This window comes from Salmo trutta, chromosome 21 (assembly GCF_901001165.1).
Source record: "Salmo trutta chromosome 21, fSalTru1.1, whole genome shotgun sequence".
Taxonomy (NCBI): domain Eukaryota; kingdom Metazoa; phylum Chordata; class Actinopteri; order Salmoniformes; family Salmonidae; genus Salmo; species Salmo trutta.
The window spans coordinates 6167356-6239444 of record NC_042977.1 but is presented as its reverse complement, the minus strand read 5'-3'; the positions used below and the strand labels follow the sequence as shown (position 1 = coordinate 6239444).

Sequence of the window (72089 nt, the reverse complement as noted above, 5' to 3'; positions counted from 1 at the left end):
TAGGTGAGCTAATATTCTATAAGAGGAACAGGAGCTCAAGCAGTAGAACATTTTAGGTACCGGTACTCAGCTCAGGTGAAATCCTGCTCAAGTCAAGCACTGGATATCAAGGTGAACTCCACGCAATATATTCCAATGGGTGAGATTGCATGACCTCCTTTGACACATGTTCCTCTCAACAGGTGCACAGGTGCATCAGAGCCTGAGGGGGGACAAACTCCCCTTCCTCCCCATTCGGAGCCCCACGGCCCAGCACCTCAAGGTAAAGTCTACTACAGTCCCGTTCAAAAACCGAGGAGCAAGGCACTCTTCATGATATTAAAATACCTCTATTGTGGTGGCAAGTTCAATTGAACAATATCTTAAAAACAGCCTGATTGTTTAGAATATTCACATATACAGGTAACTGCCAAAATAAAGAAAACACTTGAATAAATGAAGGATAGAAAGTATATTGAAAGCAGGTGCTTCCACACAGGTGTGGTTCCTGAGCTGATTAAGCAATTTAAACATCCCAGCATGCTTAGGGTCATGTCCAGTTGCCCATTAGTTTGGCAATTAGAAGAGAACTCAGTGACTTTGAAAGAGGGGTGTCAAAGGAGCATAGGGGGTTTAAAGGGTGTGTGTGTCTCAGTCACCAGATCTCAAAACAACTGAACACTTATGGCAGATTCTGGAGCGGCGCCTGAGACAACGTCTCCTACCACCATCAACAAAACACCAAATTATGGAATTTCTCATAGAAGAATGGTGTCGAATCCTTGCTATAGAGTTCCAGGCTTGTAGACTCTATGCCAGGGTGCATTGAAGCTGTTCTTGGGGCTCTGATGGCTCATTGTGGCCCAACACCCTTTTCAAACACATTATGTTGGTGTTTCCTTTATTTTGGCAGTTACCTGTGTATCTGTTCCTAAAGCATATCCACATACAGATGACAATGATTTTGATTTCCTCACACATTTCACACACCTGCATGTGAAAGCTGACTTGCGTGTGAGCGATGTGTGACGTTGTTCCCTGTTTTTGGAAGCATCTTCCAAGTGCTAGTCACCCTTGTAGAAACCAGAAGGGGTAAGTTGTTGTTAGGTTGCTTGTAATTATGGAGGACCAGGAGTGACAAATCTTTTAGAAAAATGTATACATGAATAATGAAAATGTATAGAAATCAATGTATATATTTCCTCATCAGTTTTCAAATGGTTTATTATTTGTTTATTAATTTAGAAGTGCATTATTAACGCATTAATAGTAAATTACTTTTCTAATTTAATCATTGGTTTATGTTCACTTTTTTTTTTTTAAATGTGTCACTCCTGGTCCACCATTCTAGTAGGTTGTTGTTTCATTGAGGACGGAAATAATTTCTGCAAGTGCAGAAACACATTCTCACCTTTCGTCATACTATTTGTAAATTATATATATTTATTAAACATTGTTCAAGTCCTTTATACTTTATTTGATTTATTAGGGTGACAGCTAGTCTTACTGGGGTCCGATACTATTCTGGTATAATGAACTACTTATTATGCATTTTTTGTCTTATCAGGTTCCAACACATCTAGTTACTAGTGGAAAGACTGAGGACCATTTGGGGACAAGGCCACTTCTTAATGTTGGAGCTCAAGTTATGATCAACTGTCCTTGGGTTTGGAATAACACCAATGAACATGAAGCTCTCACACCGTTGATCTCCAAGGTATCTGTGCAGTTTCCTTCAGAGACCATGTTCTTACTAAAGAGTGTAATAAAATGAGTGTAATAAAATTGAAACCTCTGCAAGAAAGCATCTGGTCCTCTTTTTTCAACTAGGCCTCTTTATTCAAATAGACTGGGGTAAGATTGGAATTTTCCTTTTGGGGACACTGCTTTCAGTTATGGCACATAAGACTACTTTGTTCATACATTAACAAAGCTTATACAAAGGGGTGGGTCCGATACTGGATGCTGATTGGTTAAAACCGCTAATTGGTTTCAAACTTAGCCAATATGGTTTTGGAGTTGTGGCATGGTTTCAATGACTCATTTTTTAAATACCGCTTGTGCCTCAACCAGCCTATGACTCAGCTGGCCTGCTTAAACCACACTGAGACTTGTGCTCAACATGACCTGAAACAATCATTAGCACAGCATTCAGTCTGGTTTAACCAGGCTGTGACTCAGCATGTGTAAAGCTCTAAATTGAAGTCATTGATAATGACATGCCTAAATTGTACTTCTTGCCCTTATGAGTCAAAAGGAGGATGGGGAAAGGACATTTCAGCAGGCACTCCCACAAGACACAGCCAGCGTTCATCAATACAATGCACGATTCATATGAAAGTGTCATTCATTTGTCTTAGAAAACAGGGGGTGCCAGTGATGATGTTTACATTGAGGATAGTTCCTTGGTTTAGTATTTTCTTCTTGCTCTTTGGAGTGGAGTTTCTGGTGATTCCGCGTTTGTTGATTTGTCCCCTGGAAAAGTGAAACCAGCTCCTGCAAGGTGAGTCAAGGTGGTTGTATATAGTATTAATAAACAGCACAACTTAAGTTACATTTCAATACAGTACATGTAGTCCTACTGATCTGAGGGTACTTTATGGGCTGTGAAATTATGGCTCACCTCACTAGCGTGATGATCATGTTGCAGTGGGGTCTCCTATGACAGAGTAGCAGCCAGAGCAGGAGTGTGAGGGTTTCTTGAATGAGTCATCAGTCCCCCGTCTCCTGCGAAACGGGCTCATGCTGACATGTTGTGTTTTCTCAATCTGCGGAGGACAGTGAACCAACACTTACTGTTTACTATATCTATAGGTATAATTCAGAAGTTTACCCAAATCTCCCATTGACATCAATGCATAATTCATGTGAAAGTAAAGACTAACACACAGATCTGAAGTTAAGCTTGGGACTATAGGGAAAATAAGAACATCTGCAAATTTGATTATGATCAGGTGTTTGCTTTTTTGTATTTCTTTTTGTTGGCGGGACATGCATTCAGGGGAACTTTGTGCTTTTAACCCTTTGATGATTATGATTAACTGTTAAATAATCTCGATAGCTAGTGCCCCTACATGTCAAAGCTCTTACATGTTACCATCCTATTCCAAAGCAAACGAAATGAAATGCTGCAATGAATGTCCCACATTAAAAAGGTTTCCTCTGATCCAAGAGTCAAAGAATCAAAGGATTGCTCACCAATGTTAGTCTACTCATCAAAAGCAATCCCAAAGAACAATGTTACTCCCCAAAACCTTTTAAGATAGTGAATAAGAAATCATATAACAAGCTTACCATTTCACCACTTGTTTCTATTGGCACAGATTGGATTGTAATTATTGCAATGGTGAAAATGACCAATGCCAATGATACCCGCTGCATTTTGTCTCTTCTGTCAAAGCTTGTGGCGGAGGGAGTCTGCTGTGTTCAAGACAACCTTAAATCTAAATAGGCATGTCTTGGGTGGGACCTGTTCTAAGCCCTTCCTTTTTGTGACGAAGGAAGCAATATTGTGATGTGGTTGTTTTAAGGTAGAATGCCATGGAAAAGCAGTATGTTGACAAGTGAAAACTTCCTTGAATTTATGTTTAACATATTAACACCAATATTTTATCACAAATCAAAATATGCAACGTATGCCTTTTCTTCAGAAAGTGTATATTCGACCGTCAGAACGGAAACTTAAAGGGTCAATCTGCAGTTCAAACAAGCGGTTACTCTCAACCAGCCTGTAACCACTCTCAAATTCATAGACAAAGCTATGGATGCAAGGACAGATCATCTATGAGATCAAAATGATAGTTTTAACCATGTTTTGAGGATATATCCTACACTGTTTGTTTAATTATATTGTTTACAAACAATGGAGTGAAACAAGCTTATATTTTGGGTTCTGATGGTATTACTAAACCGACTTCAAAATGCAGGTCTCTGTGTGTGGTTATCACGATGCATGCATACTAACCGAAGTCTTGCAGGTGTTAAAATGGTTCAATTCATTTGTGCATGTGCCAGGTTTTAGAAATCTCAACTGTAGTACAGGCGCTCCAAAAAGTTGGGTAAATAATACTTTCCTGTGGATATTTTTCAGACACCCAGTACAGTAAGTTCAAATGTAATTTTATTCAGCATTCTTGCTTGTAAGGAAACTATCCACATTTTTGCAGTGCTTTAATTTAAACTGTGTCCCCAGAAAGCTGGTATCACAGTCTGATTTATTAAGCAAGGGTTAACCCTTGACCGCTAAGCCATAGTGCAATTTCTAACTCTAGATAGATGTATTTGGTTACGGAATATATGTATTTTCTGTTGTTTTGATTGAATGTTGTCATCTTGTCATATATTTTTTTAACTGATCCAAACCAATACAGTAACTGAATTTGAGATTTTACTCAATATGAGAAAAAATGTAATTGTCAGTTTACTTCCTGAATTGACTGAATTTAAATGGAATTGACTGACCCCAACCCTGCTTGAGTCTTTAGATGTGTAAATAAGCTCAATAGTTACAATTATTTATTTTAAGCCTAATGAATAACAATCATTATTTTTGTTTCACTGGAGTTCTATGTAGCCTAAAACGTGTTCCAATAAAAAAAAGTGAAATTTCTGACAAGCGGTAACCATGAACGGTCTGTGAAAAATGAGGTCCACTCTATCAATGATGTTGCAATAATGAATCATTTCTGGTCTTTATTTAATAATAACGTTCAGAAAACACCATTTCCCACAAGCCTTCTTATTTAACCCGCCCTTTATTAAAATGCGAAAGTCGGTCTGGAAAGACAACTCGGCATTTCATTGGTCGGTGAGCCGGCATTGGGACACGCGACAACGACCTCATTCTTTCTTGTGCGTTTCCAACATCGTCGCAGCCGCGGGTGAAGTGGAAAAAGACCGGTAAGAAAACGTATATATCTAACATAGTCACAAATAGTGTTTAAAACTTGTTGGATTTAGTAAAAATGTATCTGATAAATTGTTGACAGGATCTGTTGTTAGTTTGGAATTGTTTGATAACGTTAGCTAGCTAACGTTTAGTTTCTAGTTACTACACAATGCAATGAAAAGAGGACCACGAGTTTCTCGGCATTAGCCACCAGCTATCTTACCGGCGTCTGTGACTCTAAAATCATTTGGGGGTTTTTATCCAGTGGGATGATTGGCATCTGACAAATCGAAAGATAACAAAACCCACACGGACTTCCTGGATTTGTGATCAAATTGCTTAGCTACTAGCTCGAGATTCGGAGGTAATTTGGTTAGCCAGTTTTAGCTAACTGGTAGGGCCTAAATATTTCAGTCACTAAAATACAATGGCCCAGGATGCCAGTTTAACAGCTAGGTAACTAACGTTAATTTGCAGTTGGCAAACTGATTTAAATGCTGATAGCTAGCGAACGTTAGTTACAGTTCTGAGCGAATATAACATAGTCATGTAGCCAGCCATGGTAAATTAAATGGCAGGAAAGGAGTACGAGGACGATACGTGAGATTAGCCATACTAGGCCACCTGGCTAGCTACCCCAGTTATTCAGCGTTTACTGGAAGGTGACTAACTCAGCTGACTAGGTAAAGGATGCTGGCATTTATAATGTAATGCGCAATATGATTAGCTTCCTAACTAACGTTTGCTAGTTGCGCAATATGATTAGGTAACTGCGCGTAAAATCTATTCTCGGTCTAACCATAGCTGGATGAGCAATTTCTTTACGTTATCGTCTTCGATTGTGATTCATATGAATGACAACGAAGGGAAGACTTGAAAGCAGTTCGACAAAAGCCAGATCAGGCAGAGCTTTAAGAGGGTTAGGTACATTTAATTTGTCATTTGGCTGGTCAGCAACATACTTCATGAATGAAGATAACAAACGGGCGACCCTTTCCAACCAAATTGATATTACTTCCATTTGTCTTGGTGGTGGTAATGAGGTGTATCAAACAAACCGAAATGGCACCAGCCTTTTGATTCACGTGATGACTGCTTACCATATTAGATACTCCTGATAATCTAGATGCAGGCAACACAATGTTACTTACTGAACCAGTTTTCCCTGCTTTGTCCCCCAGCTCTCTGTCTTCAAGTTTAATTTTGTCGAGGTCAGCAGCAGCCATGCCTTCAGACCTGGCCAAGAAGAAGGCGCAGAAGAAGAAGGAAGCCGCCAAATCCCGCCAGAAGACAAAAAAAACAGAGGATGGAGAGGGAGAGAAACCAGATGAAGGTCAGGAGAATGGAGCCATAAGCAACGGTAATAGTTGATAATCATAGAGCAACTAAAGAAGGGCTCAGGTTTAAATCCTCTTCACTGCTAGTTCAGGTTTCAGAAATGTATTTGTATTCCAGGTGGTTGTTCTCTCATGTTAAATGGATTGGCTGGCATGCAGATTAATGTAAGTAGAGATAGGTAACCCTTCATTTGGAGAAATTCCTTACTAAATGGCCCTCCATGTCACTGAATTACAGGTGTGGAAAGCCTGACCAAGGAGATGGATGAGTTTGAGCTGAAGAAGACTGAGGCGCGGGCGGTGACTGGCGTGCTGGCTTCGCACCCCAACAGCACAGATGTGCACGTCACCAGCATGTCGCTCACCTTCCATGGACAGGAGCTGCTGCAGGACACCAGCTTGGAGCTCAACTCGGGCCGCCGCTACGGCCTCATTGGCCTCAACGGCACCGGTAAGTGGTTACATCACATGGGGTGTGTTCAGTAGGCACAAAGAGGAAGTAAGCGCTTTTGAATGCGTTTTGGGTAAGAATTTATCCGTTAAGACTTTTTTCATTGGAAAACATTTTATGGTGTACTCTAATGAACAGTGCCTTTGGGACACCTCGTTTTGCTACGCCATTGGTCATTTTCGTTGTTAGTCACACCTGTCCACACGGGACATCTTTCAGCCAACTCAGCCTTTATCTCCTCAGGACATAATTTGCCCTAGTTTTCCCAGGAGCAACCTCTAGCTGGGGTATGGTTACTTTTTGTGTGTATGTATTGGCCTCTTATGACATTTATAACAGAACAGCAGCCGTAGACCCTTTTCTTCTGTGTAGAAGTTTATTTCAACTGTCCCCACCTTATTTACAAATTTGAGCTCTACGGGGACACTTAAATGACACATTTACTAATCTTTCTCTTTCCAGGTAAATCCATGTTGCTGGCAGCCATTGGCCACCGTGAGGTACCTATCCCAGAGCACATTGACATCTACCACCTGACCCGTGAGATGTCTCCCAGTGAGAAGACTGCCTTGCAGTGTGTCATGGAGGTGGATGCGGAAAGGATCCATCTGGAGAAGGAGGCAGAGCGCCTGGCATCCGAGGACTGTGAGTTGCTTTATAATGGTGGTTTGGTTGTAGTACTGTGAATTACCATGTTACCATGGGAACTGTGCTCACTGTGGCAGCTTCCCTTCCTAGGTGTGGTACACTACCTCCCATGTCCCGAATAGCCCTGCATAATGTGTTCCCTTCACGATGTAGCATCGGGACAAGGGCACAAAGGCTTAATTGGTGGGATAATAACTGTGATTCCATTTTGCTCCAACCAGTTAAAATAAACACCGTAGAGTAAACATTTCTCTCCACCCACCCCAACTGTTATCTTCTCTTCTTATCCTGCTCGTCTCCCTCTTTTCCATTGTCCTCCACCCAAACGCTCATCTCTCTATTTCTCCTTTTTCTCTCCCCCCTAAAGCCGAGTGTGAGAAGCTGATGGAGCTTTATGAGCGCCTGGAGGAGCTGGACGCGGATAAGGCTGAGGTGCGGGCCTCCCAGATCCTCCACGGCCTGGGCTTTACCGCCGCCATGCAGCAGAAGAAGCTTAAGGACTTCAGCGGAGGCTGGAGGATGCGTGTCGCTCTGGCCAGGTACAAACCCACCCTTTACAATACAAAGACAAACCTTTACCTATACTAATAAAGCGTCTCAGTGCATATTTGGGATCTGGGCCCTTGTTCATAAAGGTTCAAAGTGTAGGCACGCTGATCTAGCATCAGTTAACTTTTGGATCATAATGGACAGGTGGGACCTGATCCTAGATATGCGCCACTACTCTGAGAATATGGTCCCAGCTCTGCCCCAAGCCCCTGTTCATTCATTATAATGTAAAAAGCAAAACTGATCCTAGATCAACACTGCTACTGTGAGACACTATATGAATACAGGCCTTGAGCGCAATCTTTTTTCCTAGACTCTCTCAATCCTCGCTTCAACTGTCTACACCTGTCCAGAAAACTGGCAATCTACATGAAGAGCGATGGGGAATTGGATTGTTTGGAATTGGCTAAATAACATCAAGCCACAAACATTTTTCTTTCCCACTTTATCTTTGACTGTCCTAACTTGACTGGTCGAATCCTAACAAAATATGGACACCAACTATATTCTAATGATGCACAGGCGTTTGACTCAGAACTGTTTGGAAGTGATGTAAAGAAAGGCCGAATGATGACGCCGCCAACAAGCAGTATGTTCTCAGTGCAGCGGCACAGTGACAAAAATTAACCGACGCGTTTATCTGATCCCTGCAGTTCTGTTCACTCTTGAGTTTCACTTTGCCCAAATGCTTTTAGTCATAACTATTTAAGAGGTTTTATATTTAAAACATCTAATTCACAACCTCCAATAAGACATACCTGTGAATTGTGTTTTTTTCATTTACAAATGCCCTGTTGTTTTGGTGAGGGTGTGAATAGGCCTATTTTAGCACTTATTTTGAAGACCTACTAACCTGGGTTTGTGCGTTCCTCATCTCCAGGGCCCTGTTCTTGAAGCCGTTCATGTTGCTGCTGGATGAGCCCACCAACCACTTGGACCTGGATGCCTGTGTGTGGCTGGAGGAAGAGCTTAGCCAGTAAGCCCATTTAGACGTGTGAGACGTCGGACATGACGTTTCTAGACACAATTGGGCCTGTATAATCACTTTTCATGTGAAAAGCCACCTTAGATTGGTTGAAGGCAGGTTTCTTCTATGACATTAAAGTGACCTCTCCAGAGGTAAACTGGAAAATCGTGCAACATTTACATGATCTACTAATTCTAAGCTGCTATTACATGCTGTTATTGCTGCTGTGACATGATGTAAACAAAAGGCCGAATTGTAGTGCCCCTGGCAGGCAGTTTGTTCTCAGTGCGGGGGCGCGTTGACAAAAACTAGACCGAAGCGTTTATCTGATCTAAGCAGCATTCCAAAAAGAGTGTAGAGCTGATGCCACAGGGTTTGTTACTTCCAAGATAACCGATTTTGTTTTAGACATTGCTCATGGAGTTTATAGTTATGCGCTAACTAGCTATATACAGGTAACTGCCAAAATAAAGAAAACACTGACATCGTGTCTTAATAGGGCGTTGGGCCACCATAAGCCAGAACGTCTGGAACTCTATTGGATGGATTCTTCTGCCAGAAATTCCATAATTTGGTGTTTTCTTGGTGGTGGTGGAAAATGCTGTCTCAGATGCTGCTCCAGAATCTCCCATGACTGTTAAATTGGGTTGAGCTCTGGTGACTGAGATGGCATATGGTTTTCATGCTCATCAAACCATTCAGTGACCACTCGTGCCCTGTGGGTGGGGGTCATAGCCGTGCCTGGTGACTCACTGAATTCCTCCGTTGCTCTATGTTAACCACATGTTTCAGTCAGTGACTGCCATCGTTAGTCGTTTGTGGTGATGTCAAAAGGAGGGGTGATGTACAAAACTGTCATCAGCGATTGGATTATCTCTAACCAATCAGTATCGCAGCCAATGACATATTTTCTAAATGCAGCTTTACTCAGAATAACTAAGAATGTGTTCGTTCTATAAATCATTGGAGGTACTCGAATCCTGACTTATTACGGAGAAACTCATGTCCGTGTGCGTAGCGTTTGGCCAGAGCAAGGCATTTGGGTAGCCAGGCAAGGCATAGCCGTGGTAACCAAAATAATGGCCTGCCCAGCATTTTTATAGATGACCCTAAGCAGGATGGGGTGTTAATTGCTTAGCTAGCTCTGGAACCGCACCTGCTTTCAATATTCTTTGTAGCCCTCATTTATTCAAGTGTTTCCATTACTTTGGCAGTTACCTTTTGACTTTGGTCCCTGACATTGTACGGATAATGCCTATTGGTCGTGTAACTCAAGAATTGGCATTGTTACTATTTAGAAGTGTCCGAAGTTTCAACCTTTCTCCTATTCTACAGATTCAAACGTATTCTGGTCCTGATCTCCCATTCGCAAGATTTCCTCAACGGCGTGTGCACCAACATCATGCACTTGCACGAGCGCAAGCTGAAATACTACACGGTAAGAGCAACTGCACTCTGTCATGAGCCACCATGGACTAACAAGATGTTTGTATGGTTTACAATAATTCTCCAGGTCTGAGCAGTTGCATTTCCTGTCCTCAGTTGATAAATAATCACTAGTTCACTAAACTTACCCAAATGGACCCAGTTAAAGCTCAGACTTCCACCATTTACAGGGTTTGTACGGTCATGAAAATACTGTGAAAGTCATAATTTTAAAATGGTGTTATCCAGGCTTGGATAAGTTTTGGAAAATGATCAAATCTGAGAATTTTGAAAAGTCTTGAACATTAATTTCTGTTGGTGTAATTTATTCAGGCAGTTAATATTATATCAATAAAATTTAAAGCGACATCTGCCAGGATCGGAATGACACGTCTGTGTTTGTGTGCATCACCTACATGTGTGCGAGACAAGTGGGCCGTTGCTCAAGGAGAGAAAGTCGGACATTGCAGCATCAGGTAGGCCTAGCCTATGAAATATATAAGACTAACTAGGTTGCCAATTCAAAACATAACTTGTACCCTATAGGTAACTGTTTAGCTATTAGGGAGTGAATGTTATTTACAGTGCATTCGGAGAGTATTCAGCCCCTTGACATTTTCCACATTTTGTTACGTTAGACTTGTTCTAAAACTGAATAAATATTTTCCCCTTATCAAACTACACACAGCACCCCATAATGACAAAGCAAAACAGGTTCTTAGACATTTTGCGAGAGGAGGGGAAAAAACGTATTTACATTTGTATTCAGACCCTTTGCTATGAGACTGTCAATTGAGTTCACGTGCAGCCTGTTTCCATTGATCATCCTTGAGATGGTTCTACAGCTTTGAGTCCACCTGTGGTAAAGTCAATTGATTGGACATGGTTTGGAAAGGCACACACTTGTCTATATAATGTCCCACAGTTGACCGTGCTCGTCAGAGCAAAAACTAAGCCACGAGGCCGAAGAAATAGTCCGTAGAGCTCCGAGACAGGATACTGTCGAGGCACAGATCTGGGGAAGGGTACCAAAAAAATTCTGCAGCTGGCCAAACTGAGCAGTCGGGGGAGAAGGATCTTGGTCAGGGAGGTGACCAAGAACCCGATGGTCACTGACAGAGCTCCAGAGTTTCTCTGGAGTTGGTTGTCCTTCTGGAAGGTTCTCCCAGCTCTGCAGCACTCTACCGATCAGGCCTTTATGGTAAAGTGGCCACACGAAGCCTTTCCTCAGTTAGACGCATGACAGGCCGCTTAGAGTTTGCCAAAAGGCAGCTAAAGGACTCGGACCATGAGAAACAATATTCTCTGGTCTGATGAAACCAAGATTGAACTCTTTGGCCTGAATGTCATGGGTCACGTCTGGAGGAAACCTGGCACCATCCCTATGGTGACGCGTGGTGGCAGCAGCATCTTGCTGTGGGGATGTTTTTCATCGGTGGTCACTGGGAGACGAGTCAGGATCAAGGGGAAAGATGAACGGCGCGAAGTACATAGACCCTTGATGAAAAATATAAATGAGAACTGTCTTGGTAGATGGTATGGTCTGCAGCTTATGAGGTCCTCTACTTCAGACAAGCAAACACTAAATAAATTGCCCCCTAAATAAATAAAAATGTAGAGATTATAAGCGTATCTGTCATTTTTTGTTAAGCCTTTATTACAGTAAATACTAAAGTTGCATTCATTCGTGAATTCAATTTCCGAAATGGAACGGTTTACGCCAATTGTTTTACGCTAATTATTCAATGGTTGCTTTATTTTTAAATTAAATGCTTGATTGCATTTCAAATCATGAATGACTCTTATGCTGTGTGACATGAACAAATATATCATTTATTGATACAGTAGCCTATATAAGTATTGAAATATAGGCCTAAGTAAGTTACGGTATTTTAGACTAAACAAGATGCGCTCTTAGGCCTACAGCTCGGTGGTGGTTATACAAGGCTGCTATACTAAGCCTACTAATAATAATGACATTACTTAATATTAGAAATATTATGATAATGAGATCAAGGAAAAAATGTGGATTAATATTATATAATTTTTCAGAAAATTTGGGACAGTGTAAACAACACTAAATAAATAATACCAGAGAGTCTGGTCTAACAAAATGTACAGCCTCTATTAACCTCTCTGGGAAATGTGGGACGCTAGCGTCCCACCCGCAGGACACACTATTCAACAGCCAGTGAAATAGCAGGGAGGCAAATTCAAAACAACAAATCTCATTCAAATTTCTCAAACATACAACTATTATATCCCATTTTTAAAGATACTTTTCTCGTTAATCCAACCACATTGTCCGATTTTCAAAAAGGCTTTACGGCGAAAGCATAACATTATATTATGTTAGGACAGCGCCGAGACAAGAAAAACCACACAGCCATTTTCCAAGCAAGGAGAGGCATCACAAAAACCAGAAATACAGCTAAAATGAATCACTAACCTTTGATCTTCATCAGATGGCACTCATAGGACTTCATGTTACGCAATACATGTATGTTTTGCTCGATAAAGTTCATATTTATATCCAAAAACCCCATTTTACATTGGCGTGTAATGTTCAGAAATGTTTTGCCTCCCAAAACATCTGGTGAATGAGCACATCAATTTACAGAAATACTCATCATAAATGTTGATAAAATATTCAAAAGTTATTCAAAGAATTATAGATACACTTCTCCTTAATGCAACCGCTGCGTCAGATTTTAAGTTTACAGCGAAAGCACACTTTGCAATAATCTGAGTACAGCACTCGGACAACAACAACAAGCAATACAGATACCCGCCATTTTGGAGTCAACTAAAATCAGAAATGGCATTATAAATATTCAATTACCTTTGATCTTCATCAGAATGCACTCCCAGGAATCCCAGGTCCACAATAAGTGTTTGTTTTGTTTGATAAAGTCCATCATTTATGTCCAAATACCTCCTTTTTGTTCACGCGTTTAGTCCACTACTCCAAATGCAGGAAGCGTGCGCAAAATGTCACGACGAAAAGTTTTTTTTTTAAAAGTTATATTTGCGTTCGTAGAAACATGTCAAATGATGTATAGCATCAATCTTTAGAATGTTTTTATCATAAATCTTCAGTAATATTCCAACCGGACAATTCCAATGTCTTCAGAAAAGAAAAGGAACACTGCTAACTCTCACACGCCACTGAACTCATGTCATTCTCTGTCGTCTACTTCCAGGAGCTCTTATTCTCTCCCTATTCACAGTAGAAGCATGAAATAAGGTTCTAAAGACTGTTGACATCTAGTGGAAGCCTTAGGAAGTGCAAAATGAACCCTAAGTCACTGGATAGGGAATCCCTTGAAAAACTACAAACCTTAAATCCAACCAGGAAGCATGGAAATCTTTCTCAGGTTTTTGCCTGCCATATGAGTTCTGTTATACTCACAGACATCATTCAAACAGTTTTGGAGTGTTTTCTATCCAAATCTACTAATATTATGCATATCCTACCTTCTGGGCCCGAGTAGCAGGCAGTTTAATTTGGGCACGTCATTCATCTGAATTTCTGAATACTGCCCCCAGTCACTAAAAGGTTAAGGCATGGCCTAGATTAAAAACAGACAGATTTGTGACAAACCAATATGGTGGTTAACTTTGCTATTATGCACATAGCAACATGGTCTAGGAAAAGGCGCCAATTCAACAGCACACTGATGCGTTTCAGGACTGCGACCAGTATCTAACGTGGGAGAAAGTGCCTTTTTGTTCAAAAATATTTTTTATTTGTTGCACCATATACAATTTTTCAGTAGCACAGGTCTTGGACTGATGGACTGTGCCATCTCCACTGCCTCCACAATGGATCAGTCCACTCACAGGCGCAAGTCAGACAGGTGTCTTGTACACTTATTTTTGTGCTGCTGCTTGACCTTACACAATGACAAGAGATGGTACATGGGATCAGAGCAGCCTCCCAGCGACGATACCACATTACGCTTACTTTTTTATACATGCATAGACGCCACCAATTGGTGGTAATTTGGTTAGATGTCATGAAATTCCATCTGTCAGGATGTGTATTGAACTCTGCATTTACATGTGTATTTTGTCTTGGTGAGTTACTATGATTTAAAAGCTTACTATGTTCAAGTCATAAACAAAGTAAATGAAAGATGTGGGGGTACATCCCTTTTTTTTTTCTTTTTTTTAAATGGTACACAATCATCTGAAAACAAATATTTGTTTACTTCCTCAAAGGGCAACTACGACCAGTACATTAAGACCAGGGAGGAGTTGGAAGAGAACCAGATGAAGCGGTTCAATTGGGAGCAGGACCAGATCAAACACATGAAGGTAAACTCCCCTTTCTCTCAGGACACTTTCACATACACAAGTAGTATGTGAAATTCGGGCTGACGCCAGTAATGTGATACATCACCCATGGTGATGGGTTATTTTGGAACCACCTAGCTTGTGGCCGATGGAAGTGTTGGGAGTGAACTGCTTCATCAAACATAAGTAGTTTTGTAAACCCTTCTCTCTCTCTCTCTCTCTCTCTCCTTACTACCCCACCAGAACTACATAGCCCGGTTTGGGCACGGCTCAGCCAAGCTGGCTCGCCAAGCCCAGAGTAAAGAGAAGACTCTGCAGAAGATGGTGGCCTCGGGCCTGACTGAGAGTGTTAAGAATGACCAAGTAAGTATGTTTAGTGACTTTGACAGGGCTGATTGTGCTTTTCCCTATAGGTTAGGAACAGGTGCTCTTTTTGGTATAACAAGTTTGGAGTCACATGATCAGAAATCTATGGACCATAGTTATAGTGGATATTACTGCAGGCAGGTGACCAGAGTTTGGGTGTACTCTTATTATTGCTGCTGTGGTATGATATCAACAAAAGGCCGAATTATAGTGCCCCTGTCAGGCAGTGTGTTCTTCGTGAAGGGGCACGGTGACAAAAAAGTGGCCGACAACTTTTCCTGATCTAAGCAGCATGCCAAGGAGTGTAGAGCTGACGCCACAGGTTCTGTTAGCTCCAGGATAATAGTAAAATGCAAAAGAGGATCCATAATTCCATAGCTTCCTTCAGGGTGTCACAAGGCAGGAATCAAAGAATAACACCTGCAAACCATCCTAAACTCTTAACTCATCCTTCTTTTCCTTTTTTTAGACCCTGTCATTTTGTTTTCCTCCCTGTGGGAAGATTCCCCCTCCTGTCATCATGGTCCAAAATGTCAGCTTCAAGTACTCTGATGACCAGGTACGCGTTTGTCCAACCTCACTTCTACCTAACGAATGTTTTGCTCAACTTGTTTTTTATAACTGTTCCTAAAACGAAAGACTAAAGAGATTCCAGCTCCAAACTATACTGTATCATGTTTTTTGCAATATTGTTGTCTTATGTTTTCCCTTGTTTGATGATTCAGCCCCATATATACAAGAACCTTGAGTTCGGTATCGACCTCGACACCAGAGTGGCCCTTGTGGGGCCCAACGGGGCCGGGAAGTCCACCCTGCTTAAACTCCTCATGGGAGAGGTTAGTCTTGTTATTGTTATGGTCATTTAGCAGACTTGAATTGTTCTCCTGTTATTCAGCCATACCATGACATGTTACCATAAATAGTTTATAGTTTAATTTTTACTGATGTGAGAATGGTCAATAAGAAACCAAATGTAAGCTGTTTTTATTTCCTGTTCAGTTGCCTATGCATTTCTTTGAACATATATCCCACAACTGCCATCTTTCCATCCCTACCAATGTCTCCTCATTGTCTTTGTCCTCAGCTCCTCCCCACTGACGGTATGATCCGCAAGAACTCCCACGTCAAGATTGGCAGATATCACCAGGTACCATACCATTAAAGCACACTGGTATCCTGAACTGTCTTAGATCATTTAAGTGCGTATGCTCTACAATTCCAAAATTGGAGTAGTCTTCAAATTTGAGTAAATCTGTGGTTCCACCAACTGATTTTGTGCGTGGTTGTGAAGTGGATTACTTTTTTATTTAACTTGATTGAAGTTAAGTTGGAGATTTGTAAAAAATGTCTATGATTCACATGGCTGAACCTACTCTATTTTCTCCAGCATCTAACAGAGCAGCTGGAACTCGACCTCTCCCCCCTGGATTACATGATGAAGTGTTACCCAGAGATCAAGGAGAGGGAGGAGATGCGGAAGATCATTGGCCGCTATGGGCTGACAGGCAAACAGCAGGTCAGTTTGATCATTAGTGATCAATTGTGATCCTCAAATATTGTTATCTCCCAATTGCAGACCTGCCTTCAGATAGCATTTTGTTTTGCTTTCAAGTCATTTTAACGTTTGAGACTGTCTGTTGTGCCAGGGGAGTGGGGTTTGTACTTTTGGGACTGTTCCATTTGTATCACGAAAGCTCCAAGGACAGCTTAAGTATGGAAAATAAATAACTATTTCAAACCAGGCAGGGTTGTAGTCATTTGAAATTCAACCCAAGTCGGTAATTTAATTAAACCCCTATATATGAATTGGGGGAACTGTCTTCTGACAATTGGTGACATTTCTGTTTTTTTTCCCCCCAGGTGAACCCCATTAGGAACTTGTCTGACGGGCAGAAGTGCCGGGTGTGCTTTGCCTGGCTGGCCGGGCAGAACGCCCACATGCTCTTCTTGGACGAGCCCACCAATCACTTAGATATCGAGACCATCGATGCCCTGGCCGACGCCATCAACGAGTACGAGGGCGGCATGATGCTGGTTAGCCATGACTTCAGGCTCATCCAGCAGGTGAGGATCGGACAATTGGAAACAGATTTGTTTGAAAGGGTTGCTTTAAAAATTAACAGAAATTTACTCCAACCCTAATGAGGGCAATGCATTTGTGGGCCACAGTGTCTGAACATACTCGACCATGCCAATAGCACAACGGTGCTGAGCCGTTAAACTCCACTAGTATACAGCAGTGGAGTCAACATTTTGAATGAGCTTATCAGAAATGGCTCTAGTTTACTTATTGAAATGATTTGTTGGAAGAACTGGGATTAATGCACTTGTATGTGCTTGTCCTGTTTTTGTGCCCCTATTTAACCCCCTTTCTCCTTTGTTTTCCATAGGTGGCCCAGGAGATCTGGGTGTGCGAAAAGCAAACCATCACCAAATGGAACCGGGACATCTTGGCTTACAAAGACCATTTGAAAAAGAAGATAGACAAAAATTCTCATGGTGTATAGAAAATTGAAATACCTCCCCAGATTCAAGACTGCACTGTCCCAAGACTGTGGACTCCCATTTTTCCCATTCCCTCTTCACGTGGCTATATAACTCGAAGCATGTTACTCCATTTCAAGATGCCCAATTCCTCCTGCTTTTAAAGCCTCTTTTTATAGGCTGCTGGAAGGTTGTGGTGCGACCTAGTTGCCTTCCATTGCTACCACCTTCACAGGCATACATATGGTATCTTGATTTCTCAATTAAAATAAATAATTTATCCATCAATGTGGTAGAGAACGCGTGCATTTTTCCACAGTTCAGATATAGTAGGAAGTTAGCCGCCTGTACCAATTTATTTCCTTTTACTCTAAAATAGCTTTTTATTATTTTGTCATTATTTAACTGTACCTGCAATAATGGGATTGTATGAATAAAGGAGCAAAATAACTGACTTGTTTTGTTTTTAGTTACATGACTGTGATAACTTTGACTCATCAGTTCATGGACAAAGTTCTAAGCATTTTCATTTTATTTTTAGCCTTTGGAGCTCATTGTGTATAGGCGCTTTTATTTTGAAGGCAGAAACAAGAAGTGTTTTCTACAAGTGTTTGCATTTGGGTCATAATTGCATGATTGACAACTGTAGCAGGTAAAAATCATTGTCTCATTGGCATTCAGCTAGTTTACGACAACTACAAATAATTTGATATCTGTAGTCCAGCGACGTCAACATGGACATGTAAGCTACCGTGATAGCTAGTTCAAAATTGGTTAACAGTTAACTAGATGGTACTACACCGGCTCTGACACTCGTCGGATGTGGCAGGGCTTGCAAACCATTAGACTACAAAGGGAAGCATAGCTGAGAGCTGCCCAGTGACACAAGCCTACCAGACGAGCTAAACTACTTCTATGCTCGCTTCGAGGCAAATAACACAAACATGCATGGGGGCACAAGCTGTTCCGGAAGACTGATCACGCTGTCCGCAGCTGATGTGATTAAGACCTTTAAAAAGGTCAACATTCACTAAAGCCGCGGGGCCAGACTGATTACCAGGATGTGTACTGCGAGCATGCACTGACCAACTGGCAAGTGTCTTCACTGACATTTTCAACCTCTCCCTGTTTGAGTCTGTAATACCAACATGTTTCAAGCAGACCACCATAGTGCCTGTGCCCAAGAACACTAAGGTAACCTGCCTAAATGACTACCGACCCATAGCACTCACGTTTGTAGATGTAGCAGTGTGATGTTGTTCCCCTAGATTATGCATCAAGTTGCTCACAAGGACCAATTCAAATAGGCCAGGTCAAGGGGATGTTGATAATAATTCAGTGTTTTTTTTTTTTTAATTACAGCTGCATAGCTAATGTTATTTTTTGGTGTTCAAACACTTTTTCATATCTAGCTCGATAACTAAGGTACCTATTGTAACTTGTGAGCACTTGGGACAGTGTTTGAGTAAGTTTCCATGTGCACATGCCTGAGAGCTGTGACTGCGCCAAGGGCTAAAATATTGTATGTTGTCTCTTCGTGTGCAGGTGTCTTTTTATTTTGTCAGAATTATGTTATGTCATTTTACTTGTATTGTATGGTGTGCTGTTGTGCACTGAATGTGTGCACGCAGCACCTGTTATTTCTTTTTGGCGCTCTCTTTTTTTTGCCTGACCTTCGGCTAGCGAGGTGCCTGAAAGCTGTGACTGCGCCAAGGGCTAAAATATTGTGTGTTGTCTCTTCGTGTGCAGGGCAAAAAAAAAATTATGCAACAAGCAGATCTCCAGTTGTGGCAGTGTCCTATTTAAAAGTACACAATGCAGAACGAACCACGCTACATAGACATGTATTGCTTTGAAAGGCTGGTCATGGCTCACATCACCATTATCCCAGAAACCCTAGACCCACTCCAATTTGCGTACCGCCCTAATAGATCCACAGATGATGCAATCTCTATTGCACTCCACACTGCCCTTTCCCACCTGGACAAAAGGAACACCTATGTGAGTGCTATTCAAATCAAAGTTTATTTGTCACGTGCTCCAAATACAACAGGTATATAGACCTTACAGTGAAATGCTTACTTACAGGCTCTAACCAATAGTGCGGAAAAATGTGTGTGTGTGTAGGTAAGTAAAGAAATAAAACAACAGTAAAAAGACATTTGAAAATAAGAGTAGCAAGGCTATATACAGACTCCGGTTAGTCAGGCTTATTGAGGTAGTATGTACATGTGGGTATGGTTAAAGTGACTATGCATATATGATGAACAGAGAGTAGCAGTAGCGTAAAAAGAGGGGTTGGCGGGTGGTGGGACACAATGCAGATAGCCCGGTTAGCCAATGTGCGGGAGCACTGGTTGGTCGGGCCAATTGAGGTAGTATGTACATGAATGTATAGTTAAAGTGACTATGCATATATGATAAACAGAGAGTAGCAGCAGCGTAAAAAGAGGGGTGGGGGCACACAATGCAAATAGTCCGGGTAACCATTTGGTTACCTGTTCAGGAGTCTTATGGTTTGGGGGTAAAAACTGTTGAGAAGCCTTTTTGTCCTAGACTTGGCACTCCGGTACCGCTTGCCATGCGGTAGTAGAGAGAACAGTCTATGACTGGGGTGGCTGGGGTCTTTGACAATTTTCAGGGCCTTCCTCTGACACCGCCTGGTGTAGAGGTCCTGGATGGCAGGCAGCTTTGCCCCAGTGATGTACTGGGCCGTACGCACTACCCTCTGAAGTGCGTTGCGGTCGGAGGCCGAGCAATTGCCGTACCAGGCAGTGATGCAACCGGACAGGATGCTCTCGATGTTGCAGCTGTAGAACCTTTTCTACAAAGAAGGGCCAGATGTATACAGAATGGTGTCTTCTGCGTAGAGGTGGATCAAATAATCATCCGCAGCAAGAGCGACATCATTGATATATACAGAGAAAAGAGTCGGCCTGAGAATTGAACCCTGTGGCACCCCCATAGAGACTGCCAGAGGTCCGGACAACAGGCCCTCTGATTTGACACACTGAACTCTATCTGAGAAGTAGTTAGTGAACCAGGCGAGGCAGTCATTAGAGAATACAAGACTGTTGAGTCTGCCGATAAGAATACAGTGACTGACAGAGTTGAAAACCTTGGCTAGGTCGATGAAGACGGCTGCACAGTACTGTCTTTTATCGATGGCGGTTATGATATCGTTTAGGACCTTGAGCGTGGCTGAGGTGCACCCGTGACCAGCTTGGAAACCAGATTGCATAGCGGAGAAGGTACGGTGGGATTCTAAATTTTGTTCACTTGGCTTTCGAAGACTTTAGAAAGGCAGGGCAGAATGGATATAGGTCTGTAACAGTTTGGATCTAGAGTGTCCCCCCTTTTGAAGAGCATATCCCAATTTAGGTCACCAAGCAGTACAAACTCTGACGATAGATGGGGGCAATCAATTCACATATGGTGTCCAGGGCACAGCTGAGAGCTGAGGGGGGTGTATAACAAGTGGCAACAGTGAGGGACTTATTTCTGGAGAGATGGATCTTTAAAAGTAGAAGCTCGAACTGTTTGGGCATAGACCTTGATAGTATGACAGAACTCTGCAGGCTATCTCTACAGTAGATTGCAATTCTGCCCCCTTTAGCAGTTCTGTCTTGACAGAAAATGTAATTGGGGAGGAAATTTCAGAATTTTTGGTGGCCTTCCTAAGCCAGGGTTCAGACACGGCTAGGACATTAGGGTTGGCAGAGTGTGCTAAAGCAGTGAATAAAGCAAACTTAGGGAGGAGGCTTCTGATGTTAACATACATGAACCCAAGGCTTTCACGGTTGCAGAAGTCAACAAATGAGAGTGCCTGTGGACACACAGGGCCTGGACAATGGCATAGCCTATGACATAGCCTAAAAGTAGGGAGGGGAGTTCCTCTTGCTGTTCTGTAGGTAAGCACCATGGTCGGAAGATGGCGCCAACAGACATGGTAGCTCTGCTTCTAGCTCCTAAGCAACTTTGCTGTATTTAGTTTTTTTGTGTGTTATTTCTTATGTTATTAGTCCCGAACGTTTTTTGTGTTATTACATACAGCCGGAAAGACGCCGCCAGTGGAGAAAAGGTTTTCAGAGTTGACTTCTATTCCGACTCAGGAGGCGTGCAAACCATCCACCACATCCAAGTATATTACTCGCTAATGTTCAGTCTCTGGACAATATAGTAGACGAGCTCAGGGCGAGAATCTCCTTCCAGAGAGACATCAGGGACTGTAACATACTGTTTCACGGAATCATGGTTCTCTCCGGATATACTGTCCCCGTCCATACAGCCAGTTAGGTTCTTAGTACATCGCACAGACAGGAATAAAGAACTCTCCGGGAAGAAGAAAGGCGGAGGTGCATGATTCATGATTAACTACTCATGGTGTGATTGTGATAACGTACAGAAACTCAAGTCCTTTTGTTCACCCGACCTAGAATACCTCACAATCAAATGCCGACCGTATTACCTCCCAAGAGAATTCTCTTCGGATATAGTTACAGCCATGTATATTTCCCCTCAAGCCGATACCACGACGGCCCTCAAGGAACTACACTGGACTTTATGCAAACTGGAAACCACATATCCTGAGGCCACATTTATTGTAGATGGGGATTTTAACAAAGCAAATTTGAGGAAAACACTACCGAAGTTCTATCAACACAGTACTCACGCTGGAAAACACTTGACCACTGCTACTCCCCCTTTCGGGAGAGTTTGAAGGCAGGGGTTTGATGGCACAAGCGGGGAGCCCAGCCAACAGTGAGTTGCAGTAGTGCAGATGGATTAGGACCTGCACCGCTTCCTGTGTGAGGTAGGGTCGTGCTCTTCGGATGTTGTACAGCATGAACCTGCAGGAGCGAGTCACAGTTTTGATGTTTGCAGAGAACGACAGGGTGTTGTCCAGGGTCATGCCAAGGTTCTTTGCACTGTGGGAGGGCCACACTGTGGAGTTGTCAACTGTGATGGAGAGGTCTTTGAGTGGGCAGGACTTCTCCAGGAGGAAGAGCAGCTCAGTCTTGTCGCCGTTGAGCTTGATCATCCTTGAGAGGTTTCTACAACTTGGAGTCCACCTGTGGTAAATTCAATTGATTGAACATGATTTGGCGCACACCTGTTTATATAAGGTCCCACAGTTGACAGTGCATATCAGAGCAAAAACCAAGCAATGTCAAAGGAATTGTCCATAGAGCTCCGAGACAGGATTGTGTTGAGGCACAGATCTGGGGAAGGGTACCAAAACATTTCTGCAGCATTGAAGGTCCCCAAGAACACAGTGACGTTGGGAACCACCAAGACTCTTTCTAGAGCTGGCCGCCCGGACTAAGTGAGCAATCGGGGGAGAAGGGCCTTGGTCAGGGAGGTGACCAAGAACCCAATGGTCACTCTGACAGAGCTCTAGAGTTCCTCTGTGGAGATGGGATAACCTTCCAGAAGGACAACCATCTCTTCAGCACTCCACCAATCAGGCCAGACAGAAGCCACTCCTCAGTAAAAGGCACATAACAGCCTGTTTGGAGTTTGCTAAAAGGTACCTAAAGACTCTCAGACGAAGAGAAGATTCTCTGGTCTGATGGAACCAAGATTGAACTCTTTGGCCTGAATGCCAAGCGTCACGTCTGGACGAAACCTGGCACCATCCCTACGGTGAAGCATGATGGTGGTAGAATCATGCTGTTGGGATGTGTTTCAGCGGCAGTGACTGGGAGACTAGTCAGGATTGAGGCAAAGATGAACAGAGTACAGAAAGATCCTTGATGAAAACCTGCTCCAGAGCTCTCAGACTGGGGTCGAAGGTTCACCTTCCAACAGAACAACAACCCTAAGCACACAGCCAAGACAAGAGTGGCTTCGGGACAAGTCTCTGAATGTCCTTGAGTAGCCCAGCCAGAGCCTGGACTTAAACCTGATAGACCTGAAAATAGCTGTGCAGAGCTTGAGAGGATATGCAGAGAAGAATGGGAGAAATACAGGCGTGCCAAGCTTATAGCGTCATACCCAACAAGACTCGAGGCTGTAGTTGCTGCCATAGGTGCTTCAACAAAGTACAGAATAAAGGGTCTGAATACTTTTAAAATTAGCAAAAAATCCTAACAACCTGTTTTTGCTTTGTTATTATGGGGTATTGTGTGTATATTGATGAGGGGGGAAAACTATTTAATCAATTTTAGAATAATGCTGTAACCTAACAAATTGTTGAAAAAGTCAAGGGTTCTGAATATAGATTTAGGAGGATGAGAAAGGGAGCGATTCAGCTTTGGCAGTGCAGAGAGCCTCCGTGATAGGGAGAAACTCCCCAGATACAGGTGTGCCAAGCTTGTAGTGTCATACCCAAGAAGACTCAAGGCTGTAATTGCTGTCAAAGGAGCTTCAACAAAGTACTGAGTAAAGGGTCTGAATACTCATGTAAATGTTATATTTCATTTTTTGATTTTTAATATATTAGCAAACATTTCTAAAAACATGTTTTTGCTTTGTCATTATGGGGTATTGTGTTTAGATTGATGAGGGGAAAAACCTTTTAATACATTTTAGAATAAGGCTGTAACCAAACACAATGTGGAATAAGTCAAGGGGATATTTTCTGAAGGCACTGTAGTTAAACTAGGATATGACTAAAGAGTTAATCAAAGTGATTTTTTTCTTCAAATAGACAGGTAGTTCCTTTCCATGGTAGCAAGATCTTATCTATTTTTGCTAACTTTCTATAAAAATGTATTTCTTTCAGAATTGTGCAAGGTTGTTAGAATCTTATAAAAAGTATTCACAGCTGTAATGGCTGTCAAAGGTGCTTCCACCAAGTATTAACTCTGTGGTGTGAAGACATACTCAATCAATACAACCTCTATTTGTATTTCTTAGTAATTTGGAAAAAAAATTAAAAACATTTTTTTCACTTAAAAAATGTGGAGTAGGTTGTGTAGATCTATAGGATAAATGTAACCCTTTACAGATTTTAGAGTTAACCCTTTACATTCGTACGGGTTGAAAATGGCAGATTAGGACACTGATAGGTGCTTAAATTGGAACGAAGTAACTCTACAGTAACACGCAATATCTGACGTCAGAGCTCATGGTCTTCACTTCACAGCTCTATATGGGAGACCCATAGGGCGGCGCACAATTGGCTAATCGTCATCCGGGTTCAGCCCAACCTCACATTCAATTCGCGCATGTATGTACAAAATGTATTTCAGCAGATTTCATGCATTTTTGTGTGGTTCAATTCGTTCGAAAATACACGAATTTATGTGCTACTTAATTCGTGCGAAAAGACACGAATTGATCCAGTAGGCGACACAAGCCTTTGCAACAACAATAGACGCGATAGCCTGTATTTCATTATTTATTTATTTTACGTTATGAATATATAGATATTTTGTCTTTATTTATTCCCTATTAAAACATCGTGGTTGTATGCCTATATGTACTGTTATCGATTTTTCTGAACAGACTTTTCAGTATAGAATGAATGTAAGCAATGCATGATGGCTAATGGTGTTTTATTCTGTTGTATTTCTCACAAAAAACAAACGTGTAAACCATTTTTATTGACCAGAATGTAACTGAAAATACAATAGCAGGCTTGCCATTGTCCATCAATACCAAAACATTATTTTTTCTTCCGTATTTTTGGGAAATGTATGTTGTCATTGTAAATGTAAATTTTGTTGGCCAACCAAAATGAACAAAACGTTAACCCGTACAAAGGCTAGGGTGGAATTGTACTATGAGCTGGCTGAGTGTAAATACATGGCTCTGAGTGTAAGCACCTTTTCACTAGAAACTTTATTGTGTTCAAATTACCGTCAGTGCGAAATAGCTAGAAAACTTTCGATTTCAACTTGGCTGCACCTACGGTTATGAGAACGATAAATCAAGTGAACGATAAATCAAGTGCAATACCTGCGTCGACCTGTGACGAGCAGCAAAACACCGGAAAGCTTCTAGCCTACCGGCAAGTTACAAGAAGAACATGAATGGTTACCTCATCCGGTCATGTGACATTTATTTATAGATTTTTCGCCCACACCAGATGTCTGGACCCTGGACAGATAACAGGTAGGTCGCCAGTTCGTCCCTTGTCAGAAATACAGAAAACATACACATTTGTTTTCGTGTTTGCTAAAGTGTTTGGTTTAAAAAACGTGTTAAACCAGTAAGGAAGGTTACGTAAGTAAGGTGAATAAAGAAAGTTGCATACACAACATAGAATGTGTGGATATTTTTGTTGCATTACTTGCATATATTTGGATATCATTCTCACTTATTATTTTAGCCACCTATAGATTAGGCTATATATTCCCCTTTTTCCTCTTTGCATCTTCAAAGAAATACACATTGCCACTCAATCTGTATTCATCTTGTGACATCTCCTTGGAAGAAGGAGAGAGGGACCCTAGGAGGGACATGAAATCCTGATAAGACAGACAATCAGGTGAGAGGAGGTCCTAACTAGTCAATGATCTAAATTGATCGAAACCTGTAGACACTGTAGCCTTTATGGACTGGAGTTGCACACGTCATAGAACAACATGAAAAAGAAAGTGACAGACTAATAGTGCATTGTTGGTAAATGGTGACATACTGACTGATGTGCAAGTAATAATAATAAATATGTATTTGTTATGCAAAGTGATTTGTAGATAAGTCAGTCTGTGTGTGGAAGAGGATGAAGACCTTTAGTTACGTGCAGGACATAGTAAAACACATGCTATCAATGACATGCAGCTTTTCTCATAGACGGGAGGTTACAATGTGAAGGAATCTGTTAGGATTGGAAGTTGTCTCTTTATGTTTCTTTTGAGATGGTATGGCCTCTGAGGACCCCCAAGACCAACTGTATGAGGCTATTAAAAAGGTAGAATGCCTTGCTGAGGAGCTCAACCAAGAGGACCCACAAGCCCAACTGGACGAGGCCATTAATGAGGCAAAAAGGCTGGCTGAGGAGCTCAACCAAGAGGACCCACAAGCCCAACTGGACAAGGCCATTAATGAGGCAAAAAGGCTGGCTGAGGAGCTCAACCCAGAACAGGTAATGTAACCCCTCCCATACGTGCACAAATATTCCCAACACAACCCCAGCACCACAGCGTTATGATTTATCATTGCTTTTTGTTTGTCAAAGTAGACCCCACATGGCACAAATGTGAATTTAAACGTAGACTCTGTGATATGACCTGAACACGGGCATCAATGATATTGCCCATTGAGCATTAGGCACAAGGGTGCACTTGTTAGGATCCTTGTGAACTTCTACACATGTTAGCTGTGTGAGTGAGCCAGAACATGGGTCTACTGCAGGTGCCTTTCCTCAGCTGACAAATCACTTCACCTTACGTGAAAATAAAATTATTGCTTGTGCTCCATATGTGCACAAGCAAGCCATGCTTGTGGGAGACTTTTATTAGTGGGCCAGCCATGCTTGTGGGAGACTTTTATTAGTGGGCCAGCCATGCTTGTGGGAGACCTTTATTAGTGGGCCAGCCATGCTTGTGGGAGACCTTTATTAGTGGGCCAGCCATGCTTGTGGGAGACCTTTATTAGTGGGCCAGCCGTGCTTGTGGGAGACCTTTATTAGTGGGCCAGCCGTGCTTGTGGGAGACCTTTATTAGTGGGCCAGCCGTGCTTGTGGGAGACCTTTATTAGTGGGCCAGCCATGCTTGTGGGAGACCTTTATTAGTGGGCCAGCCATGCTTGTGGGAGACCTTTATTAGTGGGCCAGCCGTGCTTGTGGGAGACCTTTATTAGTGGGCCAGCCGTGCTTGTGGGAGACCTTTATTAGTGGGCCAGCCGTGCTTGTGGGAGACCTTTATTAGTGGGCCAGCCATGCTTGTGGGAGACCTTTATTAGTGGGCCAGCCATGCTTGTGGGAGACCTTTATTAGTGGGCCAGCCGTGATATTTGAAATGCACTTTTTAGGAAAATAAGAAGAAAAAGACAAACAAGCCTCCAGGGATTAGGTTCAGATGGAGACAAAGGGATGAGAGAGGACAGATTGTTCCTCAAACCAGGAAGGCAACTACATCCACTTCTCTTGGTAAATTTCATCCCGTCTAGGTGTTTAATTTTATTGGTCCCTGATGTGACTTTTTCCTTTCAAACATACTGTATCATAGCAAATCAAACGTTTGTTGCCGTGCCATAGGCCTGTCTAGTACTATCTACCCACAGCACATAATACATTACATGCAGGTCTGATCCCACCTTTCTCTGTCTCTAACTGTTGTCTGTCTCTGATGAAAATACATATTTAACGAAAGGAGAGTCAGAACTCCAGCAAATCTTTTGAATTAAAAACCCTTTTATTATCATTTATTTCAGCTCCAAGGGCCAGTACATCGAGAGCCAGACTAGTGTAACATTTTGGGCCAGTCACTGAGGAGGAAGAATCAGGTATTGATGAGCGATTGATTATATTAATCTTTACAATTCCTTGTTATTCAGTGGCCTTGTAATTAATTTATTGTATTTTTATTAAATCTGTAATCGGTAGTTAAAACAATAACAAAGCACACTCTCCCGGGTGGTGGGGGGTATCGGGGGTTCAACCTGGGTGAGGATGGGGGTGTAGCTGGTCTCCCGGGTGGTGGGGGATATCGGGGGTTCAACCTGGTTGAGGATGGGGGTGTAGCTGGTCTCCCGGGTGGTGGGGGATATCGGGGGTTCAACCTGGTTGAGGATGGGGGTGTAGCTGGTCTCCTGGGTGGTGGGGGATATCGGGGGTTCAACCTGGTTGAGGATGGGGGTGTAGCTGGTCTCCTGGGTGGTGGGGGATATCGGGGGTTCAACCTGGTTGAGGATGGGGGTGTAGCTGGTCTCCTGGGTGGTGGGGGATATCGGGGGTTCAACCTGGTTGAGGATATCGGGGGTTCAACCTGGTTGAGGATGAGGGTGTAGCTGCTCTCCCGGGTGGTGGGGGAAATCGGGGGTTTAACCTGTTTAAGGATGGGGGTGTAGCTGGTCTCCTGGGTGGTGGGAGATATCGGGGGTTCAACCTGGGTGAGGATGAGGATGTAGCTGGTCTCCCGGGTGGTGGGGAATATTGGGGGTTTAACCTGTTTAAGGATGGGGGTGTAGCTGGTCTCCTGGGTGGTGGGAGATATCGGGGGTTCAACCTGGGTGAGGATGGGGGTGTAACTGATCTCCCGGGTGGTGGGGGATATTGGGGGTATAAACTGTTTAAGGATGGGGGTGGAGCTGGTCTCCTGGGTGGTGGGGGATATTGGGGGTTTAACCTGTTTAAGGATGGGGGTGTAGCTGGTCTCCTGGGTGGTGGGAGATATCGGGGGTTTAACCTGGTTGGGGATGAGGGTATAGCTGGTCTCCTGGGGAGCAACTGTATCAGACAGTTCTTGGGCAGCAACAGGAGGAGGGTTGTAGTGTGGGGGCATGGGTGTTGATTTCCACTGCGAAATAGAACATATTAAGGAAATGGGCAACAGTTTCCATTGGCAGAGGTGAGCATGTATATTTAAGCAATAAGGCCCGAGGAGGTGTGGTATATAGCAATATACCACAGCTAAGGGCTGTTCTTATGCATGACGCAATGCGGAGTGCCTGGATACAGCCCTTAGCTGTGGTATATTGGCCATATACCACAAACCCCCAAGGTGCCTTATTGCTATTATAAACTGGTTACCAACGTAATTAGAGCAGTAAAAATAAATGTTTTGTCATACGGTCTGATAATACCAAGGCTTTCAGACAATCAGCATTACGGGCTGGAACCACCCAATTTATAAATAAACTTCTACACTGGATATGTGAAAAGAATATGTTGAAATGTTGCTTGCCTGAACTAACTCCTCTACTTTAATAATAACAATAATTATACATGAAACATACATAGCTTTACAACTGTAGAAACTAACAATGTCACGACACCTACGGAAGGTGGCGCCCCTCCTCGCCCGGGCGGCGCTTGGCGGTCGTCGTCGCCGGCCTACTAGCTGCCACTGATTTATGTTTCACGTTCTGTTAGTTAGGCCTAGGTTAGTTACGCACCTGTTTTGTATTAGTTGTTAGTGGGGAAGGGTATTTAGGCTAGCTAGTTAGGTTTGTGGGGGATTGTTTGTTGTCTGGGTTGTATGTTGTTTATGAGGATCAGTGTTTTTCCCCTCTTGGGATTACGAAGTATTGTTTTGGGCTGCGTCCCTGGTTATCGTTCGTAAGAGGGTGGTGCCTTTTATTTAGCACACCCTGCACTCCGTTCTTTTGTCATTCTTTCCGTGAGAATATTTATTAAAAGTGTATTCCCGGAATCATCTGTCTCCTGCGCCTGACTCCACCTCTCCTGATTCCTCAGGCCACCCATTGTGACAAACAAACAATAAATAATCTAACTAAATAACAGCAGACTAAACAAAAGGAAGAAAAACATGAAACAAAATACTTTGGCGCAAATCATGCATCCTTTGTCCTGATCTTGTCCACATTCTGATTGTGCCCACATTTTTAGAAGTGCGTCTACACATGGTCTTGTCAGTCCACTGTGTCCGCATTGTGAACAGATTTACTGGTCCCGCCTTGTATGCTAATCTTTGACAGATATTCTTTCAAAATAATACTTATTTATTTATTTCAAGACACATATATATTCCATAAGTCAATGGTGCCACCTGTCAATGATTTTAGGAGGCAGGATGATTTTAATGGTTTCACTGTCAACTCCAGACGTGGTCAGGAAAATCTGATCACAATGCTTCTTTTAATCGTTTACACCTGTCTGAAAATGTGGGAACAATCAGACTGTGGACAAGATCAGGACATATAATGCATGTTAGAACCAGGTATAAACGGGGCTAAATAGAGGTAGGAAGGGCTCAAGGAAAGGGTGTGATGTGTGAGTATGTGAGTGAGACAGCAGGTGAGTGAGCGAGCAGGTGTTGCGCGTATGTGTGAGTGTGTGTGCGAGTGTGTGAAACAGAAGAGGTGTGTGTGGGAATGGTGGAGGGGGAGGTAAGGGTAGGCCATGGTGAAGAGGTGGGTTTTTAGGCGGGACTGAAAGATGATGATGGACTCCGAGTCACGGATGGCTGGGGGGAGGGAGTTCCAGAGCCTAGGAGCAACCCTGGAGAAGGCCCTGTCACTGAAACTCTGGACCTTGGACCTGGGGATGACAAGGTGGCCAACTGTGGTTGAGCGGAGAGAGCATGAGGGCTGGTAGGAGAGAAGAAGGTCAGAGAGGTCAGGGGTAGCAAGGTGGTGGAGAGCTTTTTAGGTCAGAAGGATCTTGTAATTAATGCGGTGGGAGACAGGGAGACAGTGGAGTTCACAGAGGACGGGGGTGATATGCTGCCAGGATGATTTAGTGGGTTAGAAGATGGGCTGCTGAGTTTTGAACCATTTGGAGCTTATCGAGGGAGTTTGTGTTAGTGCCGGGGAGTAGTGAGTTGCAATAGTCTATTCGGGAGAAGAAGAAAGCATGGATGAGAGTTTCAGCCAGCAGGACAGGAGAGGGAGGGGCTGACTTTGGTGAATTTGCGTAAGTGGAATAATTTGTTTTTTACAGTCTGACGGATGTGGTGGTTGAGGGATAGGGTCTTAAGGTAGACAAACATATATATTTCTGTCCAAATACCTTTCACAATTGCCTCATACAACCTTTGGATTGCTGCCATTGAGGTCTGACACAGTGCAGTTGACGACAAAATGTTATCCTTCCTTTTGCTGAGGAGTAGCAGGGGGTACACTCCTGCCTTGTGCAACCTATGTACCTGGAATCATTAATGACAAAATAACTTCCAGAAACACAACAAATATCAGTCAAATAATGACATTTAGATTTACAGTCTTAAATGAGACAACAACAATGAGACAACAAATAAGTGCATAGGGCCTATCATTTCCCTAAGCTAGAAATGCAGAAATCTTTTTAGAGGAAAACATAATAAAGCTTACCAGCTTGTTTGCTGCGTTAACCAAGGTTGCATATCTTCCATGTTTCATTGTCTTATTTGCCCATGTAAAGTGTCTTTGTATAGCTGGTGAGATGAGTCAGGCGCAGGACAGCAGATATGAGTCATGAAAGCAATTTTACTCAATAATATCACAATACACGTTGTAAAAATACAAGGCCACAAAATACGGACCGCAATACAATAAACAATTACTCACCAAAAAAACATAGGGGAACAGAAGGTTAAATAATGAACAAGTAATTGGGGAATTGAAACCAGCTGTGTAAGACAAAGACAAAACAAATGGAAAATGAAAAGTGGATCGGCGATGGCTAGAAGGCCAGTGACGTCGACCGCCGAACTCCGCCCGAACAAGGAAAGGGACCGACTTCGGTGGAAGTCGTGACAGTACCCCCCCCCCCCCTTGACGCACGGCTCCAGCAGCGCGCCGACACCGACCTTGGATATGACCCGGAGGACGAGGCGCAGGGCGATCCGGATTGAGACGGTGGAACTGCCGCAGCAACGAAGGGTCCAAGACGTCCTCCACCGGCACCCAGCATCTCTCCTCCGGACCGTACCCCTCCCACTCCACGAGGTACTGGAGGCCCCTCGCCCGACGCCTCGAGTCCAGGATGGCTCGAACAGCATACGCCGGGCCCCCTCGATGTCCAGAGGGGGCGGAGGAACCTCTCGCACCTCAGACTCCTGTAGTGGACCAGCCACCACCGGCCTGAGGAGAGACACATGGAACGAGGGATTAATACGGTAATCTGGGGGAAGCTGTAACCTGAAGCATACCTCGTTCAGTCTCCTCAGGACTTTGAATGGCCCCACAAACCGTGGACCCAGCTTCCGGCAGGGCAGGCGGAGGGGCAGGTTTCGGGTCGAGAGCCAGACCCGGTCCCCCGCCTCACTGCGGTGGCGGTCGGCGCTCGCCTTCTGCCGCCTCACGGCCCGTTGCCGTGAGGTGCACATGGGCGGCGTCCCAGGTCTCCTCCGAGCGCTTAAACCATTCGTCCACCGCAGGAGCTTCGATCTGGCTCTGATGCCAAGGTGCCAGAACCGGCTGATACCCCAGTACGCACTGGAAGGGAGAGAGGTTAGTGGAGGAGTGGCGGAGTGAGTTTTGGGCCATCTCTGCCCAGGGGATGAACGCCGCCCACTCCCCTGGCCGGTCCTGGCAATATGACCGCAGAAACCTACCCACATCCTGGTTTACTCTCCACCTGCCCGTTACTCTCGGGGTGAAAACCTGAGGTGAGGCTGACCGAGACCCCCAGACGTTCCATGAACGCTCTCCAGACCCTGTACGTGAACTGGGGACCGCGATCAGAGACTATGTCCTCAGGCACCCCGTAGTGCCGGAAAACGTTAGTGAACAGGGCCTCCACAGTCTGTAGGGCCGTAGGGAGTCCGGGCAAAGGGAGGAGACGGCAGGACTTAGAAAACCGATCCACAATGACCAGGATCGTGGTGTTGCCCTGTGAGGGAGGAAGATCCGTCAGGACGTCCACCGACAGGTGCGACCACAGCCGTTGTGGAACTGGTAGGGCTTGTAACTTCCCTCTGGGCAGGTGCCTAGGAGCCTTGCACTGGGCGCACACCGAGCAGGAGGAAACATAAACCCTCACGTCCTTGGCCAAGGTGGACCACCAGTTAGAGGTCGACTGATTAATCAGAATGGTCGATTAATTAGGGCCGATTTCAAGATTTCATAACAATCGGTAAGCTGTATTTTTGGCCGCCGATTTTAAATATATATATATATAATTTTTTTTTAACTAGGCAAGTCAGTTAAGAACACCTTCTTATTTTCAATGACGGCCTAGGAACGGTGGGTTAACTGCCTTGTTCAGGGGCAGAATAACAGATTTTTACCTTGTCAGCTTGGGGATTCAATCTTGCAACCTTACGGTTAACTAGTCCAACGCTCTAACCACCTGCTTTACATTGCACTCCACGAGGAGCCTGCCTTTTATGTGAATGCAGTAAGAAGCCAAGGTATGTTGCTAGCTAGCATTAAACTTATCTTATCAATCATAATTTCTAGTTAACTACTGTCACGGTTGTCGTGGGTTAAGGCGGACCAAAATGCAGCGGGATTGTGGACGCTCATGTTTTATTACTGACAAAAAACAAGAGTAAAGCATCCACTTGACAAAAAAACAATAAATGATACGCACGACACGAAACAGTTTTGCAGGCTAAACTATCGCAGTGCAAAAACAATCTCCCACAAAAGACACACAAACACACCCTAATATATGGGACTCTCAATCAAAGGCAAATGGACAACACCTGCCTTTAATTGAGAGTCCCAACCCCAATTAACCACACATAGACATACAACAGCTAGATCAATCATAGACATACATCACAAGGAACAGTGCCCAAAAAACCCCGGAATACACAAATAAAATCCCCTACAACAAACACACCACCCCGAATACCATAAAACAAATACCCTCTGCCACGCCCTGACCAAACTACAATACCAATTAACCCTTATACTGGCCAGGACGTGACAGTACCCCCCCCTTAAAGGTGCTAACCCCGGAAGCACCTTAATAAAACATTTTTTTTAAATTCCCCCCTACTGAAGGGAGGGAAGGGAGGGTGGCTGCCGTCAACGACGGCACTGTGCTACACCCCCCCTCCCCAACCCACCTATATCTGGAGGTTACTCCGGTTCTGGCCGTTCCAGGCAGTCGGGGCAGTCTGGCAGCTCGGGGCAGTCTGGCAGCTCGGGGCAGTCTGGCCGCTCTGGCGGCTCGGGGCGCTCTGGCGGCTCTGGCGGCTCGGGGCGCTCTGGCGGCTCTGGCGGCTCGGGGCGCTCTGGCGGCTCGGGGCAGTCTGGCGGCTCGGGGCAGTCTGGCGGCTCGGGGCAGTCTGGCGGCTCGGGGCAGTCTGGCGGCTCGGGGCAGTCTGGCGGCTCGGGGCAGTCTGGCCACTCGGGCGGCTCGGGGCAGTCTGGCCACTCCGGCGGCTCGGGGCAGTCTGGCCACTCCGGCGGCTCGGGGCAGTCTGGCCACTCCGGCGGCTCGGGGCAGTCTGGCCACTCCGGCGGCTCGGGGCAGTCTGGCCGGCGGCTCTGGCGGCTCCTGACTGGCGGGCGGCTCTGGCGGCTCCTGACTGGCGGGCGGCTCTGGCGGCTCCTGACTGGCGGGCGGCTCTGGCGGCTCCTGACTGGCGGGCGGCTCTGGCGGCTCCTGACTGGCGGGCGGCTCTGGCGGCTCCTGACTGGCGGGCGGCTCTGGCGGCTCCTGACTGGCGGGCGGCTCTGGCGGCTCCTGACTGGCGGGCGGCTCTGGAGACTGTTGACTGGCGGGCGGCTCTGGCGACTGATGACTGGCGGGCGGCTCTGGCGACTGATGACTGGCGGGCGGCTCTGGCGACTGATGACTGGCGGGCGGCTCTGGCGACTGATGACTGGCGGGCGGCTCTGGTGACTGTTGACTGGCGGGCGGCCCTGGCGACTTTAGACTGGCGTGGCTGGGTTTACGCACTAGATGCCTTGTGCGTGGTGCTGGTACTGGGCGTACCAGACTGGGAACACACACCTCCAGGCTAGTGCGGGGAGCGGGAACAGGACGAGTCGGACTGGGCTGACGCACTTGAAGCCTGGTGCGTGACGCTGGTACTGGAGGTATCCGCCTGGGACACGCGCCTCAGAGCTAGTGCGGTGAGCGGGAACAGGACGAGTCGGACTGGGCTGACGAACTGGAGGCCTGGTGCGTGGTGCTGGTATTATCCTCACCAGCCAACTAGCACGCCTCTCAGGACTATTAATAAAGGCTAACACAGGTGAAAACATTAGGACACGCTCTGTAGGGCGAATGTCGTGCCTAATGCACCAACACAGTAGCTCTCTCATCCTTTTCTCCTCCAATTTTCCCATCAATTCCTTTATCGTCTCTGTTTCTCTCATCTCCCATTTTTCCCCGACTAGCTCTGGTTCCATCCTCGGCTCCGTCGATCTGTCCGTGTGCCCCCCCAAAAAAATATCTTGGGGGTGCCTCTCCAGTTTAAACGCCAGTCGCGTTCCTCGGTTCTCACCAAATTTCCCTCGCTCCTTCCTCTGCTGCTTGGTCCATTGTTGGTGGGAGATTCTGTCACGGTTGTCGTGGTTTAAGGCGGACCAAAATGCAGCGGGATTGTGGATGCTCATGTTTTATTACTGACAAAAAACAAGAGTAAAGCATCCACTTGACAAACAAAACAATAAATGATACTCACGACACGAAACAGTTTTGCAGGCTAAACTAACGCAGTGCAAAAACAATCTCCCACAAAAGACACATACAAACACACCCTAATATATGGGACTCTCAATCAAAGGCAAATGGACAACACCTGCCTTCAATTGAGAGTCCCAACCCCAATTAACCACACATAGACATACAACAGCTAGATCAATCATAGACATACATCACAAGGAACAGTGCCCAAAAAAACCCGGAATACACAAATCAAATCCCCTACAACAAACACACCACCCCGAATACCATAAAACAAATACCCTCTGCCACGCCCTGACCAAACTACAATACCAATTAACCCTTATACTGGCCAAGACGTGACAACTACACATGGTTGATGATATTACTAGTTTATCTAGCCTGTCCTGCGTTGCATATAATCGATGGGGTGCGCATTCGCGAAAAAGGACTGTCGTTGCTCCAACGTGTACCTAACCATAAACATCAATGTCTTTCTTAAAATCAAAACACAAGTATATATTTTTTAACCTGCATATTTAGTTAATATTGTCTGCTAAGATGAATTTCTTTTAACTAGGGAAAATGTGTCACTTCTCTTGCAAACAGAGTCAGGGTATATGCAGCAGTTTGGGCCGCCTGGCTCTGTTTACCTCGGCTCCCGTGCAGGCCCATCCGGATCCCTCTTTGGCGTTCATAGTGGAGGTGGATACGTCCGAGGCTGGGATAGGAGCCGTGCTCTCTCAGCGCTAGGGCACGCCACCAAAGCTCCGCCCCTGTGCTTTCTTTTCGAAGAAGCTCAGCCCGGCGGAGCAAAACTATGATGTGGGGGACCGGGAGCTGTTGGCTGTTGTCAAGGCTCTGAAGGCGTGGAGACATTGGCTTGAGGGGGCTAAACACCCTTTTCTCATCTGGACTGACCACCGCAATCTGGAGTACATCCGGGCGGCGAGGAGACTGAATCCTCACCAGGCAAGGTGGGCCATGTTCTTTACCCGTTTTGTTTTCACTCTGTCCTACAGACCAGGTTCCCAGAATGCTAAGGCAGACGCACTGTCCCGGATGTATGACACAGAGGAGCGGTCCATGGATCACACTCCCATACTTCCGGCCTCTTGCCCGGTGGCACCGGTGGTGTGGGAGCTGGACGCGGACATTGAGCGGGCGTTACGCACAGAGCCCACACCCCCCCCAGTGTCCAGCTGGGTGCCTGTACGTTCTGTCTGCTGTCCGCGACCGTTTGATCTATTGGGCCCACACGTCACCCTCCTCTGGTCACCCTGGCATCAGTCGGACAGTGCGTTGCCTTAGTGGGAAGTACTGGTGGTAGAGGTCGACCGATTATGATTTTTCAACGCCGATACCGATTACTGGAGGACCAAAAAAGCCGATACCGATTAATCGGCCAATTGTTTATTTGTTTGTAATAATGACAATTACAGCAATACTGAATGAACACTTATTTGAACTTAATATAATACATAAATAAAATCAATTTAGCCTCAAATAAATAATGAAACATGTTCAATTTGGTTTAAATAATGCAAAACAAAGTGTTGGAGAAGAAAGTAAAAGTGCAATATGTGCCATGTAAGAAGCTAACGGTTAAGTGCCTTGCTCAGAACATGGGAACATTTGAAAGCTGGTGGTTCCTTTTAACATGAGTCTTCAATATTCCCAAGTTTTAGTTTGTAGTTATTATAGGAATTATAGAACTATTTCTCTCTATACGATTTGTATTTCATATACCTTTGACTATTGGATGTTCTTATAGGCACTTTAGTATTGCCAGTGTAACAGTATAGCTTCCGTCCCTCTCCTTGCTCCTACCTGGGCCCGAACCAGGAACACATCGACAACAGCCACCCTCGAAGCAGCGTTACCCATGCAGAGCAAGGGGAACAACTACACCAAGTCTCAGAGCGAGTGACGTTTGAAACGCTATTAGCCCGCACCCCGCTAATTAGCTAGCCATTTCACATCGGTTACACCAGCCTAATCTTGGGAGTTGATAGGCTTGAAGGGGTGGGTATAATTTGTGGAACGTTCCAACAGGAATCTGTTCCAAAAAACGTAAAGTAAAAGGTTGCCAACCAACAATGCATACAAAGTAGCAACGCATACAAACCTAGCTAACTAGCTGCCGAATAGGCATCAACTCACCACGTAGCTTATTCTTAACATTTTTCGGAATAAACATGACAAGTGAAAAACGCAATGAAATAGACCACTCCCTACCCGGTATCTTATTCTGCCGCTATACAACTTTGTATGCGTTGTTTTTTGGCAACCTTGTTATTTACAAAGTTTTTGGAATAGATTCCTGTTGGAACGTTCCACAAATTATACCCACCCGGCTTGAAGTCATAAACAGCGCAATGCTTGAAGCACAGAGAAGAGTTCCTGGCAAAACGAACGAAGGTGCTGTTTGAATGAATGCTTACGAGCCTGCTGCTGCCTACCACCGCTCAGTCAGACTGCTCTATCAAATATCAAATCATAGACTTAATTATAATATAATAAATACACAGAAATACGAGCCTTAGGTCATTAATATGGTCGAATCCAGAAACTATCATCTCGAAAACAAAAGTTTTTTCTTTCAGTGAAATACGGAACCGTTCTGTATGTTATCTAACAGGTGGCATCGCTAAGTCTAAATATTCATGTTATATTGACAACCTTCCCTAGCCTTCCCTGTAGCTCAGTTGGTAGAACATGGTGTTTGCAACGCCAGGGTTGTGGGTTCGATTCCCACGGGGGGCCAGTAGAAAGGAAAAAAAAAAAATGTATGAAATGAAATGTATGCATTCACTACTGTAAGTCGCTCTGGATAAGAGCGTCTGCTAAATGACTAAAATGTAAAATGTTCAATGTTATGTCATAATTACGTAAAATTCTGGCAAATTAGTTCGCAACGAGTGAGGCGGCCCAAACTGTTGCATATACCCTGACTCTGCGTGCAATGAACGCTAGAGATGTGACACAATTTCATGTTAGCAGGCAATATATTAACTAAATATGCAGGTTTAAAAATATATACTTGTGTATTGATTTTAAAGAAAGGCATTGATGTTTATGATTAGGTACATTGGTGCAATGACAGTGCTTTTTTCGCAAATGCGCTTGTTAAATCAACACCCGTTTGTCGAAGTAGGCTGTGATTCAATGAGAAATGAACAGGCACCGCATCGATTATATGCAACGCAGGACACGTTAGATAAGCTAGTAATATCATCAACCATGTGTAGTTAACTAGTGATTATGTTAAGATTGATCGTTTTTTATAAGATAAGTTTAATGCTAGCTAGTAACTTACCTTGGCTTCTTGCTGCCCTCGCGTAACAGGTAGTTAGCCTGCCATGCAGGCTCCTCGTGGAGTGCAATGTAAGGCAGGTGGTTAGAGCGTTGGACTAGTAACCGAAGGTTGCAAAAACGAATCCCCCCTGAACAAGGTAGTTAACCCCCGTTCCTAGGCCGTCATTGAAAATAAGAATGTGTTCTTAATCTGACTTGCCTAGTTAAATAAAGGTGTAAAAGAAAAATAATAATACAAAAATTAATTTTTTAAAAATCGGCAAATCGGTGGCCCAAAAAAACGATTACCGATTGTTATGAAAACTTGAAATCGGCCCTAATTAATTGGCCATTCCGATTAATCGGTCGACCTCTACACAACAGTTACACCTTTATAAGGTTATGGTTAGAGTTAGACAGTAGTACAATACAACTATAAGGGTAAAGTAGACTGTAATGCAAGGGTTTACCAGTACCACAATTAAAAGGGTATAACGTTATTACAATTACGGGCCTGCAGACTCCAACGGAAAGGTTTAAGACAACTATAAGTGCATATTTTTAATTTCAGTATGATTGTGAAATACATGTTTCATTCAATGGAATATCCGAACAACTTAATCTTAGTCACTTTTTATGTTGATTGACTTCATGAGTGTACAAAACATTTCCATGACATAGACTGACCAGATGAATGATCCCTTCACTTGTTAAATCCACTTCAATCAGTGTAGATGAATGAGAGGAGGCAGATTAAATAATCATTTTCACACCTTGAGACAATTGAGACAGCTCGGGGATTCGATCTTGCAACCTTTCGGTTACTAGTCCAACACTCTAAGGTAACTGAGCTAAATGACTACCGCCCCGTAGCACTCACTTCCGTCATCATGAAGTGCTTTGAGAGACTAGTCAAGGACCATATCACCTCCACCCTACCTGACACCCTAGACCCACTCCAATTTGCTTACCGCCCCAATAGATCCACAGACGACGCAATCACACTGCACACTGCCCTAACCCATCTGGACAAGAGGAATACCTATGTAAGAATGCTGTTCATCGACTACAGCTCAGCATTTAACACCATAGTACCCTCCAAACTCGTCATTAAGCTCGAGACCCTGGGTCTCGACCCCGCCCTGTGCAACTGAGTCCTGGACTTCCTGACGGGCCGCCCCCAGGTGCTGAGGGTAGGTAACAACATCTCCACCCCGCTGATCCTCAACACTGGGGCCCCACAAGGGTACGTTTTCAGCCCTCTCCTGTACTCCCTGTTCACCCATGACTGCGTGGCCATGCACGCCTCCAACTCAATCATCAAGTTTGCAGATGACACTACAGTGGTAGGCTTGATTACCAACAACAATGAGACGGCCTACAGGGAGGAGGTGAGGGCCCTCGGAGTGTGGTGTCAGGAAAACAACCTCACACTCAATGTCAACAAAACAAAGGAGATGATCGTGGACTTCAGGAAACAGCAGAGGGAGCAGCCCCCTATCCACATCGACGGGACAGTAGTGGAGAGGGTGGAAAGTTTTAAGTTCCTCGGCGTACACATCACGTACAAACTGAAATGGTCCACCCACACAGACAGCGTGGTGAAGAAGGCGCAGCAGCGCCTCTTCAACCTCAGGAGGCTGAAGAAATTCGGCTTGTCACCAAAAACACTCACAATCCTTTACAGATGCACAATCGAGAGCATCCTGTCGGGCTGTATCACCGCCTGGTACGGCAGCTGCTCTGCTCATAACCGGAAGGCTCTCCAGAGGGTAGTGAGGTCTGCACAACGCATCACCGGGGGCAAACTACCTGCCGTCCAGGACACCTACACCACCCAATGTCACAGGAAGGCCAAAAAGATTATCAAGGACAGCAACCACCCGAGCCACTGCCTGTTCACCCCGCTATCATCCAGAAGGCGAGGTCAGTACAGGTGCATCAAAGCTGGGACCGAGAGACTGAAAAACAGCTTTATCTCAAGGCCATCAGACTGTTAAACAGCCATCACTAACATTGAGTGGCTGCTGCCAACATACTGACTCAACTCTAGCCACTTTAATAATGGAAAAATTGATGTAATAAATGTGTCACTAGCCACTTTAAACAATGCCACTTTATATAATGTTTACATACCCTACATTACTCATATATGTATATACTGTACTCTATACCATCTACTGCATCTTGCCTATGCTGTTCGGCCATCACTCATTCATATATTTTTATGTACATATTCTTATTAATTTCTTTACACTTGTGTGTATAAGGGAGTTGTTGTGAAATTGTTAGGTTAGATTACTTGTTAGATATTACTGCATGGTCGAACTATAAGCACAAGCATTTCGCTATACTCGCATTAACATCTGCTAACCATGTGTATGTAACAAATAAAATTAGATTTTATAACCACTAGGCTACCTGCCGCCCCGCATTGGAGTCAACATGGGCCAGCATCCTTGTGGCCCATGTTGACTAATTGATGCTGTTCTGAGGGCAAAAGCTGCATCTAAATATTAGGAAGGTGTTCTTAATGTTTGTACACTCAGTGTATATCTTCATCTTGTGTAGTTTTGGTGTCCCAGAAACCAAATCTAGATGACATTAAATTCACCTGGAATAAGATGACTGCCACTGAGTTTGAGATGGACTGGCGAGAGAAGAACTACACCAAGAAGATGGACTTCATACACATGATACAGGTTAGAACTAACCACATGGATTTGTGTAGTGGATGCCTGGTGTGTGTGCTGCAGTACAGTCCATTTGGAAAGTATTCAGACCCCTTGACTTTTTTCACATTTTGTTACGTTACAGCCTTATTCTAAAATGAATTCAATTGTTTTTCCCCCTCATCAATATACACACTATACACCATAATGACAAAGCAAAAACTGTTTTTTAGAATTTAAAAAACGGAAATATCCATTTACGTAAGTATTCAGACCATTTACTCAGTACTTTGTTGAAGCACCTTTGGCAGCGACTGCAGCCTCGAGTTTTCTTGGGTATGACTCTACAAGCTTGGCACAGCTGTATTTGGGGAGTTTCTCCCATTAATCTCTGCAGATCCTCTCAAGTTCTGTCAGGTTGGATGGGGTGTGTCGCTTCACAGCTATTTTCAGGTCTCTCCAGAGATATTCTATCGGGTTCAAGTCCGGGCTCTGGCTGGGCCACTCAAGGACATTCAGAGACTTGTCTCGAAGCCATTCCTGCATTGTCTTGGCTGTGTGTTTAGGGTCGTTGTCCTGTTGGAAGGTGAACCTTCACCCTAGTCTGAGGTTCTGAGCGCTCTGGAGCAGGTTTTCATCAAGGATCTCTCTGTACTTTGCTCTGTTCATCTTTCCCTCAATCCTGACTAGTCTCCCAGTCCCTGCCGCTGAAAAACATGCTTCACCGTAGGGATGGTGCCAGGTTTTCTCCATACGTGAGATGGAGAACTCTTTGGCATTCAGGCCAAAGAGTTCAATCTTGGTTTCATCAGACCAGAGAATATTGTTTCTCATGGTCTGAGTCCTTTAGGTGCCTTTTGGCAAACTCCAAGTGAGTTGTCATATGCCTTTAACTGAGGAGTGGCTTCCATCTGGCCACTCTACCATAAAGACCTGATTGGTGGAGTGCTGCAAAGATGTTTGTCCTTCTGGAAGGTTCTCCCATCTCCACAGAGGAACTCTGGAGCTCTGTCAGAGTGATCTTTCTCCCTGACCAAGGCCCTTCTCCCCTGATTGCTCAGTTTGGCCGGGCGGCCAGCTCGAGGAAGAGTCTTGATCGTTCCAAACTTCTTCCATTTAAGAATGATGGAGGCCACTGTGTTCTTGGGGACCTTCAATGCAGCAGAAATGTTTTGGTACCCTTCCCCAGATCTGTGCCTCTACACAATCCTGTCTCGGAGCTCTACGGACAATTCCTTCAACCTCATGGCTTGGTTTTTGCTCTGACATGCACTGTCAACTGTGGGACCTTATATAGATAGGGGTGTGCCTTTCCAAATCATGTCATATCAATTGAATTGACCACAGGTGAACTCCAATCAAGTTGTAGAAACATCTCAAGGATGATCAATGGAATCAGGATGCACCAGATCTCTCATAGCAAAGCGTCTGAATACTTATGTAAATAAGGTATTTATGTTTTTGGTTTTTAATAAATGTGGAACAAGTCAAGGGGTCTGAATACTTTCCGAATGCACTGTATGTACCATACATAGCTATTGCTATTCATTTGTATTGCATTATTAAGATCACATTCAGTCTTTTTTATGAGAATAATCAGATAGTTCCTCTGGGTTCCATCCAGATGTATTAGGTGAAGGATCCTTGTGCTACAGTGTCATTCTACCAGAGCCTTCTGGACAAGAAAGGAAAACTACTCATCATTCTGGTGTCTGGTGAGTCAAATAGGTTTATCAGAACCCATGCCTGCCAGAGCTCTGTTATATTTTACTTATTGATTTGAATACATACTTGTCTAATAGGAATGTTTGTCTGGCAACAATACAGGGATTCCTGGCATACACATGATACACAAAATCAAAAATACTGTGTGAACTGTTATATTGTTATACTTTTTCTGTAGGTGAGAGTGGCTGGGGGAAGCATTGGAGGACCTTCAAAACCCAGCTGTGTAACACAGAGAGCAGTCACTGTGTCACTACAGGTGATATTAAAACCTACCTGGACTCTAAGACAGTGAGTTTCCAGAGCTACGAGCTACCTGCTCAGATTGATATCACAGAGTGTTTCACTGAGGGGGACCAGAGAGGAGAGCTACCGCTGGACTTCCTGACTGAGGTGTTGAACTTCAGCAGCACGGCTCCTGCAGAGCTCTGGAGCTGCTGAGACACCCGGACTGTAGTAAAGAGGTAGAGGGAAGGGTTATCTTCAATAACACCCTGGGCGTGCTGGTCGTTGACCCTCTACAGTAACTAGTTGTTAACCCTTTACAGTAACTTTAAATGCTGTAGCAACTATGATGAATTGAGCGACAACATCAGAACCTGACATAAGATACACAGTTGCTTTTTTGATTGACATCTTGTCTAAATGATATATGAATGTATCCTGTATACACTCCAGAATGTACACAGTTTTATCATTACCTCTATCAGTTATGATAAGATATGATCCACCATACTACTGAATGACTGCCGATATCAGCATGTTTGTCTCATGCACTCTTAACAATTGGCTAATCAGTCTGTGGAAGTAGTTCATCAATATTTGACTGGCCGTAATCATTTAGCCAGTGTGGATTTTGATTCTGTCTCAGTGATATCAAGAGAAGGGGGACCAAACGATGACCAGTCTTACCTTTGTTCAGATGTGCTCTGTATAAAGTAAACTTGTAGTCCATGTACTTACTCTTTTATGTTTTATATATTGTTTGCACGACACATACAGTATTTGAATAGGTGACCAAGCATGCAATATATTGTTAATGCATTATAGTTTCTAATCAATCTGCTACTTGCATTGTAAGCTATTATTGTATGGTTTTGATATATAGGCCTGCAGGCGCAGAGCTTGAGTATTCTAATGAGATCCGCACCCAAAAAAATACCACATTTGGTCGTTCCAGACCGGACCAAATCTGAACCAGTCAGAGACGTCTATGTTTCATAAATTTGGACAGCAAAGTTCAGTACAGAAGAGCACAGTAGATTACAGTGCAGTGCCGTAGAGTTTAGTTAAGTAGTGTAAAGTACAGTGGGGTACAGCACAATACAGAACATTATACTGTACTAGGAGTGTGAACATGAACGAAATTGGGATTGTTAAATTGCCTTAAACCACATAGGGCAAAATGCTAAACTTACCCTTCTTTCCTGATTCTCCACATATATTAACAGTAAAAGTGAGAACATTCTACTACTTAAGATGCACATGGATTACACCACTGCTTATTACAATGTTGTACGCGTACTAAAGAATATTACTTTTGAATATACAGTCAAGCTTACACAAAATTTACCAGTATAGCAGTATATGACGGGTGGAACTCCCCCCAAAAACATTTACATAGAAAGAAACAACAAATGAAACAAGAAAGCAATTATTGGATCTTCGTTTTTTCAAAATCTTAGCATTTGATTTTAAGAAATGTAAGCACTCATCAAATTCTTCTTCTCCTTATTCTGTCTTGCTGTGTAAGAGAAAATGCAGCTCTATTTCTACCCCTCTCAGGGCAGAGTGCACACAGCCTGCATGTTCTCTCTGGGCAGCCAGGTCTGCCTGTGACGCCCGGTTTCTACAAGGTTATAAGTACCATAATGAACCTAGGGTATCTACAGCCAGGCTGTGTTCACTGAGTCTGTACATAGTCAAGTCAGTATTTTCCTCCGTTTTCTATTAGTCACAGTGATCATACATCTGTTACAGAGTACTACTGCAGACCAAATACCATTCAAATGTGCTTTGGATTCTCTCCAATAGGTGATATTTACATTATTTTTGTTATAATTTGGTTGGGCCAGATTGTCTGAGTGCTGTCCTAAGGCTTTATTAGTGAATTGAGCCCACCAATAGACTGACGGGCCTTTCTGCCGTCATCATACTCTTCCAGACCGGTAGGTGGCTGTAAATGCACCAAATGTTGGCAAAGCCATCAACAGAACAAGACCAAAAAGTTGCATGCTGGGAAGATGGGCGACACTGAGGATGCAAACGTCGTTAGTAACGTGGACTGAGAGGACGGGGAACCGAGTCGTTCTTGAGGCAAATGACATCAATCGTGTTCCAAGTGTAGATGCGTCCAAGCTACCAGAATAAAGTCTCCGTTGGTCAGTGTGAATGTACACCAACCCATGTCCACTGCTGCTGGGCACAGCGTGTCAAATTGAATTCCTAGCAGTATAGCTAGTTAGCGCAACTATAGTACCTTAGTTAGATTGCAAACGACGGTATCATTGCATGGACGGCCAAGACCAATAAGTTAGAGTATTATGCCATTATTCACTTTTAAGTGAAATGGTCAATATAGATTGTCAAGGTTTTCACTGACGGGCTGGTAGTCACTCCTATGTTTGACAGCTAACACTGCTGCTAACGTTAATTCGTCACCGGATTAGATAGTTAGCTAACTAGTTAATTTACGTAGCTAGCCAAGTTATCTAACAGTAGACGTCCCATCAAGTCCCCTAGAAGGGGGCTACCAAGCGAAATATCCCTTTGATAAAACTTCGTTAATAACTAGCTAGCTACTACTGAGTTTTGTGGTAAATTATTGGGAGTGTCACTGTCAGGTTAAATGTTATTGTTCCCTGCTAGATAGAACCACCACCACCCATCTGGATATCCCTCTTCTGCGTTGACATCATGTAAGTATGTTCATCAATGGGTGATTGGCATGCCATTGTATCAATAGTTAGCTACTCTAGCTAGATACCTTGTTTATCCAGTGCGTTTTATATTAAGCCATACGATGGTAACGTAGCTAGCTGTAGCCGACCTAACTAATGGCCTCTGACAGCATCCCCGGATTTTGTGTTAAACGCTCTACAACAAAGCTTTCTTAGTGTCCAACAAGCTTTCTCTGCCCTTAACCTTGTTCTGAACACCTCCAAAACAAAGGTCATGTGGTTTGGTAAGAAGAATGCCCCTCACCCCACAGGAGTGATTACTACCTCTGAGGGTTTAGAGCTTGAGGTAGTCACCTCATGCAAGTACTTGGGAGTATGGCTAGACGGTGCACTGTCCTTCTCTCAGCACATATCAAAGCTGTAGGCTAAGGTTAAATCTAGACTTGGTTTACTCTATTGTAATCGCTCCTCTTTCACCCCAGCTGCCAAACTAACCCTGATTCAGATGTCCATCCTACTCATGCTAGATTATGGAGACGTAATATATAGATCGTCAGGTAAGGGTGCTCTCGAGCGGATAGATGTTCTTTACCATTCAGCCATCAGATTTGCCACCAATGCTCCTCATAGGACACATCACTGCACTCTATACTCCTCTGTAAACTGGTCATCTCTGTATACCCATCGCAAGACCCACTGGTTGATGCTTATTTATAAAACCCTCTTAGGCCTCACTCCTCCCTATCTGAGATATCTACTGCAGCCCTCATCCTCCACATACAACACACATTCTGCCAGTCACATTCTGTTAAAGGTCCCCAAAGCACACACATCCCTGGGTCGCTCCTCTTTTCACTTCGCTGCAGCTAGCGACTGGAACGAGCTGCAACAAACACTCAAACTGGACAGTTTTATCTCCATCTCTTCATTCAAAGACTCAATCATGGACACTTACTGACAGTTGTGGCTGCTTTGCATGATGTATTGTTGTCTTTACCTTCTTGCCCTTTGTGCTGTTGTCTTTGCCAAACTTTATTTGTACCCTGTTTTGTGCTGCTGCCATGTTGTGCTTCTGTGATGTTGTGCTGCTGTGATGTTGTGCTGCTGTGATGTTGTGCAGCTGTGATGTTGTGCTGCTGTGATGTTGTGTTGCTACCATGTTGTGTTTCTACCATGTTGTGTTTCTACATGCTGTGTTGTCATGTTGTGTTGCTACATGCTGTGTTGTCATGTGATGCTGCAATGCTATGTTTTCGTCTTAGGGCTCTCTTTATATAATGTTGTCTCTCTTGTCGTGATGTATGTTTTGTCCTATATTTTGATTTAATTTATTTTTATTTTTAATCTCAGCCCCCATCCCCGCAGGAGGCCTTTTGCCTTTTGGTAGGCCATCATTGTAAATAAGAATTTGTTCATAACTGACTTGCCTAGTTAAATAAAGGTTAAATAAAAGAAATAAGGTAGCTGAAAATGTTCTTGGCCCTAGTGAGTGTGTGTGTGTAGTGAACAACAATAATGGAATCGGTAGTTCGCCTTCAAAATAAAAGTCCCCCATTTGAAACTGATGCAAACAGAGACAAATAGTGAAAACATGCCACAATTGTACTAGTTAATCCTAAACAAGGTTGGAATTAGGCTTGGGTGGTAACTGGGGTATTTGGAAAAAGCCACGTGATGGCTTTTTAATACTGTTGAAGCTATTTCTTTGAAGTTTTTTAATACATTTGAATATTTTTTGTTACTTTTTATTAAGCAAATACCTGCAGTCAACTTGTGCAATATGTTAGGTGATGAAGGACATTGTGTTCTTCATTTCACTTGTTATTATTCTGAACAAAAATATGCAACATGCAACAATTTCAAAGATTTTACTGAGTTACAGTTCATATGTGACCCGTTTCAGGAAACTAGGCATATGTTGCGGGTCACTACTTCACTTCTCGAACATGTAAACGTTTATGTGTCTTAATAACTTACTTGTATGCCGTCTGTAAATATGAATACAATTGTTAAATTACGAGCCTAGTTGGTTAAGCCACAGAAAAAGACAGCAACCTTTCCACTAGCCATGATTGACTGAGAATGAGTGGCCTGGACATGCAGAGAGATTGGATTGGTCTGTCATATAGCACGCTTCCGTCTATTTGAGCTGGTCAGTATGGGTTGGTAATCCAGTCTAACGCAGCTTTAAAAAAAAAAAAAAAAAAGTATTGCGTAGTAAAACTGCACAAGTGTTGCTCTCCACTTTCTGGAGGACCGAGTTCAGTGGAATTCGAGTATGATAGCTAAGTAGATGGAGAAATGTGGTTTCATTTCAAGTTAAAGTGTACTGTTAGCTAGCTAACGTTAGCTGGCTGGCTCGCTAGCTAACGTTACGTGTATGATTTTATTATTCATATCTCAGAGCTATGGGTCTCAACCACAAAAGACACATTTGTTATCAATAGCTATTTCGAATTTAACGTTAAAGTAATACTTCAATATTTTGGGTAATATCTTTCTTACCCAGTCAGACGAACTCATAACATTTTTGTCTCTGCATGCAGTTTGAAGGAAGTTGAAGGTAGCATATTGTTAGCTTAGCACAATGGTGGAAGTCTATGGGTATCTACTAGCCAGCTCCTCCAAAAAGCAGGTTAATAGACCTAACTCCTCCAAAGCTGGGTGGTTAGCACTTTGTACTCTAAGTATTCTTTACAAGTCTATATGAAATTCTAATATTTATATTTGTTTTAACTTTTTTTTTTTTACTATTTGTCTCATCCGCTGTGATGGTGGGCTGGCTCAAGGATAGGCCATGCATGAGGGTCAACACAGCTTCACAGTTTCAAACGTGTTTGCTAGATATCAAGTAAGCAAAGTGTGAGAAGACATCAACGATAAGCCCTACAGAAGAAGAGTTTATCAACAGACTGTCATTGCTCGTCCAAAGCAATATTTTTATCTCTCAGCAGTGACTGTGAAGATTGTTAACACTGCTGGAAGTATTTTCAAGCTACTGTTACTAGCTAGCTTACGTAGCTAAATGTGATGAGACTTGTTTTACATCGATGGACTACCATTACTTGTCCAATATTGAGAATGGTTTGTGGGTGTGCTCTAAAAACGTGCAATTATAAACCAAGGAAGTGGTTGGCTATAATCTTTAACAAACTTCCATAGAATTTTCATAGCTGATTTTGAAAAGGCTTTTGATAAAGTACGACTGGAGTTTATATATAAATGCCTAGAATATTTCAATTTTGGGGAATCTCTTATAAAATGGGTTAAAGTTATGTATAGTAACCCTAGGTGTAAAATAGTTAATAATGGCTACATCTCAGAAAGTTTTAAACTATCTAGAGGAGTAAAACAAGGTTGTCCACTATCGGCATATCTATTTATTATTGCCATCGAAATGTTAGCTGTTAAGATTAGATCAAACAATAATATTAAGGGATTAGAAATCCGTGGCTTAAAAACGAAGGTGTCATTGTACGCCGATGATTCATGTTTTATTTTAAAACCACAATTGGAGTCTCTCCACGGCCTCATAGAGGATCTAGATACTTTTGCTGTCCTCTCTGGATTAAAACCAAGTTATGATAAAATCTAATTACGTATTGGATCACTAAAAAAAAGCAAATTTTACATTACCATGTAGTTTACCAATTAAATGGTCTGACGGAGATGTGGACATACTCGGTATACAAATCCCAAAAGAAAGAAATGATCTCACTCCAATACATTTTTATAGAAAGTTTGCAAAAATAGATAAAATATTGCTACCATGGAAAGGAAAATACATGTCTATTTGTGGAAAAATCACCCTGATTAACTCTTTAGTCATATCACAGTTTACCTATTTGCTTATGGTTTTGCCTACACCTAGTGACCTGCTTTTTAAATTATATGAACAAAAAATATTCCATTTTATTTGGAACAGCAAGCCAGGTAAAATTAAAAGGGCCTATTTATATAACGAAAATGAATTCGGAGGGCAGAAATTATTAAATATTAAAGCATTAGACCTCTCACTAAAGGCATCAGTCATACCAAAGTTATACTTAAATCCAAACTGATTTTCTAGTAAATTGGTAGGAATGTCTCATCCTATGTTCAAGAAGGGCCTTTTTCCCTTTATTCAGATTACACCTGCCCACTTTCGGTTGTTTGAAAAGGAAATAATCTCCAAATTTTTTTTTTTTAAACAAGCCTTAGAAAGTTGGTTGCAATTTCAGTTTAATCCACCTGAAAAGACAGAACAAATAATACAACAAATATTGTGGTTAAACTCAAATATACTAATTGATAAAAAATTTTTTACTTTTCAAAGAAATGTTTAAAAAAGGTATAATTTTAGTGAATGATATTATAAATAGGACTGGTGGAGTGATGTCACACATGCAGCTAACACAGACATATGGAAATGTCTGCTCTACCCAAAATTACAACCAATTAATTGCAGCATTGCCACAAAAATGGAAGAGGCAAATAGAAGGGGCTAAAAAGTAAGGTACTTGTATGTCGGCCCTGTATTAAAGAACATAAATGGTTAAAGAAAAGTGTGATAAATAAAAGCATATACCAATTTCATTTAAGGACCAAAAAACTGACAGCTGTGCTATATAAATTGCAAAATAGTTGGGAAGAGATTTTTGATGTACCCATTCCATGGCACAAGGTTTATGAATTGATACGCAAAACAACGCCGGATTCAAAACTTTGAATTCTTCAATTTAAATTACTATACAAAATTCTTGGAACTAATAGAATGTTATATATATGGGGCATACAATCTTCCCAGCTCTGCAGATTCTGCTGTGAGGAGGCAGAGTCATTAGATCATTTATTTTGGTATTGTCCATATGTAGCTCGTTTTTGGTCACAGGTCCAGGAATGGCTGAAGAATTGCAACATTTGCCTAGAACTAACGCTGCAGATAGCAATACTGGGTGATTTGACAAGCCATAGTCAATCAATAATAGAATCATTATTTTAGCAAAAATGTTTATTTTTAATTTACAATCTGTAGAAGCTATGAGAATAGAAAGTTTCAGTACTTTTGTGAAGCATCACAGCACAGTTGAATGGTGTTAAGAGATAGATGGGAGGGGTTGAATGGAGTTGAAGGGTGGGACTAATAACAAGATAAACAATGTAAAACATACGGGGTCTGTAAAATGTATATAGGTTCAGAACTTTTTGTGAAATAGCACAGTTACAAATAGAAATCAAACTGGGTGAACATCAGAAATAGAGAAGGACTAAAAACAAACAAAAAATAACTATTGTAAAATAGTCTGTAAAATGTGTATAAGATTAATAAATTGAAGGTAAAAGCCGAAGTGTTTATTAGTTTACTCCAATTGGGGGATCAGTGGTAGGGTTTCCGGGGAATAATAATAAAGGTATATTCTTTAAAAAAAGTATATGTCTATATAGGTATGTATATATGTGTATATGTATGCATGCGTGTATGGATATATATATATTTACCCCAAAAATATATGGGGGACTGGAAATGATGCAGACAATTACATTGATGGAAGCAATATTCTTTCCGCAATATTAAGCTGATCCACCCCCATTTTTTCCTTTTTTTTTTATAAAAAAAAAAAAACTTCCATTGAATGATCCGGACCGATTGAAACTATGGCTAGTTACCCTGAATGTAGATAACACTCTGACCAAGGACCTCAGAAAGTTAGTAGTTTGCGCTAATTATTTTAAATAAATACTTATTTCCCTCATTAAAATGCAAATCATTTTATAACATTTTTTACATGCGTTTTTCTGGATTTTTTGTTGTTATTCTGTCTCTCACTGTTCAAATAAACCTACCATTCAAATTATAGACTGATCATTTCTTTGTCAGTGGGCAAACGTACAAAATCAGCAGGGGATCAAATACTTTTTCCCCTCACTGTACAGGTGATATATATACTGATAAGTCACGTGGTCGGAGAGAGATTTACACGGTTATCAAAACCCCATGCCAGGGTAAGCCTACACGTAACACAGCCCTTATTTTACGTATCCATTTGGACCAGCAGGTATGGGCTGCTGCTTCCAGTTCATTTTTGGGACAAAGAAGGTCTCTATTACTCCATGATTAATGAGCAAAGAAAAGTGCTCTGGGTTTGTTACACAGTCCGGGTGCGCCGTAGATATGCGCCGTAGATATCAAGCCCCCTAATCGATGAAATGATTGTGAAATGAAATGCACAAGGTCCTCTACTCCGACAATTAATCCACACATAAAACGGCCAACCGAATCGTTTCTAGTCATCTCTCCTCCTTCCAGGCCTTTTCATCTTTGAACTTATATGGTGATCGCATCTAAACGTTCATAGTATTACCACGACGACCGGCAAAACAGTTCGTCTTTCAATCACCCACGTGGGTATAACCATTGAGGAGATGGCACGTGGGTACCAGCTTCTATAAACCAATGAGGAGATGGGAGAGGCAGGACTTTCAGCGCGATCTGCGTCAAAAATAGGAATGACTTCTATTTTAGCATCGCAGACGCATGACCAGTGTGGGTGCAATAATTGAATAACATGGATTTCTACATCTATTTTGCAACGCTCGCGAACGCGACGTGTCCGGTCTGGTCAGCATGTTAGACCGGCTTCCGCTGATTCAGCCCCCCCTCTGTGCTCGCTCAGCGTCCAATTACCCAAGTACTCTTCAGTAAATGCTGGCTTAAATAAATATGGCTCTGAATAAAAAAGCTATTCTTCTACCACAAAGTCCGACATTATTAATGAACTGTTATGATGATTTGCCAATAAGCAAGCTAGCTACTTTAGCTACTAGAGTACGCAACAGCTGGCTGCATCCTGGGAGTTGTTTACGAAACCACACCAAGTCTCGGCAGAAGAGAGCACAGGCAGAACCCAAAGTAGTCCGTAAATGAGAAAGTTGATAGAATCTCGTTTCTTACGACTATCAGTAAAATTAACTCATTTATTATATATTAATTACTACAGTGCATTCGGAAAGTATTCAGATCCCTTTAGTTACGTTACAGCCTTATTCGAAAATGCATTAAATTGTTTTTTTTCCACCTCATCAATCTGCACAATCTACACGCAATATCCCATAATGACAAAGAAAAACATTTTTATTTTTGCAAACTTAATAAAAAAACAGCCTAGAGTCTTCTTGGGTATGACGCGACAAGCTTGGCAACCTGTATTTGTGGAGTTTCTCCCATTCTCTGCAGATCCTCTCAAGCTCTGTCAGGTTGGATGGAGAGCGTCGCAGCACAGCTGTTTTCAGGTCACTCCAGAGTAGAGGTCGACCGATTTATGATTTTTCAACGCCGATACCGATTATTGGAGGACCGCAAAAAAGCCGATACCGATTAATCGGCCGATTTAAATACAACCATTTTTTTTATTTGTAATAATAACAATTACAATAATACTGAATGAACACATTTTAACTTAATATAATACATCAATAAAATCTATTTGGCCTCAAATAAATAATGAAACATGTTTAAATAATGCAAAAACAAAGTGTTGGAGAAGAAAGTAAAAGTGCAATATGTGCCATGTAAGAAAGCTAACGTTTGTGCCTTGCTCAGAACATGGGGAACATATGAAAGCTGGTGGTTCCTTTTAACATGAGTCTTCAATATTCCCAGGTAAGAAGTTTTAGGTTGTAGTTATTATAGGAATTATAGGACTATTTCTCTCTATACGATTTGTATTTCATATACCTTTGACTATTGGATGTTCTTATAGGCACTTTAGTATTGCCAGTGTAACAGTATAGCTTCCGTCCCTCTCCTCGCTCCTACCTGGGCTCGAACCAGGAACACATCGACAACAGCCACCCTCGAAGCAGCGTTACCCATGTAGAGCAAGGGGAACAACTACTCCAAGTCTCAGAGCGAGTGACATTTGAAACACTATTAGCGCACACCCGGCTAACTAGCTAGCCATTTCACATCGGTTACACCAGCCTAATCTTGGGAGTTGGTAGGCTTGAAGTCATAAACAGCGCAATGCATTGCGAAGAGCTACTGGCAAAACGCACAAAAGTGCTGTTTGAATGAATGCTTACGAGCCTGCTGGTGCCTACCACCACTCAGTCAGACTGCTCTATCAAATCATAGACTTAATTATAATATAATAAACACACCGAAATACGAGCCTTAGGTCATTAATATGGTCGAATCCAGAAACTATCATCTCGAAAACAGAAGTTTTCTTTCAGTGAAATACGGAACCGTTCCGTATTTTATCTAACGGGTGGCATCCCTAAGTCTAAATATTCCCGTTATATTGACAACCTTCAATGTTATGTCATAATTACGTAAAATTCTGGCAAATTAGTTCGCAACGAGCCAGGCGGTCCAAACTGTTGCATATACCCTGACACTGCGTGCAATGAACGCAAGAGCAGTGACACAATTTCATGTTAGCAGGCAATATTAACTAAATATGCAGGTTTAAAAATATATACTTGTGTATTGATTTTAAAGAAAGGCATTGATGTTTATGGTTAGGTACATTGGTGCAACAACAGTGCTTTTTTCGCAAATGCGCTTGTTAAATCATCACCCGTTTGTCGAAGTAGGCTGTGATTCGATGAGAAATTAACAGGCACCGCATCGATTACATGCAACGCAGGACACGTTAGATAAACTAGTAATATCATCAACCATGTGTAGTTAACTAGTGATTATGTTAAGATTGATAGTTTTTTTATAAGATAAGTTTAATGCTAGCTAGCAACTTACCTTGGCTTCTTGCTGCCCTAGCGTAACAGGTAGTCAGCCTGCCATGCAGGCTCCTCGTGGAGTGCAATGCAAGGCAGGTGGTCAGAGCGTTGGACTAGTAACCAGAAGGTTGCAAAAACGAATCCCCCCTGAACAAGGCAGTTAACCCCTGTTCCTAGGCTGTCATTGAAAATAAGAATGTGTTCTTAATCTGACTTAAATAAAGGTGTAAAAAAAAATCTGCAAATCGGTGGCCAAAATACCGATTGCCGATTGTTATGAAAACTTTAGATCGGCCCTAATTAATCGGCCATTCAGATTAATCGGTCGACCTCTACTCCAGAGATGTTTGATCGGGTTCAAGTCTGGGCTTTGGCTGGGCCACTCAAGATCATTCAGAGACTTGTCCCGAAGGCACCCCTGCGTGTTCTTGGCTGTGTGCTTAGGGTTGTTGTCCTGTTGGAAGGTCAACCTTCGCCCCAGTCTGAGGTCCTGAGTGCTTTAGAGCAGGTTTTCATCAAGGATCTCTCTCTACTTTGTTCCGTTCATTTTTGCCTCAATCCTGACTAGTCTTCCAGTCCCTGCTGCTGAGAAACATCCCTTCATTATGATGCTGCCACCACCATGTTTCAACGTAGGGATGGTGCCAGGTTTCCTCCAGATGTGACATTTGGCACTCTGGCCAAACAGTTCAATCTTGATTTCATCAGACCAGAGAATCTTGTTTTTCATGGGTTGAGAGTCCTTTAGGTGCCTTTTGGCAAACTCCAAGCGGGCTGTAGTGGCTTCCATCTGGCCACTCTACTGTAAATGCCTGATTGGGGTGCTGCAAAGATGGTTGTCCTTCTGGAAGGTTCTCCCATCTCCACAGAGAACTCTGGAGTGCTGTCAGAGTGACCATTCGGTTCTTAGTCACCTCCCTGACCAAGGCCCTTGTCCCCCGATTGCTCCGTTTGGCAGGGTTGCCAGCTCTAGGAAGTGTGTTGGTGGTTCCTAACTTCTTCCATTTTTAAGAATAATGGAGGCCACTGTGTTCTTGGGGACCTTCAAGGCTGCAGAAATTCCCCAGATCTGTGACTTGACACAATCCTGTCTCGGAGCTCTACAGACCATTCATTCACTCTTATGGCTTGGTTTTTGCTCTGACGTGCACTGTCAAATGTGGGACCTTAAATACTGTAGACAGGTGTGTGCCTTTCCAAATCATGTCCAATCAATTGAATTTACCACAGGTGGTCTCCAATCAAGTTGTAGAAACATGATCAATGTAAACAGGATGCAACTGAGCTCAATTTCGAGTCACATAGCAAAGGGTCTGAATACTTATGTACATAAGGTGTGTTTTTTTTATATATGTATAAATTAGCAAAAATTCCTAAAAACCTGCTTTTGCTTTTTTGTTATTGGGTGTTTTGTGTAGATTGATGAGAACATTTTTGTATTTTTTTAAAATCAATTTTAGAATAAGCCTGTAACGTAACAAAATGTGGGAAAAGTCAAGGGGTCTGAATACTTTCCAAATGCACTATAGGTATAGCTTTAAGGCTATACATTACTAACCACCCAGCTTTGGACTAGTTGGGTCTATTTCCCTGCTTTTGAGAGGAGCTGGCTAGTAGATACCCATAGACTTCCAGAAATTGCATTAAGTTAACGATATACTACCTTCAACCTCCTTCAAACTGCACACAGACAAAAAAGTGCTATACATGAGTTGGTCTGACTCTGGTTAAGTAGGAAATTACCCAAAATACAAAAGTATCCCAATTTCACCCCTAGTGTGTACATGTACTTTGTGATCCTCCAGGGATTCTCACACATTCTAAACTGGAGTGTGTTTTATTTAGCCTATTCGTTCTCCTCTCTCTGTCCCTTCCTCTCTCCTTGTAGGTGTAGTGTGCAGTGCCCCAGCGGTGGACTAGCCCGTATACTATGCTGTGGCTGCACTCCGGCCTGGGCCTCCTGAGCTGCGGCAGCATCATCATCCCCTCGCCCCTCTGCCCACGACACGCCCATCGCCCTAGTGTCCTTGCCCTCGCCAGCATGCACGCTGCCCGCCTGTACAGCTCAGGAGGTCGGGGAGGAGGAGGGGGAAAGCCAGGTCGCCGGCCGGGCCTGGGGGGTAGAGGGCTGCCCATGCTGGAGAACCACCACCTCCCTCTCCCTCCACACCACCACCCCCACCACGTGCACACTCCAACCCCCAGCTACCCGCCCCTCTACCAGGGGCGCCCTGACCCTCACCGGGGGCCCCACTTCCACAGTCACCACCACCAGCAGCACTACCACCCGCACCTGCCCCCCCCTCCTCTGCCTCCCCCCATGCCCCTGTACGCCCAGCTGCACCACCACGCCACTGTTGGCGCCGCTGGCAACAAGAAGAAGACGTGGAACTTCATCCACGAGAAGATGAGCTACGACACCTTCTTCACCATGAAGCGGCTGATAGAGCGCTCGCATCGGGGCGACGAGGTGCTGCGCTGGGTGACGCAGAACCCGGGCAAGATCTCGCACAACCACTACCCCATCGCCCTGCAGAAGATTGGCCAGCTACTACATGCCGGGGCTGCAGGAGGGGGCGGTGGTGACTCAGAGGCAGCCCTGGTTCCCAGAGCCGGTGGAGGAGTGGAGAACGAAGGCAGACAGATCCTGGAGCACCAGGACTTCCAGACGCTGTGCAACGCCATCGTGAGCGACTGTGTCAAGTTCGACAACTTCAGCATCGTCAACTGCCTGTACGCTGTGGCTGCACTAGGTGAGGCTAGGTGGTCGCATGGAGGCAGTTTGAAGTAATATTGCTAGTGCAGGTTAATCATCATTTTATGCATTTGATATTATGAATGAGACATGAACATAGTGAAATGGCAATTACTACTTTAAATGCTAATTGCTGGTTTATACGTGTATTCAATTGTTTTCTTATGGATATGAAAGGAATTATTGTACATAACCCTGATATATAAAACGGACTATATTCCTTATAAAGAAATGAAGTAAACCAAATAAACCTTGGAACTTCCCATCTCCTCTAGGCCTTCCCAGCGACTCGCAGGTGGTGCAGGTGCTGGAGGCAGAGTCACAGTCGCGGCTGGACCAGTTCAACCAGAAGGATGTCTCCATGGTGTTCAGCTCCAGCATGAAGCTGCATCCCAGCAGCCAGCACCCCCTGACCGAGGCCTGCCTGGCAGGCTTGGAGAAGAACCTGGAGCGGGAGCGCCACCCGCAGACCCTCTTTCTGCTACTCTCCTACTACCGCATCAAGTGGCACTCGCTGCAACCCACTGACACTACGACGGCCGGGACCATCGCCAATGTACGCCCCAGCCCAGAGCAGCTTCTGGTCAACAGGTAGGTTTGGTATGATGGTTAATTACCCTTTTAGGGTAATATAGACACACGTATACAACTTTACATGTTATATTTGGTTCTCTTGTTTGTAAGAGGTCCATTCATAATTCATTACCAGCCATCCAAGTAGAGGCAATGCAGGGTTATGAAGTACAACTGGGTTGCTTTCGATAGGAAATCAATGGAGACAATGTTAAAGACATGCCTTAGAGGTACATTCTTTTGATCCCATTTTTGTTTACTGAACACGGCACAGGTCTAGCGTGATGAGTTCCCAAGTGTCATTTCAATGTTGGTTATTATTGTGATAAAAGCAATTATCGTGATACTTGGCGATATCGCGATAATGGCTTTAATCGTCATACTTGGTAAAATCGTGATAACCACTTTTATCACAATAATTTACTTTGTTTCATAATTCCAAATTCCACCATTGTCAGTTTTGACTAGGTGATATATAGCTAAGATCGGAAGTGACTTTTTCGCAGTAGGTTATGAGAATTAGGTTAAGGTTAGGGCTAGTTAAAATGCTCTCTTAACCAGCTACGAAAATCCACTTCCACTTGTAGCTGTACTCCATTTAGTAACAACCACCATTGTCCCGCTCAACCTACCAACAGGAAGATCCTGCGACTGGTCAAACACACTCTGGCTAGCGTAAGTGGTGTGCGTGACCAGGAGATGGCGCTGCTGGACGAGATGCTGGCTGTGTGTGCACGTGAAGCTAACAACAAGAGCCTAGAGCTCATCTTCAGCTCGCACCTCTTCTACCAGAACAGGCAGGAGAGGTTTGTGTACAGCCTGGCTGGTGAGTTTTCCTTTCCTCCCTTCCCCTCCTCTGCCATTATCTGGCAGCTGTTTAATCTGTCTTTCTACATATTTCTATAATTTCCAAGATAACAGTCTGCTCTTTTCTCGATAGAGGAACTGCCTGAAAAAGTGGACAGCATAACCCCATTCACCATGGCCCTCATTGCCAAATACATTGCCCGCCACCGGCTCAGAGAGATTCGACTTCTTGACACCATCGCTGATTTTCTGGTCAAAAAGGGCGAATACCTGGACAGCAAGGTAGCTGGCCACTCATCTCTAGAAAATCTCTGTCATACATTTAAACTGCTGTTGAGCAACTCCAGTGTTGCGACTGTGGGCATACTCTCTGTTTATTGCTGCTTATTATTGGGCATACAGTTTTTTTTATGAATGGCTATTATTACACCTGAAATGTTGGTTATTTACTAGGGATGGGGGTTTGAAATAATTTCACTATTCCAGTAGTAACTATCATTTTTTGTCCGGTATCCGGATTCTTGCTAAATACATTTTTAACTTGTGTTTTTAACCTGAGCACTGCTGCATGAGGGAGAGAGGCTGCCACTGCCGAGGGGCCGGTGTGTGCAGGAGCGAGCAGACCGAGAGAGAGATGCAGTAGCCACGGAAACTATAACCAAGACTAGCTAAATTGTAGCAGTCCCAATGTTATTTATCATCCCATATAACAGTGCCTGTCGTGACTGGAGTAGCCCAGAGAAGCTAAGCTAGCTAGGCTAATTTAGGCTTTCTCCCCAACCCCATTCAGATAAAACAACAGCCTACCTGTTAGTTGCTCATTGTAGCCTACTCCTTCTCATTTCACCAACTTTTAATTCCCTCATTTTATTCCATCTTGCATTGCATTAGTGAACTTTCACTCCACTTGCTACACACTCAGCCTCTTTAACGCTTTCATTTGCCAACATGAACAATCTACAGATGTGAAGGCTACCGGCCTTTTTATGGGGCGCACGTCATAGAAACTACATGGAAAAGATAGTTGTTTTATTAAATGAATCATTTGAATGTCATTTGTATGTCATCAATGCACAACTATAGATTTCTTACATACTCATTATTATTATTATTATTATTGTGGGGCTTGCGAAACAAGAGTCCCCGCTTAAATCTTATACATACTTGTTATTATTCTTTAGCATTCAACTCCTCTTACACCGTTTAAGCTAGAAATGCCGTTCAAATTTTAAAACGTGTAGACTGGTCTGGATTGAGTTGTTTGTATCCAAGTTTTTAAAGTTTTTTTCCTTTTTGCCCATCTTCATTCACTTTCATGGGACTTTTTTCAACATTCTAAATGGTCCCCATTGTGACATCACTTCCAACATTCCATTCCCTGTAAATGCAACTTTTGACACAAATCAGCTACTTCAACCACTTTGCCAACAACTTAGACAAGTTAGAACACTCTGCTTTTCAAATCTGTTTGCGGAACAAAAATATCTGCTACGGATCTAACGATACTGCTGTTACAGTCACACATTTTTTACCAACTTTTTCCAAACTGCTTTTTTTGACCACCCCCAACAAGTCAGAAACTTAGGGCATATACAATCTTCCTCTACTTCTTTGCATTTCAAATCGAAAACAGATTAGGAATAGCTCCTGGCAATCAATAGATAGAGCTACTTTGGTAACTCATCAACTGCTTTTTTTTATAGATGCACCAAGTCATATCAGAAGCTAGCAGATTCATTACTTACCAGCAACAGCTGCACATTTCAATAAAATTACATCAAGTTTGAAGTTCACTTTCCTTGCTTTGCCCAACAACACTATCATGAATCTAGCAAATAAGTTTTGTGGGTCAGAGTGCAGTATTTATGCACAAGTGTTTGTTAGCATGTTCCTCACAGTGGCTTTAGCAGGCCTGCCAAGGCAACTATTTGCCTAGTAACACATGCCTCGGAGGGAGAAAACTCTTTATAGCTTGACAAATTCCCATGATTTGTGAATCTGTTTCAAAAATCGAACAGCTCAAGCGCATGCCCCATTCTCTAAATAACTGGCTATTTTGCCTGTCTGTAAAGAAAAGGGTGGGCTGTACGTTGATCCTGCTGCTCTGATTGGATACAACGAAGGTGTCTACTGAACACAACCACACAACTACTGACCACAATTATTGACCACAACCAAACAACTACTGACTACAGAACTACTGACAACAACAACAATACAACTGCTGACCACAACTGCTGACCACAACTACTGACCACAACTAAACAACTAACCACAAACACACAATTATTGACCACAACTCCTGACCACAACTCCTGACCACAGTTACTGACCACAACCACACAACTGATCACAACCACATAACTACAGACCATAAATCCTGATCACACAACTACTGACCTAACCTATTGACTACTGACTACGACTACTGACTATGACTACTGACAACACACAATACTGACCACAACTGCAGACCACTAATGACCATGACTACTGAACCACACGACTACTGAACCACACCACTACTGACCACCCATCTTCTGACCACACAACTGATCACAAATACAACTACGGACCACAACCACCCAACTACGGACCACAACCACCCATCTACTGACCACAAACACACAACGACTGACTGCTAATGACCATGACTACTGACTACAACTACTGACAACAACCACACACTACTGAACCACTCAACCACTGAGCACAACTACACAACTACTGACCACAACCACACAATCACTGACCATTAAACTACTGACCACTGTCAACAACCACACAACTACTTTCCACAACCACACGACTACTGACCACAACCATTGACAACAACCACACACTACTAACTACAACTATTGACCATGACTACTGACCACACGACTACTGACCACAATTACTGAACAAAACAACTACTGACCACGACCACACACCTACTGGCCACACGACTACTGGTCACACGACTACTGACCACAACTACTGAACAAAACAACCACACACCTACTGACCACACACCTACTGACCACACGACTACTGGCCACACGACTACTGGCCACATGACTACTGACCACACGACTACTGAACAAAACAACTTCTGACCACAACCATTGACAACAACCACACACTACTAACTACAACTATTGATCATGACTACTGAACCACACAACTACTGACCACACCCACACAACTACTGACCACAACCATTGACAACAACCACACACTACTAACTACAACTATTGACCATGACCACTGAACCACACAACTACTGAACCACAACCACACAACTACAGACCACACAACTACTGACCACACAACTACTGACATCAAATACTGAACCAAACAACTACTGACCACAACCACATGACTACTGACCTCACAACAACTGACCCACACAACTAATCACAAACACAACAACTGACAACAACCACTGACCATGACCACACACCTACTGACCACACACCTACTGACCACACACCTACTGACCACACACCTACTGACCACACGACTACTGGCCACACGACTACTGGCCACACGACTACTGGCCACACACCTACTGACCACACACCTACTGACCACACGACTACTGGCCACACGACTACTGACCACAACTACTGAACAAAACATCCACTGACCACGACCACACGACTACTGACCACACGACTACTGGCCACACGACTACTGGCCACACGACTACTGACCACAACTACTGAACAAAACAACTTCTGACCACAACCATTGACAACAACCACACACTACTAACTACAACTATTGACCATGACTACTGAACCACATAACTACTGACCACAACCGCACAACTACTGACCACAACCATTGACAACAACCACACACTACTAACTACAACTATCGACCATGACCACTGAACCACACAACTACTGACCACAACCACACAACTACTGACCACAACCACACAACTACTGACCACACAGCTACTGACCACACAACTACTGACCGCACAACCGCTGACCGCACAACCGCTGACCGCACAACGACTGACCGCACAACGACTGACCGCACAACGACTGACCGCACAACGACTGACCGCACAACTACTACTGACCACAACTACTGACCACAACTACTGACCACAACCACACAACTACTGACTAATATTTCTGAAGCAATGTCCGTTTGGATATTTGACACATCCCTATTATTTACACACATTGTGGGCTCGTACTTCTGACACCTTGTAAAGAGTGGACGCTACTCCATAGTAAAAGCTATAAATGATGCTTTATTGACAATTCTCTAAGCATAGAATTAACAATGCAATATTTCCCCATTCCACAAGAGGCTCTGCTGCCCCCTAGCTGTCTCGCCACCCAATGGTTGTAGCCAAATCATTACATACATGTTGTGTATTTACATTATGGGTTTGATAAAAGCATTTATCATGATACTTAGTATTCCACAAGTTAAGCTTTTAAGGGGTAGCTTTCATATTGCAGATTGTGGCTTCTATCTATTTTATTTATTTATTTTACCTTTATTTAACTAGGCAAGTCAGTTAAGAACAAATTCTTATTTTCAATGACGGCCTAGGAACAGTGGGTTTAACTGCCTGTTCAGGGGCAGAACGACAGACTTGTACCTTGTCAGCTCGGGGATTTCAACTTCCGGTTACTAGTCCAATGCTCTAACCACTAGGCTACCCTGCCGCCCCATCAATGTAACTGTCTGCATCATTTCCAATCCCCTATACAGTGCATTCGTAAAGAATTCAGACCCCTTGACTTTTTCCACATTTTGTTACGTTACCGCCTTATTCTAAAATGATTATGGGGTATTGTGTGTAGATAGTTTTTTATCAATCTACACACAATACCCCATAATAAAAAATAAAAAAGCAGGTTTTCACACATTTTTGCAGGATCACATTTACATAAGTATTCAGACTCTTTACTCAGTACTTTGTTGAAGGACCTTTTGCAGTGATTACAGCCTTGAGTCTTCTTGGGTATGACGCTACAAGCTTGGCACACCTGTATTTTGGGAGTTTCTCCCATTCTCTGCATATCCTCTCAAGCTCTGTCAGGTTGGATGGAGAGCGTTGCTGCACAGCTATTTTCAGGTCACTCCAGAGATGTTCGATCGGGTTCAAGTCCGGGCTTTGGCTGGGCCACTCAAGGACATTGAGACTTGTCCCAGAGCAGAATGCTGTGGTATCCATGCTGGTTAAGTGTACCTTTAATTCTAAATAAATCACTGACAGTGTCACCAGCAAAGCACCCCCACACCATCACACCACCTCCTCCATGCTTCACGGTGGGAACCACACATGCAGAGATCATCCGTTCACCTACTCTGCATCTCACAAAGACACGGCGGTTGGAACCAAAAATCTAAAATTTGGACTCCAAAGGACAGATTTCCACCAGTCTAATGACTAGTGCTCATGTTTCTTGGCCCAAGCAAGTATCGTGGAAATTAATACTGAGAGAGACTTTGTCATTTCTTCAAACAATCATCTTTATTTAATATCGATTAATTACTGCAATAATGATACTAGTCAGCAGCCTAACCCTTACAGACAATTCAGAGTTTTTATGTAGCTGACACTAAAGATGCTTAGTCGTGGCTGGGTCCATCTCTCCCAAGCATCCAAACACATTAGAAAAGAAGTAAAGAAATTCCACAAATTAAGTTTTAACAAGGCTCACCTGTTAATTGAAATGCATTCCAGCTGACTACCTCATGAAGCTGGTTGAGAGAATGCCAAGAGTGTGAAAAGCTGTCAAGGCAAAGGGTGGCTATTTTGAAGAATCTCTAGATTTGTTTTAACACTTTTTTTTGTTGCTACTACGTATGTGTTATTTCATAGTTTTGATGTCTTCACTATTATTCTACAATGTAGAAAATAGAGGGGGAAAAAACTGGAATGAGTAGATGTGTCCACATTTTTGACTAGTTCTGTATATACACTACCGTTCAAAAGTTTGGGTCACTTAGAAATGTCCTTGTTTTTGAAAGAAAAGCACATTTTTTTTGTTCATTTAAAATTAACATCAAATTGATCAGAAATACAGTGTAGACGTTGTTAATGTTGTAAATGGCTATTGTAGCTGGAAACTGCAGATTTTTTATGTAATATGTATATTAGCGTACAGAGGCCCATTATCAGCAACCATCACTCCCTGTGTTCCAATGGGACGTTGTGTTAGCTAATCCAAGCTTATCATTTTAAAAGGCTAATTGATCATTTTGGCTCTAACCAGAATAGAAAGAGTGGGAGGCTCCGGTGCACAACTGAGCAAGAGGACAAATACATTAGTGTCTAGTTTGAGAAACAGACGCCTCACAAGTCCTCAACTGGCAGCTTCATTAAATTTTACCCTCAAAACACCAGTCTCAAGAAAAAGCCCTATCTCAGACTTGGCCAATAAAAAGAAAAGATTAAGATGGGCAAAAGAACACAGACACTGGACAGAGGAATATTGGAAAAAAGTGTTATGGACAGACGAAGTTTGAGGTGTTCGGACCACAAAGAAGAACATCCGTGAGACGCACAAAAATGAAAAGATGCTGGAAGAGTGCTTGACGCCATCTGTCAAGCATGGTGGAGGCAATATTATGGTCTGGGGGTGCTTTGGTGGTGAAGTGGGAGATTTGTACAGGGTAAAAGGTATCTTGAAGAAGGAAGGCTATCACTCCACTTTGCAACGCCATGCCATACCCTATGGACGGCACTTAATTGGAGCCAATTTGGAGCCAATGGGGTGAAATCTCTTCAGATTACCTCAACAAATTGACAACTAGAATGCCAAAGATTCTTTGACAAAAGCAAAGTTTGAAGGACACAATTATTATTTCAATTAAAAATCATTATTTATAACCTTGTCAATGTCTTGACTATATTTCCTATTCATTTTGCAACTCATTTCATGTATGTTTTAATGGAAAACAAGGACATTTCTAAGTGACCCCAAACTTTTGAACGGAAGTGTGTGTATCTATCTATAAAAATATGAATTGTTTTATATATTTTCCTTTTATTTTTCCCTAACCCTACCACCCCTCCCCTGTTTGGAGTAAACTAATGGACAACACCACTTAGGCTTCTACATCCAGTTTATACATACTATATACATTTCACAGACACAATATATTTTACAATAGTTATCTTTTGTTTGTTTTTAGTCCCATCCTTCAGCTACCCTCAACAACTCCCCTCTATCGCTGAAGACCATCCATTTTTGATTTCTATTTGCCATATATTTTTCAACTGTGCTGTGATGTTTCACTAACTTTCTGAACCTTTCTATTCTCAGTTTCTACAGATTGTAAATTAAAGATACATTTTTTTGCTAAGAGTATTATTATATTATTGATCGATTGACTGACTTTTTAAATCACCCAGCAGTGCTATTTGCAGAGTTAGCTCCAGGTAAATGTTGCAATTTTTCAGACATTCCTGAACCTGCGACCAAAAACAAGCTAAATATGGACAGCACCAAAACAAATGATCTAATGATTGTCTCTTCGCAGCAAAAATTGATACTTGGTAATATCACGATAATGGCTTTTCTCTTTTCCCCACAGGTTATCCAGAAGCTGGTGTTCCCCTTCAGCCGGATGAACTACCTGCCGTCCAACAAGGTCCAGTTCTTCTCCAAGCTGGAGGTGATGCTGGAGCTTAAGGCCCTGAGCTCCCCGCTAGCCACCGTCAATATCCTCATGTCCCTGTTCCAGCTGGGCCACTTTCCCGGCCTGGTGCTGCACAGGGTCTTCTCCGCTGCCTTCATCAGCAACGTCACCAGTGAGGGGCACGCACACACGCATATAGTGATCATGCAACATCAAAGAACAGCTGTGTTTCATTTCTTTTGACTTACCCCTTTCAGTAGACACAATAAACCTCAAGCTGTGACCCCTAATAAACAACTAATGAACTCGCACATAAATGAACTGATGCATGAAGTGGAATAGTACCCCCACATACCCCAACTCAATCCCATTCAGTTGTATGTGATTCCTTTTAATGATTGGCCATTTTAGACAGTTGCTCTCGCTCATGTCTTTGTTTCTGTGGATCTGGTTCCCCCATTTGTAGACAGTCCTTATGCGCTGATCGTGCTTCGCTACCTGTCTCTGTTGGACGCAGCGGTTGAGCTGGAGTACCAGGACTACACCGGTCCACGGCTCCAGGACACGCACAAGGTGCTCATGTTTGACCATGCGCTGACCGCTGATGAGGTCAACCGCAAATACAGGTACGGTGCAGTACTAGAGTGATTGGTTAACCAACTGTTAGTTGGTGCATGGTCATCTATTTTCTTTATTGAATTATGTCTGCCTTTTCATTGCAAATCCCAGTGAAGCATGAAAAGTATCTGGTTGACCTGATTGTATTTGTGTTTGTTTTTCAGCTACAAGGGTCTTGTTGCTGAAGCCCTCAGACAGTTGGTTGGAGAGCATGGCTACAAGCAAGATGAAGTCCTGGCCCCTGGGTATTACACAGGTACATTGAACAAACACCAGATTGTGTGTTAAACCCAACAGCCACTGTAAGATAGAGACCTGCACGGGTCAGTTTTTTTTAGCCACACCTGCCCCACGCCGGCCTTTATCAATTCCGAACACCACCCGACACCAGGACAGATTTTTCTCAACATCCCGACCCACCCAAATAGAATTGTTCTGAGAGCTGATCCGTGACACACCAAATAACACCAATTTATTTCAATGTTTTAGATTAGGCTATTTTTCCCCTTCCTGCATGAATTAATTTGTCTACATGTATAATCAATATTGGGATAAAGGAAACCATGCCATGAACTAAGAACGATATATTTGTATTTTCACAATGAGATGCGGCACATTGACAACTTGAATCGCTCTGGGGGAAAAAGCGTGTTCTAATTAGCTTTCTTACCGAATGAAATCCTATAGCCAACTGGTTTAAACTTTTATTTAACCAGCTAAGTTGACTGAAAACACGTTCTCATTTGCAGCAACGACCAGGGGAGAGGATGGGAATGAATGAGCCAATTGGAAGCTGGGGATGATTAAGTGGTCATGATGGTATGAGGGCCAGATTGGGAATTTAGCCAGGACACTGGGGTTAACACCCCTACTCTTACGATAAATACCATGGGCTCTTTAGTGACCACAGAGAGTCAGGACATCCGTTTAACTTCCCATCTGAAAGACTGCACCCTAAACAGGGCAATTTCCCCAATCACTACCCTGGGGCATTGGGATATGTTTTTAGACCTACTGGCCCTCCAACACCACTTCCAGCCGCATCTGGTCTCCCATCCAGGGACCGACCAGGACCAACCCTGCTTAGCTTCAGAGGCAAGCCAGCAGTGGGATGCAGGGTGGTATGTTGCTGGCAAATAAACTTGATGTGGCCTGCGTAGTCTATGGTCTAAATGAACAAAAGCCTGAATTAACGTAATAATTCACTGGTAATAAACTGAATTAGCCTATCGTAAACAAATACGGGCTTGCACTTTTTGCAGGCTGTGTATCCATCTACTGGGTTGTTGTCCTTGTCCACAATGACTCCAAAATCCTTCCAAACCGGAGATTTCACTCACGTTTCCACTATGGTGTATTTCAGAACCTTTCTATTTCTCCAGTTACGTTAGCCATTTTCACGTGAGCTATGCAAGCCAGGAAAAGTAGGCTAAGCTTGGCAACGTATTCTCGCGTGGGGAATGAAACATATGTTTTCAGCACCACACGAATAATGGACAGTTCTCTGATTCACTGTGTGCATGGCTTGTGCCCTACAGTATACAGCTCTGGAAAAAAATGTAAGAGAACACTGCAGAATTATCCACTTCTGTGGTTTTACTATTTATAGGTATGTGTTTGGGTAAAATGAACATTTTTTGTTTTATTCTATAAACCACTGACAACATTTCTCCCAAATTCCAAATAGAAATATTGTCATTTAGAGCATTTATTTGCAGAAAATGACAACTGGTCAAAATAACAAAAAAGATGCAGTGTTGCCAGGTCAATCAAGGTGTAGCTGGAGGACCACCAGATCAAGACCCTGTCATGGTCAGCCCAATCTCCAGACCTGAACCCCATTGGAAACCTCTGGAATGTGATCAAGAGGAAGATGGATGGTCAAAAGCCATCAAACAAAGCCGAGCTGCTTGAATTTTTGCGCCAGGAGTGGTATAAAGTCACCCAACATCAATGTGAAAGACTGGTGGAGAGCATGCCAAGACGCATGAAAGCTGGGTATTGAAAATCAGGGTTATTCCACCCAATATTGATTTCTGAACTCTTCCTAAGTTAAAACACTAGTATTGTGTTGTTTGAAAATGAATATGAACTTATTTTCTTTGCATTATTCGAGGTCTGACAACACTGCATCTTTTTTGTTATTTTGACCAGTTGTCATTTTCTGCAAATAAAAGCTCTAAATGACAATATTTCTATTTGTAATTTGGGAGAAATGTTGTCAGTAGTTTATAGAATAAAACAAAAATGTTCATTTTACCCAAACACATACCTGTAAATAGTAAAACCAGAGAAACTGATCATTTTGCAGTGGTCTCTTAATTTTTTCCAGAGCTGCATGTCTGCCTCATCACTCGCATGATGTTGCGAATTCCATTCTGTAACACAACAAGCTCCTGGGTTTGTAAAACATTATCTTGTTTTCAAATGTTTCTGACCCGTAATATAATTGTTCAAACTGCGAGCCGACATACGGGTTGAAAGAATGTTTTCATTCTCACCCACCAGCAGAGTTTTTTTGCAGGTCAACCGCGGGGTACTGCGGATATCCAACCTGATGTAGACTCTACTGTAAGATACCACACAGTTGAACACAATGGTATATCATTATGTAGTACTGTAATCTCTTTGGGGTTGTAGAATTCTGGAAACTTTCACAAAATTCCCAGGTTTTCCTAAATTCCAAGTTTGAGGAATATTAGGGAAAGTTTCGACTCTAAATGTTGCAACCCTAATCCTCTATATCCCCATTCCTTTTTAGACTTCCTGCTGTGGATTGATGGCTCTGGCCGAGTTCTCCCTATCCGGACAGGGGCAGGGACCTCCCTAAGTATGGCCCCCAAAACCCCAGAAGGATCCACAGCCGTAACAGCCCTCACTTCAGACTTTCAAAAGTTCTCCCCCTTCGCCCCACTAGAGGTAGGGGGGGACCAGCAACCTGTCGAGGGGGACGATGCGGTGAACTTTCTGCCCTACCACATGCAGCGAGGGGCAAACCCTTCCTCGGCCCAGAGGGCGGGCCCTAACGGCGGGGGCCCTCTGGACTACAACCCTTACTACACGTCGGCCGATTACTACTCCAGCCTGGCCAAGGAGCACTCTTTGGAGAGCCAAGACAGCTCCACGCTCAGCAGCCCTCCCTCAGACAGCCTGGCACATCCAGGGGCCTCCGGGGTAGGGGGATCTGCCACGGCTGCCCCCAATTCCCTCTTCCAATTCTGCATTGGAAAAATCCTGGAGGACGAGGGAGGGGCGCATGTGGGGCCGGCGAGTCAGGGGCTCAACTGCGAGCTTCCTGCATTCTATGAGGCAAACGGGGACGTGAAGCCCACCTCACCACTTCAACTGCACCCGGCTGATCGAGCTGGGGACCAGCGGCAGCTCAAGAGGTCAGTGCTGATGGGATCCCCAAACCTGTCCAGTCAGATTTCTATCCTTATACTACTCAACTAAATGCTTGATAATGCATCAGTGGAGCAATGCAAGTTAGTAAATAACTTTAAGAAATATTGTTTTGCTGGGAGGTCTGCCATCTTTCTACTGTCTTTTGCCACTTGTGTGAATAAGAAATGTATTTCTAAATGAGAAATAATTTGTTAATCGCTATATACCACTTCCTTTCTTCTTTCAGAGTGGTTATGTCGGTGAATGACAAGTGGCACTACTGTCACAACTCTGAGGTGCTGGTGGGCTCCCGGGCCATGAGAGACCGTCACCTGCTGCTCCTGGGATACGTCATTCTGCAGGTGAGCCCATACCATTTAAACCATCTTATTAACCACATTTTAAACATCTTACAGCCACATTTCAACCAAATGTCAGTATTCCTTTACCTCCATTACAATCATCCGATGACGCTTTTGAATTGGCAACTGCTACCAGGCAACTGGTCTACTAATGGTCCGCTTTGCCAATAAGTAAAAACTAACAGTGTTACTGACATCCCTCCTTGTGTTTTCTCTCTCTCTTTTTCCTCACTCCCTCTGTTGTTCCTCTATTCCACAGCTGCCCTATCATGAGCTGGAGAAGCTGAATGGTATAGAGGAGGTGAAGCAGTACCTCCACAAAAAGCTCCTGGAGGTCCCCTTATGACAACAAAAGACTTGAGTGTGTGTTTGTGTGCGTGAGTGTGTGCGTGAGCTTGGAATAGGACGGTTGTTGGTGGGATTGGGAAAGGGGGCTTTGTTTGGGGTGGAAGACAAACCCTGGTCAAAGTCTAAAACGGAGGAGTTTCTGGCAACTTGCATTTATCAAAATGGCGCCAGCCTATTTGCAACCAGTCACGTCCCCAGTTGATTGCATGTGTAGTATCAGGTTGCCACGCTTGTTGTCAATGCAATCTTGTCATTGTCACTTCTCAACGGTTCAAATCTAATTTTATTGGTTGCGTACACATAATTTGCTAATGTTATCGCGAGTGTAGCAAAATGCTTATGTTCCAAGCTTCTACAGTACAGTAATGCCTAAAAATACAAAAACACACGCAAATCTAAAAGAAAGGAATTAATAAAGAAAGAAATATTAGAACGAGCAATGTCAGTCCGAAACAAAAGAAATACACCATATATACAAAAGTATGTGGAGACAATGAGTGGATTTGGCTATCTCAGCCCCCACTGTTGTGTATAAGGCGTATAAAATCGAGCACACAGTCATGCAATCTCCATAGACAAACATTGGCAGTAGAATGGCCTTAGTGAAGAGCTCAGTGACTTTCAACGTGGCACCATCATAGGATGACACCTTTCCAACAAGTCAGTTCGTCAAATTTCTGCCCTGCTAAAGCTGACCCAGTCAACTGTAAGTGCTGTTATTGTGAAGTGGAAATGTCGAGGAGCAACAATGGCTCAGCTGCAAATTGGTAGGTGCCACAAGCTGATAGAACGGGACCGCTGAAGAGCG

The 72089-nt window shown here is 43.3% G+C and overlaps 3 protein-coding genes, 1 long non-coding RNA gene, 1 other non-coding gene and 1 pseudogene across 8 annotated transcripts in view; 5 read left to right on the top strand and 1 right to left on the bottom strand.

Annotated features, from left to right (window-relative positions):
• LOC115156575 (phakinin) overlaps positions 1–1779 on the top strand; it is a 6282-nt gene extending 4503 nt beyond the window's left edge. The window contains exons 7-8 of the mRNA XM_029704046.1: positions 183–262; positions 1547–1779. Of these exons, the coding sequence (XP_029559906.1) occupies positions 183–262; positions 1547–1569 (103 nt within the window). The 3' untranslated portion in view covers positions 1570–1779. The remainder of the gene's footprint in view (positions 1–182; positions 263–1546) is intronic.
• Positions 1780–1796: 17 nt separating this feature from the next.
• On the bottom strand, positions 1797–3427 carry LOC115156577 (uncharacterized). The gene is made up of 3 exons (XR_003868287.1): positions 3274–3427; positions 2603–2747; positions 1797–2475 (listed from the first exon to the last, which is right to left on the bottom strand). It is a non-coding gene; the product is annotated as an uncharacterized LOC115156577 (long non-coding RNA).
• Positions 3428–4770: 1343 nt separating this feature from the next.
• LOC115156574 (ATP-binding cassette sub-family F member 2) lies at positions 4771–17845 on the top strand. 2 transcript variants are annotated; one of them, XM_029704045.1, is made up of 15 exons: positions 4771–4878; positions 6049–6200; positions 6443–6655; positions 7118–7300; positions 7671–7842; positions 8733–8828; positions 10155–10257; positions 14469–14564; positions 14787–14906; positions 15379–15468; positions 15635–15745; positions 15994–16056; positions 16297–16425; positions 16770–16973; positions 17300–17845. In XM_029704045.1, exons 2-15 carry the CDS (start codon positions 6092–6094, stop codon positions 17414–17416), a joined length of 1806 nt encoding a protein of 601 aa, XP_029559905.1. In that variant the 5' UTR covers positions 4771–4878; positions 6049–6091; the 3' UTR covers positions 17417–17845. The 2 variants fall into 2 exon arrangements, with proteins under 2 accessions (XP_029559905.1, XP_029559904.1); XM_029704044.1 differs by having other exon boundaries at positions 6049–6227.
• LOC115157813 (small nucleolar RNA SNORD89) lies at positions 9043–9156 on the top strand. Its single transcript, XR_003868568.1, has one exon. It is a non-coding gene; the product is annotated as a small nucleolar RNA SNORD89 (small nucleolar RNA).
• Positions 17846–30233: 12388 nt separating the features above from the next.
• On the top strand, positions 30234–44166 carry LOC115157705 (histamine N-methyltransferase-like; annotated as a pseudogene).
• Positions 44167–45414: 1248 nt separating this feature from the next.
• On the top strand, positions 45415–71739 carry LOC115156573 (FAST kinase domain-containing protein 3, mitochondrial). Of its 3 annotated transcripts, XM_029704041.1 has the most exons (13): positions 45415–45589; positions 46077–46126; positions 56718–57582; positions 57860–58175; positions 58796–58983; positions 59098–59246; positions 66525–66741; positions 67036–67195; positions 67352–67443; positions 69712–69786; positions 69949–70576; positions 70819–70933; positions 71193–71739. In XM_029704041.1, exons 3-13 carry the CDS (start codon positions 56760–56762, stop codon positions 71277–71279), a joined length of 2850 nt encoding a protein of 949 aa, XP_029559901.1. In that variant the 5' UTR covers positions 45415–45589; positions 46077–46126; positions 56718–56759; the 3' UTR covers positions 71280–71739. The 3 variants fall into 3 exon arrangements, with proteins under 3 accessions (XP_029559901.1, XP_029559900.1, XP_029559903.1); XM_029704040.1 differs by having other exon boundaries at positions 45415–46126; XM_029704043.1 differs by lacking the exon at positions 69712–69786 and having other exon boundaries at positions 45416–46126.
• Positions 71740–72089: the final 350 nt, after the last annotated feature.

Coding starts and splice junctions, on each gene's coding strand:
- LOC115156573 (XM_029704041.1), top strand. CDS start 56,760: ATGCTGTGGCTGCACTCCGGCCTGGGCCTCCTGAGCTGCGGCAGCATC. Junction 67,444..69,711: donor GGCCCCTGGGTATTACACAG/GTACATTGAACA, acceptor GTTTTTTTGCAG/GTCAACCGCGGGGTACTGCG. Junction 69,787..69,948: donor CCACACAGTTGAACACAATG/GTATATCATTAT, acceptor ATTCCTTTTTAG/ACTTCCTGCTGTGGATTGAT.
- LOC115156574 (XM_029704044.1), top strand. CDS start 6,092: ATGCCTTCAGACCTGGCCAAGAAGAAGGCGCAGAAGAAGAAGGAAGCC. Junction 6,656..7,117: donor CATTGGCCTCAACGGCACCG/GTAAGTGGTTAC, acceptor TTCTCTTTCCAG/GTAAATCCATGTTGCTGGCA. Junction 16,974..17,299: donor ACTTCAGGCTCATCCAGCAG/GTGAGGATCGGA, acceptor TGTTTTCCATAG/GTGGCCCAGGAGATCTGGGT.